We start from the raw sequence: 64,377 nt of genomic DNA on the forward strand, positions 1-64,377 counted from the left end.
TCTCTCTCTGCGCTCTTTCTTTCTCTCTCTCTGCGCTCTTTCTCTCTCTCTCGCTGCGCTCTTTCTCTCTCTCTGCGCTCATTCTCTCTCTCTGCGCTCTTTCTTTCTCTCTCTGCGCTCTTTCTTTCTCTCTCTCTGCGCTCTTTCTTTCTCTCTCTGCGCTCTTTCTTTCTCTCTCTCTACGCTCTTTCTTTCTCTCTCTCTCTGTGCTCTTTCTTTCTCTCTCTCTGTGCTCTTTCTTTCTCTCTCTGTGCTCTTTCTTTCTCTCTGCGCTCTTTCTTTCTCTCTGCGCACTTTCTTTCTCTCTCTCTGCGCTCTTTCTCTCTCTCTGCGCTCTTTCTTTCTCTCTTGCGCTCTCTCTCTGCGCTCTCTCTCTGCGCTCTTTCTTTCTCTCTCTGCGCTCTTTCTTTCTCTCTCTCTCTGCGCTCTTTCTTTCTCTCTCTCTGCGCTCTTTCTTTCTCTCTCTCTGCGCTCTTTCTCTCTCTCTCTGCGCTCTTTCTTTCTCTCTCTGCGCTTTCTTTCTCTCTGCTCTCTTTCTTTCTCTCTCTGCGCTCTTTCTTTCTCTCTCTGCGCTCTTTCTTTCTCTCTCTCTGCGCTCTTTCTTTCTCTCTCTCTGCGCTCTTTCTTTCTCTCTCTGCGCTCTTTCTTTCTCTCTCTCTGCGCTCTTTCTTTCTCTCTCTGCGCTCTTTCTTTCTCTCTCTCTGCGCTCTTTCTTTCTCTCTCTCTGCGCTCTTTCTTTCTCTCTCTCTGTGCTCTTTCTTTCTCTCTCTGCGCTCTTTCTTTCTTTCTCTCTCTGCGCTCTTTCTTTCTCTCTCTGCGCTCTTTCTTTCTGACTCTGTACATTTCCTTTCTCTCTCTGCGCTCTTTCTTTCTTTCTCTCTCTGCACATTTTCTTTCTCTCTCTGCGCTCTTTCTTTCTTTCTCTCTCTCTCGCTGCGCTCTTTCTCTCTCTCTGCGCTCATTCTCTCTCTCTGCGCTCTTTCTTTCTCTCTCTGCGCTCTTTCTTTCTCTCTCTCTGCGCTCTTTCTTTCTCTCTCTGCGCTCTTTCTTTCTCTCTCTCTACGCTCTTTCTTTCTCTCTCTCTCTGTGCTCTTTCTTTCTCTCTCTCTGTGCTCTTTCTTTCTCTCTCTGTGCTCTTTCTTTCTCTCTGCGCTCTTTCTTTCTCTCTGCGCACTTTCTTTCTCTCTCTCTGCGCTCTTTCTCTCTCTCTGCGCTCTTTCTTTCTCTCTTGCGCTCTCTCTCTGCGCTCTCTCTCTGCGCTCTTTCTTTCTCTCTCTGCGCTCTTTCTTTCTCTCTCTCTCTGCGCTCTTTCTTTCTCTCTCTCTGCGCTCTTTCTTTCTCTCTCTCTGCGCTCTTTCTCTCTCTCTCTGCGCTCTTTCTTTCTCTCTCTGCGCTTTCTTTCTCTCTGCTCTCTTTCTTTCTCTCTCTGCGCTCTTTCTTTCTCTCTCTGCGCTCTTTCTTTCTCTCTCTCTGCGCTCTTTCTTTCTCTCTCTCTGCGCTCTTTCTTTCTCTCTCTGCGCTCTTTCTTTCTCTCTCTCTGCGCTCTTTCTTTCTCTCTCTGCGCTCTTTCTTTCTCTCTCTCTGCGCTCTTTCTTTCTCTCTCTCTGCGCTCTTTCTTTCTCTCTCTCTGTGCTCTTTCTTTCTCTCTCTGCGCTCTTTCTTTCTTTCTCTCTCTGCGCTCTTTCTTTCTGACTCTGTACATTTCCTTTCTCTCTCTGCGCTCTTTCTTTCTTTCTCTCTCTGCACATTTTCTTTCTCTCTCTGCGCTCTTTCTTTCTTTCTCTCTCTGCGCTCTTTCTTTCTCTGCGCTCTCCCTCTCTCTGCGCTCTTTCTTTCTCTCTCTGCGCTCTTTCTTTCTCTCTCTCTCTGCGCTCTTTCTTTCTCTCTCTCTGCGCTCTTTCTTTCTCTCTCTCTGCGCTCTTTCTTTCTCTCTCTCTGCGCTCTTTCTCTCTCTCTCTGCGCTCTGTCTTTCTCTCTCTGCGCTTTATTTCTCTCTCTGCGCTCTTTCTTTCTCTCTCTCTGCGCTCTTTCTTTCTCTCTCTGCGCTCTTTCTTTCTTTCTCTCTCTGCGCTCTTTCTTTCTCTCTCTGCGCTCTTTCTTTCTGACTCTGTACATTTCCTTTCTCTCTCTGCGCTCTTTCTTTCTTTCTCTCTCTGCACATTTTCTTTCTCTCTCTGCGCTCTTTCTTTCTTTCTCTCTCTGCGCTCTTTCTTTCTCTGCGCTCTCCCTCTCTCTGCGCTCTTTCTTTCTCTCTCTGCGCTCTTTCTTTCTCTCTCTCTCTGCGCTCTTTCTTTCTCTCTCTCTGCGCTCTTTCTTTCTCTCTCTCTGCGCTCTTTCTCTTTCTCTGCGCTCTTTCTCTCTCTCTCTGCGCTCTGTCTTTCTCTCTCTGCGCTTTATTTCTCTCTCTGCGCTCTTTCTTTCTCTCTCTCTGCGCTCTTTCTTTCTCTCTCTGCGCTCTTTCTTTCTCTCTCTCTCTCTGCGCTCTTTCTTTCTCTCTCTCTGCGCTCTTTCTTTCTCTCTCTCTGCGCTCTTTCTCTTTCTCTGCGCTCTTTCTCTCTCTCTCTGCGCTCTTTCTCTCTCTCTGCGCTCTTTCTTTCTCTCTTGCGCTCTCTCTCTGCGCTCTCTCTCTCTCTGCGCTCTTTCTTTCTCTCTCTCTGCGCTCTTTCTTTCTCTCTCTCTGCGCTCTTTCTTTCTCTCTCTCTGCGCTCTTTCTCTTTCTCTCTCTCTGCGCTCTTTCTCTTTCTCTGCGCTCTTTCTCTCTCTCTCTGCGCTCTTTCTTTCTCTCTCTGCGCTCTTTCTTTCTCTCTCTCTGCGCTCTTTCTTTCTCTCTCTGCGCTCTTTCTTTCTCTCTCTCTCTCTGCGCTCTTTCTTTCTCTCTCTCTCTGCGCTCTTTCTTTCTCTCTCTCTGCGCTCTTTCTCTTTCTCTGCGCTCTTTCTCTCTCTCTCTGCACTCTTTCTCTCTCTCTGCGCTCTTTCTTTCTCTCTTGCGCTCTCTCTGCGCTCTCTCTCTCTCTGCGCTCTTTCTTTCTCTCTCTCTGCGCTCTTTCTTTCTCTCTCTCTGCGCTCTTTCTTTCTCTCTCTCTGCGCTCTTTCTCTTTCTCTCTCTCTGCGCTCTTTCTCTTTCTCTGCGCTCTTTCTCTCTCTCTCTGCGCTCTTTCTTTCTCTCTCTGCGCTCTTTCTTTCTCTCTCTGCGCTCTTTCTTTCTCTCTCTGCGCTCTTTCTTTCTCTCTCTCTCTCTGCGCTCTTTCTTTCTCTCTCTCTGCGCTCTTTCTTTCTCTCTCTCTGCGCTCTTTCTTTCTCTCTCTTTCTCTGCGCTCTTTCTTTCTCTCTCTTTCTCTGCGCTCTTTCTCTCTCTCTCTGCGCTCTTTCTTTCTCTCTGCGCACTTTCTTTCTCTCTCTCTCTGCGCTCTTTCTTTCTCTCTCTGCGCTCTTTCTTTCTCTCTCTGCGCTCTTACTTTCTCTCTCTCTGTGCACTTTCTTTCTCTCTCTCTGCGCTCTTTCTTTCTCTCTCTGCGCTCTTTCTTTCTCTCTCTGCGCTCTTACTTTCTCTCTCTCTGTGCACTTTCTTTCTCTCTCTCTGAGCTCTTTCTTTCTCTCTGCGCACTATCTTTCTCTCTCTCTGCGCTCTTTCTTTCTCTCTCTTTCTCTGCGCTCTTTCTTTCTCTCTCTTTCTCTGCGCTCTTTCTCTCTCTCTCTGCGCTCTTTCTTTCTCTCTGCGCACTTTCTTTCTTTCTCTCTCTGCGCTCTTTCTTTCTCTCTCTGCGCTCTTTCTTTCTCTCTCTGCGCTCTTTCTTTCTCTCTCTGCGCTCTTTCTTTTTCTCTCTGCGCTCTTTCTTTCTTTCTCTCTCTGCGCTCTTTCTTACTCTCTCTCTGCGCTCTTTCTTTCTCTCTCTCTCTCTGCGCTCTTTCTTTCTCTCTGCGCACTTTCTTTCTCTCTCTCTGCGCTCTTTCTCTCTCTCTGCGCTCTTTCTTTCTCTCTCTCTCTGCGCTCTTTCTTTCTCTCTGCGCTCTTTCTTTCTCTCTGCGCTCTTTCTTTCTCTCTCTCTCTCTGCGCTCTTTCTTTCTCTCTGCGCACTTTCTTTCTCTCTCTCTGCGCTCTTTCTCTCTCTCTGCGCTCTTTCTTTCTCTCTCTCTGCGCTCTTTCTCTCTCTCTCGCTGCGCTCTTTCTCTCTCTCTGCGCTCATTCTCTCTCTCTCTGCGCTCTTTCTTTCTCTCTCTGCGCTCTTTCTTTCTCTCTCTCTGCGCTCTTTCTTTCTCTCTCTGCGCTCTTTTTTTTTTCTCTCTCTGCGCTCTTTCTTTCTCTCTCTCTGCGCTCTTTCTTTCTCTCTCTCTGTGCTCTTTCTTTCTCTCTCTGCGCTCTTTCTTTCTTTCTCTCTCTGCGCTCTTTCTTTCTCTCTCTGCGCTCTTTCTTTCTCTCTCTGCACATTTTCTTTCTCTCTCTGCGCTCTTTCTTTCTTTCTCTCTCTGCACATTTTCTTTCTCTCTCTGCGCTCTTTCTTTCTCTCTCTGCGCTCTTTCTTTCTCTGCGCTCTCCCTCTCTCTGCGCTCTTTCTTTCTCTCTCTGCGCTCTTTCTTTCTCTCTCTGCGCTCTTTCTTTCTCTCTCTGAGCTCTTTCTTTCTCTCTCTGCGCTCTTTCTTTCTCTCTCTGCGCTCTTTCTTTCTTTCTCTCTCTGCGCTCTTTCTTTCTCTGCGCTCTCTCTCTCTCTCTGCGCTCTTTCTTTCTCTCTCTGCGCTCTTTCTTTCTCTCTCTCTACGCTCTTTCTTTCTCTCTCTCTGTGCTCTTTCTTTCTCTCTCTCTGTGCTCTTTCTTTCTCTCTGCGCTCTTTCTTTCTCTCTCTCTGCGCTCTTTCTTTCTCTCTCTCTGCGCTCTTTCTTTCTCTCCTGCGCTCTTTCTCTCTCTCTGCGCTCTTTCTCTCTCTCTGCGCTCATTCTCTCTCTCTCTGCGCTCTTTCTTTCTCTCTCTGCGCTCTTTCTTTCTCTCTCTGCGCTCTTACTTTCTCTCTATCTGCGCTCTTTCTTTCTCTCTGCGCTCTTTCTTTCTCTCTCTCTGCGCTCTTTCTCTCTCTCTCGCTGCGCTCTTTCTCTCTCTCTGCGCTCATTCTCTCTCTCTCTGCGCTCTCTCTCTCTCTGCGCTCTCTCTCTCTGCACTCTTTTTTTTCTCTCTGCGCTCTTTCTTTCTCTCTCTGCGCTCTTTCTTTCTCTCTCTGCGCTCTTTCTTTCTTTCTCTGCGCTCTTTCTTTCTTTCTCTCTCTGCTCTCTTTCTTTCTCTGCGCTCTCTCTCTCTCTCTCTGCGCTCTTTCTTTCTCTCTCTGCGCTCTTTCTTTCTCTCTGCGCTCTTTCTTTCTCTCTCTCTGCGCTCTTTCTTTCTCTCTCTCTGTGCTCTTTCTTTCTCTCTCTGCGCTCTTTCTTTCTTTCTCTCTCTGCGCTCTTTCTTTCTCTCTCTGCGCTCTTTCTTTCTCTCTCTGCGCTCTTTCTTTTTCTCTCTGCGCTCTTTCTTTCTTTCTCTCTCTGCGCTCTTTCTTACTCTCTCTCTGCGCTCTTTCTTTCTCTCTCTCTCTGCGCTCTTTCTTTCTCTCTGCGCACTTTCTTTCTCTCTCTCTGCGCTCTTTCTCTCTCTCTCTCTGCGCTCTTTCTCTCTCTCTGCGCTCTTTCTTTCTCTCTCTCTGCGCTCTTTCTTTCTCTCTGCGCTCTTTCTTTCTCTCTGCGCTCTTTCTTTCTCTCTCTCTCTCTGCGCTCTTTCTTTCTCTCTGCGCACTTTCTTTCTCTCTCTCTGCGCTCTTTCTCTCTCTCTGCGCTCTTTCTTTCTCTCTCTCTGCGCTCTTTCTCTCTCTCTCGCTGTGCTCTTTCTCTCTCTCTGCGCTCATTCTCTCTCTCTCGGCGCTCTTTCTTTCTCTCTCTGCGCTCTTTCTTTCTCTCTCTCTGCGCTCTTTCTTTCTCTCTCTGCGCTCTTTCTTTCTCTCTCTCTGCGCTCTTTCTTTCTCTCTCTCTGCGCTCTTTCTTTCTTTCTCTCTCTGCACATTTTCTTTCTCTCTGCGCTCTTTCTTTCTCTCTCTGCGCTCTTTCTTTCTCTGCGCTCTCCCTCTCTCTGCGCTCTTTCTTTCTCTCTCTGCGCTCTTTCTTTCTCTCTCTGCGCTCTTTCTTTCTCTCTCTGAGCTCTTTCTTTCTCTCTCTGCGCTCTTTCTTTCTCTCTCTGCGCTCTTTCTTTCTTTCTCTCTCTGCGCTCTTTCTTTCTCTGCGCTCTCTCTTTCTCTCTGCGCTCTTTCTTTCTCTCTCTGCGCTCTTTCTTTCTCTCTCTCTACGCTCTTTCTTTCTCTCTCTCTGTGCTCTTTCTTTCTCTCTCTCTGTGCTCTTTCTTTCTCTCTCTGCGCTCTTTCTTTCTCTCTCTGCGCTCTTTCTTTCTTTCTCTCTCTGCGCTCTTTCTTTCTCTCTCTCTGCGCTCTTTCTTTCTCTCTCTCTGCGCTCTTTCTTTCTCTCTGCGCACTTTCTTTCTCTCTCTCTGCGCTCTTTCTCTCTCTCTGCGCTCTTTCTTTCTCTCTGCGCTCTTTCTTTCTCTCTCTCTGCGCTCTTTCTCTCTCTCTCGCTGCGCTCTTTCTCTCTCTCTGCGCTCATTCTCTCTCTCTCTGCGCTCTTTCTTTCTCTCTCTGCGCTCTTTCTTTCTCTCTCTCTGCGCTCTTTCTTTCTCTCTCTGCGCTCTTTCTTTCTCTCTCTCTACGCTCTTTCTTTCTCTCTCTCTGTGCTCTTTCTTTCTCTCTCTCTGTGCTCTTTCTTTCTCTCTCTGTGCTCTTTCTTTCTCTCTGCGCTCTTTCTTTCTCTCTGCGCACTTTCTTTCTCTCTTTCTGCGCTCTTTCTCTCTCTGCGCTCTTTCTTTCTCTCTTGCGCTCTCTCTCTGCGCTCTCTCTCTGCGCTCTTTCTTTCTCTCTCTGCGCTCTTTCTTTCTCTCTCTCTCTGCGCTCTTTCTTTCTCTCTCTCTGCGCTCTTTCTTTCTCTCTCTCTGCGCTCTTTCTCTGCGCTCTTTCTCTCTCTCTCTGCGCTCTTTCTTTCTCTCTCTGCGCTTTCTTTCTCTCTCTGCTCTCTTTCTTTCTCTCTCTGCGCTCTTTCTTTCTCTCTCTGAGCTCTTTCTTTCTCTCTCTCTGCGCTCTTTCTTTCTCTCTCTCTCTGCGCTCTTTCTTTCTCTCTCTGCGCTCTTTCTTTCTCTCTCTCTGCGCTCTTTCTTTCTCTCTCTGCGCTCTTTCTTTCTCTCTCTCTGCGCTCTTTCTTTCTCTCTCTCTGCGCTCTTTCTTTCTCTCTCTCTGTGCTCTTTCTTTCTCTCTCTGCGCATTTTCTTTCTCTGCGCTCTTTCTTTCTTTCTCTCTCTGCGCTCTTTCTTTCTCTGCGCTCTCCCTCTCTCTGCGCTCTTTCTTTCTCTCTCTGCGCTCTTTCTTTCTCTCTCTGCGCTCTTTCTTTCTCTCTCTGAGCTCTTTCTTTCTCTCTCTGCGCTCTTTCTTTCTCTCTCTGCGCTCTTTCTTTCTTTCTCTCTCTGCGCTCTTTCTTTCTCTCTCTGCGCTCTTTCTTTCTCTCTCTCTACGCTCTTTCTTTCTCTCTCTCTGTGCTCTTTCTTTCTCTCTCTCTGTGCTCTTTCTTTCTCTCTCTGTGCTCTTTCTTTCTCTCTGCGCTCTTTCTTTCTCTCTGCGCACTTTCTTTCTCTCTCTCTGCGCTCTTTCTCTCTCTCTGCGCTCTTTCTTTCTCTCTTGCGCTCTCTCTCTGCGCTCTCTCTCTGCGCTCTTTCTTTCTCTCTCTGCGCTCTTTCTTTCTCTCTCTCTGCGCTCTTTCTTTCTCTCTCTCTGCGCTCTTTCTTTCTCTCTCTCTGCGCTCTTTCTCTTTCTCTGCGCTCTTTCTCTCTCTCTCTGCGCTCTTTCTTTCTCTCTCTGCGCTTTCTTTCTCTCTCTGCTCTCTTTCTTTCTCTCTCTGCGCTCTTTCTTTCTCTCTCTGCGCTCTTTCTTTCTCTCTCTCTGCGCTCTTTCTTTCTCTCTCTCTGCGCTCTTTCTTTCTCTCTCTCTGCGCTCTTTCTTTCTCTCTCTCTGCGCTCTTTCTCTTTCTCTGCGCTCTTTCTCTCTCTCTCTGCGTTCTTTCTCTCTCTCTGCGCTCTTTCTTTCTCTCTTGCGCTCTCTCTCTCTCTGCGCTCTTTCTTTCTCTCTCTGCGCTCTTTCTTTCTCTCTCTGCGCTCTTTCTTTCTCTCTCTCTGCGCTCTTTCTTTCTCTCTCTCTGCGCTCTTTCTCTGCGCTCTTTCTCTCTCTCTCTGCGCTCTTTCTTTCTCTCTCTGCGCTCTTTCTTTCTCTCTCTGCGCTTTCTTTCTCTCTCTGCGCTCTTTCTTTCTCTCTCTGCGCTCTTTCTTTCTCTCTCTCTCTCTGCGCTCTTTCTTTCTCTCTCTGAGCTCTTTCTTTCTCTCTCTGCGCTCTTTCTTTCTCTCTCTGCGCTCTTTCTTTCTTTCTCTCTCTGCGCTCTTTCTTTCTCTGCGCTCTCTCTCTCTCTCTGCGCTCTTTCTTTCTCTCTCTGCGCTCTTTCTTTCTCTCTCTCTACGCTCTTTCTTTCTCTCTCTCTGTGCTCTTTCTTTCTCTCTCTCTGTGCTCTTTCTTTCTCTCTCTGCGCTCTTTCTTTCTCTCTCTGCGCTCTTTCTTTCTTTCTCTCTCTGCGCTCTTTCTTTCTCTCTCTCTGCGCTCTTTCTTTCTCTCTCTCTCTGCGCTCTTTCTTTCTCTCTGCGCACTTTCTTTCTCTCTCTCTGCGCTCTTTCTCTCTCTCTGCGCTCTTTCTTTCTCTCTGCGCTCTTTCTTTCTCTCTCTCTGCGCTCTTTCTCTCTCTCTCGCTGCGCTCTTTCTCTCTCTCTGCGCTCATTCTCTCTCTCTCTGCGCTCTTTCTTTCTCTCTCTCTGCGCTCTTTCTTTCTCTCTCTGCGCTCTTTCTTTCTCTCTCTCTACGCTCTTTCTTTCTCTCTCTCTGTGCTCTTTCTTTCTCTCTCTCTGTGCTCTTTCTTTCTCTCTCTGTGCTCTTTCTTTCTCTCTGCGCTCTTTCTTTCTCTCTGCGCTCTTTCTTTCTCTCTGTGCACTTTCTTTCTCTCTCTCTGCGCTCTTTCTCTCTCTCTGCGCTCTTTCTTTCTCTCTTGCGCTCTCTCTCTGCGCTCTCTCTCTGCGCTCTTTCTTTCTCTCTCTGCGCTCTTTCTTTCTCTCTCTCTCTGCGCTCTTTCTTTCTCTCTCTCTGCGCTCTTTCTTTCTCTCTCTCTGCGCTCTTTCTCTCTCTCTCTGCGCTCTTTCTTTCTCTCTCTGCGCTTTCTTTCTCTCTCTGCTCTCTTTCTTTCTCTCTCTGCGCTCTTTCTTTCTCTCTCTGCGCTCTTTCTTTCTCTCTCTCTGCGCTCTTTCTTTCTCTCTCTGCGCTCTTTCTTTCTCTCTCTCTGCGCTCTTTCTTTCTCTCTCTCTGCGCTCTTTCTTTCTCTCTCTGCGCTCTTTCTTTCTCTCTCTCTGCGCTCTTTCTTTCTCTCTCTCTGCGCTCTTTCTTTCTCTCTCTCTGTGCTCTTTCTTTCTCTCTCTGCGCTCTTTCTTTCTTTCTCTCTCTGCGCTCTTTCTTTCTCTCTCTGCGCTCTTTCTTTCTCTCTCTGCACATTTTCTTTCTCTCTCTGCGCTCTTTCTTTCTTTCTCTCTCTGCACATTTTCTTTCTCTCTCTGCGCTCTTTCTTTCTTTCTCTCTCTGCGCTCTTTCTTTCTCTGCGCTCTCCCTCTCTCTGCGCTCTTTCTTTCTCTCTCTGCGCTCTTTCTTTCTCTCTCTCTCTGCGCTCTTTCTTTCTCTCTCTCTCTGCGCTCTTTCTTTCTCTCTCTCTGCGCTCTTTCTTTCTCTCTCTGCGCTCTTTCTTTCTCTCTCTCTCTCTCTGCGCTCTTTCTTTCTCTCTCTCTGCGCTCTTTCTTTCTCTCTCTCTGCGCTCTTTCTCTTTCTCTGCGCTCTTTCTCTCTCTCTCTGCGCTCTTTCTCTCTCTCTGCGCTCTTTCTTTCTCTCTTGCGCTCTCTCTCTGCGCTCTCTCTCTCTCTGCGCTCTTTCTTTCTCTCTCTCTGCGCTCTTTCTTTCTCTCTCTCTGCGCTCTTTCTTTCTCTCTCTCTGCGCTCTTTCTTTCTCTCTCTGCGCTCTTTCTTTCTCTCTCTGCGCTCTTTCTTTCTCTCTCTGCGCTCTTTCTTTCTCTCTCTGCGCTCTTTCTTTCTCTCTCTCTGCGCTCTTTCTTTCTCTCTCTCTGCGCTCTTTCTTTCTCTCTCTTTCTCTGCGCTCTTTCTTTCTCTCTCTTTCTCTGCGCTCTTTCTCTCTATCTCTGCGCTCTTTCTTTCTCTCTGCGCACTTTCTTTCTCTCTCTCTCTGCGCTCTTTCTTTCTCTCTCTGCGCTCTTTCTTTCTCTCTCTGCGCTCTTACTTTCTCTCTCTCTGTGCACTTTCTTTCTCTCTCTCTGCGCTCTTTCTTTCTCTCTCTGCGCTCTTTCTTTCTCTCTCTGCGCTCTTACTTTCTCTCTCTCTGTGCACTTTCTTTCTCTCTCTCTGAGCTCTTTCTTTCTCTCTGCGCACTATCTTTCTCTCTCTGCGCTCTTTCTCTCTCTCTGCGCTCTTTCTTTCTCTCTCTCTGCGCTCTTTCTTTCTCTCTCTCTGCGCTCTTTCTTTCTCTCCTGCGCTCTTTCTCTCTCTCTGCGCTCTTTCTCTCTCTCTGCGCTCATTCTCTCTCTCTGCGCTCTTTCTTTCTCTCTCTGCGCTCTTTCTTTCTCTCTCTGCGCTCTTACTTTCTCTCTATCTGCGCTCTTTCTTTCTCTCTGCGCTCTTTCTTTCTCTCTCTCTGCGCTCTTTCTCTCTCTCTCGCTGCGCTCTTTTTCTCTCTCTGCGCTCATTCTCTCTCTCTCTGTGCTCTCTCTCTCTCTGCGCTCTCTCTCTCTGCACTCTTTTTTTCTCTCTGCGCTCTTTCTTTCTCTCTCTGCGCTCTTTCTTTCTCTCTCTGCGCTCTTTCTTTCTTTCTCTGCGCTCTTTCTTTTTTTCTCTGCTCTCTTTCTTTCTCTGCGCTCTCTCTCTCTCTGCGCTCTTTCTTTCTCTCTCTGCGCTCTTTCTTTCTCTCTCTCTGCGCTCTTTCTTTCTCTCTCTCTGCGCTCTTTCTTTCTCTCTCTCTGTGCTCTTTCTTTCTCTCTCTGCGCTCTTTCTTTCTTTCTCTCTCTGCGCTCTTTCTTTCTCTCTCTGCGCTCTTTCTTTCTCTCTCTGCGCTCTTTCTTTTTCTCTCTGCGCTCTTTCTTTCTTTCTCTCTGCGCTCTTTCTTTCTCTCTCTCTGCGCTCTTTCTCTCTCTCTCTCTCTCTGCGCTCTTTCTTTCTCTCTGCGCACTTTCTTTCTCTCTCTCTGCGCTCTTTCTCTCTCTCTGCGCTCTATCTCTCTGCACTCTTTTTTTCTCTCTGCGCTCTTTCTTTCTCTCTCTGCGCTCTTTCTTTCTCTCTCTGCGCTCTTTCTTTCTTTCTCTGCGCTCTTTCTTTTTTTCTCTGCTCTCTTTCTTTCTCTGCGCTCTCTCTCTCTCTGCGCTCTTTCTTTCTCTCTCTGCGCTCTTTCTTTCTCTCTCTCTGCGCTCTTTCTTTCTCTCTCTCTGCGCTCTTTCTTTCTCTCTCTCTGTGCTCTTTCTTTCTCTCTCTGCGCTCTTTCTTTCTTTCTCTCTCTGCGCTCTTTCTTTCTCTCTCTGCGCTCTTTCTTTCTCTCTCTGCGCTCTTTCTTTTTCTCTCTGCGCTCTTTCTTTTTCTCTCTGCGCTCTTTCTTTCTTTCTCTCTCTGCGCTCTTTCTTACTCTCTCTCTGCGCTCTTTCTTTCTCTCTCTCTCTCTGCGCTCTTTCTTTCTCTCTGCGCACTTTCTTTCTCTCTCTCTGCGCTCTTTCTCTCTCTCTGCGCTCTTTCTTTCTCTCTCTCTGCGCTCTTTCTCTCTCTCTGCGCTCTTTCTTTCTCTCTCTCTGCGCTCTTTCTCTCTCTCTCGCTGCGCTCTTTCTCTCTCTCTGCGCTCATTCTCTCTCTCTCTGCGCTCTTTCTTTCTCTCTCTGCGCTCTTTCTTTCTCTCTCTCTGCGCTCTTTCTTTCTCTCTCTGCGCTCTTTCTTTCTCTCTCTCTGCGCTCTTTCTTTCTCTCTCTCTGCGCTCTTTCTTTCTCTCTCTCTGCGCTCTTTCTTTCTCTCTCTCTGTGCTCTTTCTTTCTCTCTCTGCGCTATTTCTTTCTTTCTCTCTCTGCGCTCTTTCTTTCTCTCTCTGCGCTCTTTCTTTCTCTCTCTGCACATTTTCTTTCTCTCTCTGCGCTCTTTCTTTCTTTCTCTCTCTGCACATTTTCTTTCTCTGCGCTCTTTCTTTCTTTCTCTCTCTGCGCTCTTTCTTTCTCTGCGCTCTCCCTCTCTCTGCGCTCTTTCTTTCTCTCTCTGCGCTCTTTCTTTCTCTCTCTGCGCTCTTTCTTTCTCTCTCTGAGCTCTTTCTTTCTCTCTCTGCGCTCTTTCTTTCTCTCTCTGCGCTCTTTCTTTCTTTCTCTCTCTGCGCTCTTTCTTTCTCTCTCTGCGCTCTTTCTTTCTCTCTCTCTACGCTCTTTCTTTCTCTCTCTCTGTGCTCTTTCTTTCTCTCTCTCTGTGCTCTTTCTTTCTCTCTCTGTGCTCTTTCTTTCTCTCTGCGCTCTTTCTTTCTCTCTGCGCACTTTCTTTCTCTCTCTCTGCGCTCTTTCTCTCTCTCTGCGCTCTTTCTTTCTCTCTTGCGCTCTCTCTCTGCGCTCTCTCTCTGCGCTCTTTCTTTCTCTCTCTGCGCTCTTTCTTTCTCTCTCTCTGCGCTTTTTCTTTCTCTCTGCGCTCTTTCTTTCTCTCTCTCTGCGCTCTTTCTCTTTCTCTGCGCTCTTTCTCTCTCTCTCTGCGCTCTTTCTTTCTCTCTCTGCGCTTTCTTTCTCTCTCTGCTCTCTTTCTTTCTCTCTCTGCGCTCTTTCTTTCTCTCTCTGCGCTCTTTCTTTCTCTCTCTCTGCGCTCTTTCTTTCTCTCTCTCTGCGCTCTTTCTTTCTCTCTCTCTGCGCTCTTTCTTTCTCTCTCTCTGCGCTCTTTCTCTTTCTCTGCGCTCTTTCTCTCTCTCTGCGTTCTTTCTCTCTCTCTGCGCTCTTTCTTTCTCTCTTGCGCTCTCTCTCTCTCTGCGCTCTTTCTTTCTCTCTCTGCGCTCTTTCTTTCTCTCTCTCTCTGCGCTCTTTCTTTCTCTCTCTCTGCGCTCTTTCTTTCTCTCTCTCTGCGCTCTTTCTCTGCGCTCTTTCTCTCTCTCTCTGCGCTCTTTCTTTCTCTCTCTGCGCTCTTTCTTTCTCTCTCTGCGCTTTCTTTCTCTCTCTGCGCTCTTTCTTTCTCTCTCTGCGCTCTTTCTTTCTCTCTCTCTCTCTGCGCTCTTTCTTTCTCTCTCTCTGCGCTCTTTCTTTCTCTCTCTCTGCGCTCTTTCTTTCTCTCTCTTTCTCTGCGCTCTTTCTCTCTCTCTGCGCTCTTTCTTTCTCTCTGCGCACTTTCTTTCTCTCTCTCTCTGCGCTCTTTCTTTCTCTCTCTGCGCTCTTTCTTTCTCTCTCTGCGCTCTTACTTTCTCTCTCTCTGTGCACTTTCTTTCTCTCTCTCTGCGCTCTTTCTTTCTCTCTCTGCGCTCTTTCTTTCTCTCTCTGCGCTCTTACTTTCTCTCTCTCTGTGCACTTTCTTTCTCTCTCTCTGAGCTCTTTCTTTCTCTCTGCGCACTATCTTTCTCTCTCTCTGCGCTCTTTCTCTCTCTCTGCGCTCTTTCTCTCTCTCTGCGCTCTTTCTTTCTCTCTCTCTGCGCTCTTTCTTTCTCTCCTGCGCTCTTTCTCTCTCTCTGCGCTCTTTCTCTCTCTCTGCGCTCTTTCTCTTTCTCTGCGCTCTTTCTCTCTCTCTCTGCGCTCTTTCTTTCTCTCTCTGCGCTCTTTCTTTCTCTCTCTGCGCTCTTTCTTTCTCTCTCTGCGCTCTTTCTTTCTCTCTCTCTCTCTGCGCTCTTTCTTTCTCTCTCTCTGCGCTCTTTCTTTCTCTCTCTCTGCGCTCTTTCTTTCTCTCTCTTTCTCTGCGCTCTTTCTTTCTCTCTCTTTCTCTGCGCTCTTTCTCTCTCTCTGCGCTCTTTCTTTCTCTCTGCGCACTTTCTTTCTCTCTCTCTCTGCGCTCTTTCTTTCTCTCTCTGCGCTCTTTCTTTCTCTCTCTGCGCTCTTACTTTCTCTCTCTCTGTGCACTTTCTTTCTCTCTGCGCTCTTTCTTTCTCTCTCTGCGCTCTTTCTTTCTCTCTCTGCGCTCTTACTTTCTCTCTCTCTGTGCACTTTCTTTCTCTCTCTCTGAGCTCTTTCTTTCTCTCTGCGCACTATCTTTCTCTCTCTCTGCGCTCTTTCTCTCTCTCTGCGCTCTTTCTTTCTCTCTGCGCTCTTTCTTTCTCTCTCTCTGCGCTCTTTCTTTCTCTCCTGCGCTCTTTCTCTCTCTCTGCGCTCTTTCTCTCTCTCTGCGCTCATTCTCTCTCTCTCTGCGCTCTTTCTTTCTCTCTCTGCGCTCTTTCTTTCTCTCTCTGCGCTCTTACTTTCTCTCTATCTGCGCTCTTTCTTTCTCTCTGCGCTCTTTCTTTCTCTCTCTCTGCGCTCTTTCTCTCTCTCTCGCTGCGCTCTTTCTCTCTCTCTGCGCTCATTCTCTCTCTCTCTGCGCTCTCTCTCTCTCTGCGCTCTCTCTCTCTGCACTCTTTTTTTTCTCTCTGCGCTCTTTCTTTCTCTCTCTGCGCTCTTTCTTTCTCTCTCTGAGCTCTTTCTTTCTCTCTGCGCACTATCTTTCTCTCTCTCTGCGCTCTTTCTCTCTCTCTGCGCTCTTTCTTTCTCTCTGCGCTCTTTCTTTCTCTCTCTCTGCGCTCTTTCTTTCTCTCCTGCGCTCTTTCTCTCTCTCTGCGCTCTTTCTCTCTCTCTGCGCTCATTCTCTCTCTCTCTGCGCTCTTTCTTTCTCTCTCTGCGCTCTTTCTTTCTCTCTCTGCGCTCTTACTTTCTCTCTATCTGCGCTCTTTCTTTCTCTCTGCGCTCTTTCTTTCTCTCTCTCTGCGCTCTTTCTCTCTCTCTGCGCTCATTCTCTCTCTCTCTGCGCTCTCTCTCTCTCTGCGCTCTCTCTCTCTGCACTCTTTTTTTTCTCTCTGCGCTCTTTCTTTCTCTCTCTGCGCTCTTTCTTTCTCTCTCTCTGCGCTCTTTCTTTCTCTCTCTCTGCGCTCTTTCTTTCTCTCTCTCTGTGCTCTTTCTTTCTCTCTCTGCGCTCTTTCTTTCTTTCTCTCTCTGCGCTCTTTCTTTCTCTCTCTGCGCTCTTTCTTTCTCTCTCTGCGCTCTTTCTTTTTCTCTCTGCGCTCTTTCTTTCTTTCTCTCTCTGCGCTCTTACTCTCTCTCTGCGCTCTTTCTTTCTCTCTCTCTCTCTGCGCTCTTTCTCTCTCTCTGCGCTCTTTCTTTCTCTCTCTCTGCGCTCTTTCTCTCTCTCTCGCTGCGCTCTTTCTCTCTCTGCGCTCATTCTCTCTCTCTCTGCGCTCTTTCTTTCTCTCTCTGTGCTCTTTCTTTCTCTCTCTCTGCGCTCTTTCTCTCTCTCTGCGCTCTTTCTTTCTCTCTCTGCGCTCTTTCTTTCTCTCTCTCTGCGCTCTTTCTTTCTCTCTCTCTGCGCTCTTTCTTTCTCTCTCTCTGTGCTCTTTCTTTCTCTCTCTGCGCTCTTTCTTTCTTTCTCTCTCTGCGCTCTTTCTTTCTCTCTCTGCGCTCTTTCTTTCTCTCTCTGCACATTTTCTTTCTCTCTCTGCGCTCTTTCTTTCTTTCTCTCTCTGCACATTTTCTTTCTCTCTCTGCGCTCTTTCTTTCTTTCTTTCTCTCTCTGCGCTCTTACTTTCTCTCTATCTGCGCTCTTTCTTTCTCTCTGCGCTCTTTCTTTCTCTCTCTCTGCGCTCTTTCTCTCTCTCTGCGCTCATTCTCTCTCTCTCTGCGCTCTCTCTCTCTCTGCGCTCTCTCTCTCTGCACTCTTTTTTTTCTCTCTGCGCTCTTTCTTTCTCTCTCTGCGCTCTTTCTTTCTCTCTCTCTGCGCTCTTTCTTTCTCTCTCTCTGCGCTCTTTCTTTCTCTCTCTCTGTGCTCTTTCTTTCTCTCTCTGCGCTCTTTCTTTCTTTCTCTCTCTGCGCTCTTTCTTTCTCTCTCTGCGCTCTTTCTTTCTCTCTCTGCGCTCTTTCTTTTTCTCTCTGCGCTCTTTCTTTCTTTCTCTCTCTGCGCTCTTACTCTCTCTCTGCGCTCTTTCTTTCTCTCTCTCTCTCTGCGCTCTTTCTCTCTCTCTGCGCTCTTTCTTTCTCTCTCTCTGCGCTCTTTCTCTCTCTCTCGCTGCGCTCTTTCTCTCTCTGCGCTCATTCTCTCTCTCTCTGCGCTCTTTCTTTCTCTCTCTGTGCTCTTTCTTTCTCTCTCTCTGCGCTCTTTCTCTCTCTCTGCGCTCTTTCTTTCTCTCTCTGCGCTCTTTCTTTCTCTCTCTCTGCGCTCTTTCTTTCTCTCTCTCTGCGCTCTTTCTTTCTCTCTCTCTGTGCTCTTTCTTTCTCTCTCTGCGCTCTTTCTTTCTTTCTCTCTCTGCGCTCTTTCTTTCTCTCTCTGCGCTCTTTCTTTCTCTCTCTGCACATTTTCTTTCTCTCTCTGCGCTCTTTCTTTCTTTCTCTCTCTGCACATTTTCTTTCTCTCTCTGCGCTCTTTCTTTCTTTCTCTCTCTGCGCTCTTTCTTTCTCTGCGCTCTCCCTCTCTCTGCGCTCTTTCTTTCTCTCTCTGCGCTCTTTCTTTCTCTCTCTGCGCTCTTTCTTTCTCTCTCTGAGCTCTTTCTTTCTCTCTCTGCGCTCTTTCTTTCTCTCTCTGCGCTCTTTCTTTCTTTCTCTCTCTGCGCTCTTTCTTTCTCTGCGCTCTCTCTCTCTCTCTGCGCTCTTTCTTTCTCTCTCTGCGCTCTTTCTTTCTCTCTCTCTACGCTCTTTCTTTCTCTCTCTGTGCTCTTTCTTTCTCTCTGCGCTCTTTCTTTCTCTCTGCGCACTTTCTTTCTCTCTCTCTGCGCTCTTTCTCTCTCTCTGCGCTCTTTCTTTCTCTCTTGCGCTCTCTCTCTGCGCTCTCTCTCTGCGCTCTTTCTTTCTCTCTCTCTGCGCTCTTTCTTTCTCTCTCTCTGCGCTCTTTCTCTTTCTCTGCGCTCTTTCTCTCTCTCTCTGCGCTCTTTCTTTCTCTCTCTGCGCTTTCTTTCTCTCTCTGCTCTCTTTCTTTCTCTCTCTGCGCTCTTTCTTTCTCTCTCTCTGCGCTCTTTCTTTCTCTCTCTCTGCGCTCTTTCTTTCTCTCTCTCTGCGCTCTTTCTTTCTCTCTCTCTGCGCTCTTTCTCTTTCTCTGCGCTCTTTCTCTCTCTCTCTGCGTTCTTTCTCTCTCTGCGCTCTTTCTTTCTCTCTTGCGCTCTCTCTCTCTCTGCGCTCTTTCTTTCTCTCTCTGCGCTCTTTCTTTCTCTCTCTCTCTGCGCTCTTTCTTTCTCTCTCTCTGCGCTCTTTCTTTCTCTCTCTCTGCGCTCTTTCTCTGCGCTCTTTCTCTCTCTCTCTGCGCTCTTTCTTTCTCTCTCTGCGCTCTTTCTTTCTCTCTCTGCGCTTTCTTTCTCTCTGCGCTCTTTCTTTCTCTCTCTGCGCTCTTTCTTTCTCTCTCTCTCTCTGCGCTCTTTCTTTCTCTCTCTCTGCGCTCTTTCTTTCTCTCTCTTTCTCTGCGCTCTTTCTCTCTCTCTCTGCGCTCTTTCTTTCTCTCTGCGCACTTTCTTTCTCTCTCTCTCTGCGCTCTTTCTTTCTCTCTCTGCGCTCTTTCTTTCTCTCTCTGCGCTCTTACTTTCTCTCTCTCTGTGCACTTTCTTTCTCTCTCTCTGCGCTCTTTCTTTCTCTCTCTGCGCTCTTTCTTTCTCTCTCTGCGCTCTTACTTTCTCTCTCTCTGTGCACTTTCTTTCTCTCTCTCTGAGCTCTTTCTTTCTCTCTGCGCTCTCTCTCTCTGCGCTCTCACTCTCTGCACTCTTTTTTTTCTTTCTGCGCTTTTTCTTTCTCTCTCTGCGCTCTTTCTTTCTCTCTCTGCGCTCTTTCTTTCTTTCTCTCTATGCGCTCTTTCTTTCTTTCTCTATGCGCTCTTTCTTTCTCTGCGCTCTTTCTTTCTCTCTCTCTGTGCTCTTTCTTTCTCTCTCTGCGCTCTTTCTTTCTTTCTCTCTCTGCGCTCTTTCTTTCTCTCTCTGCGCTCTTTCTTTCTCTCTCTGCGCTCTTTCTTTCTCTCTCTGCGCTCTTTCTTTCTTTCTCTCTCTGCGCTCTTTCTTTCTCTCTCTGCGCTCTTTCTTTCTCTCTCTGCGCTCTTTCTTTCTCTCTCTGCGCTCTTTCTTTCTCTCTCTGCGCTCTTTCTTTCTCTCTCTCTGCGCTCTTTCTTTCTCTCTCTCTGCGCTCTTTCTCTTTCTCTCTCTCTGCGCTCTTTCTCTTTCTCTGCGCTCTTTCTCTCTCTCTCTGCGCTCTTTCTTTCTCTCTCTGCGCTCTTTCTTTCTCTCTCTGCGCTCTTTCTTTCTCTCTCTCTCTCTGCGCTCTTTCTTTCTCTCTCTCTGCGCTCTTTCTTTCTCTCTCTCTGCGCTCTTTCTTTCTCTCTCTTTCTCTGCGCTCTTTCTTTCTCTCTCTTTCTCTGCGCTCTTTCTCTCTCTCTCTGCGCTCTTTCTTTCTCTCTGCGCACTTTCTTTCTCTCTCTCTCTGCGCTCTTTCTTTCTCTCTGCGCTCTTTCTTTCTCTCTCTGCGCTCTTACTTTCTCTCTCTCTGTGCACTTTCTTTCTCTCTCTCTGCGCTCTTTCTTTCTCTCTCTGCGCTCTTTCTTTCTCTCTCTGCGCTCTTACTTTCTCTCTCTCTGTGCACTTTCTTTCTCTCTCTCTGAGCTCTTTCTTTCTCTCTGCGCACTATCTTTCTCTCTCTCTGCGCTCTTTCTCTCTCTCTGCGCTCTTTCTTTCTCTCTCTCTGCGCTCTTTCTTTCTCTCTCTCTGCGCTCTTTCTTTCTCTCCTGCGCTCTTTCTCTCTCTCTGCGCTCTTTCTCTCTCTCTGCGCTCATTCTCTCTCTCTCTGCGCTCTTTCTTTCTCTCTCTGCGCTCTTTCTTTCTCTCTCTGCGCTCTTACTTTCTCTCTATCTGCGCTCTTTCTTTCTCTCTGCGCTCTTTCTTTCTCTCTCTCTGCGCTCTTTCTCTCTCTCTCGCTGCACTCTTTCTCTCTCTCTGCGCTCATTCTCTCTCTCTCTGCGCTCTCTCTCTCTCTGCGCTCTCTCTCTCTGCACTCTTTTTTTTCTCTCTGCGCTCTTTCTTTCTCTCTCTGCGCTCTTTCTTTCTCTCTCTGCGCTCTTTCTTTCTTTCTCTGCGCTCTTTCTTTCTTTCTCTCTCTGCTCTCTTTCTTTCTCTGCGCTCTCTCTCTCTCTCTCTCTCTGCGCTCTTTCTTTCTCTCTCTGCGCTCTTTCTTTCTCTCTCTCTGCGCTCTTTCTTTCTCTCTCTCTGCGCTCTTTCTTTCTCTCTCTCTGTGCTCTTTCTTTCTCTCTCTGCGCTCTTTCTTTCTCTCTCTGCGCTCTTTCTTTCTCTCTCTGCGCTCTTTCTTTTTCTCTCTGCGCTCTTTCTTTCTTTCTCTCTCTGCGCTCTTTCTTACTCTCTCTCTGCGCTCTTTCTTTCTCTCTCTCTCTCTGCGCTCTTTCTTTCTCTCTGCGCACTTTCTTTCTCTCTCTCTGCGCTCTTTCTCTCTCTCTGCGCTCTTTCTTTCTCTCTCTCTGCGCTCTTTCTCTCTCTCTCGCTGCGCTCTTTCTCTCTCTCTGCGCTCTTTCTTTCTCTCTCTGCGCTCTTTCTTTCTCTCTCTCTGCGCTCTTTCTTTCTCTCTCTGCGCTCTTTCTTTCTCTCTCTCTGCGCTCTTTCTTTCTCTCTCTCTGCGCTCTTTCTTTCTCTCTCTCTGTGCTCTTTCTTTCTCTCTCTGCGCTCTTTCTTTCTTTCTCTCTCTGCGCTCTTTCTTTCTCTCTCTCTGCGCTCTTTCTTTCTCTCTCTCTCTCTGCGCTCTTTCTTTCTCTCTGCGCACTTTCTTTCTCTCTCTCTGCGCTCTTTCTCTCTCTCTGCGCTCTTTCTTTCTCTCTCTCTGCGCTCTTTCTCTCTCTCTCGCTGCGCTCTTTCTCTCTCTCTGCGCTCTTTCTTTCTCTCTCTGCGCTCTTTCTTTCTCTCTCTCTGCGCTCTTTCTTTCTCTCTCTGCGCTCTTTCTTTCTCTCTCTCTGCGCTCTTTCTTTCTCTCTCTCTGCGCTCTTTCTTTCTCTCTCTCTGTGCTCTTTCTTTCTCTCTCTGCGCTCTTTCTTTCTTTCTCTCTCTGCGCTCTTTCTTTCTCTCTCTGCGCTCTTTCTTTCTCTCTCTGCACATTTTCTTTCTCTCTCTGCGCTCTTTCTTTCTTTCTCTCTCTGCACATTTTCTTTCTCTCTCTGCGCTCTTTCTTTCTTTCTCTCTCTGCGCTCTTTCTTTCTCTGCGCTCTCCCTCTCTCTGCGCTCTTTCTTTCTCTCTCTGCGCTCTTTCTTTCTCTCTCTGCGCTCTTTCTTTCTCTCTCTGAGCTCTTTCTTTCTCTCTCTGCGCTCTTTCTTTCTCTCTCTGCGCTCTTTCTTTCTTTCTCTCTCTGCGCTCTTTCTTTCTCTGCGCTCTCTCTCTCTCTCTGCGCTCTTTCTTTCTCTCTCTGTGCTCTTTCTTTCTCTCTCTCTGTGCTCTTTCTTTCTCTCTCTGTGCTCTTTCTTTCTCTCTGCGCTCTTTCTTTCTCTCTGCGCACTTTCTTTCTCTCTCTCTGCGCTCTTTCTCTCTCTCTGCGCTCTTTCTTTCTCTCTTGCGCTCTCTCTCTGCGCTCTCTCTCTGCGCTCTTTCTTTCTCTCTCTGCGCTCTTTCTTTCTCTCTCTCTCTGCGCTCTTTCTTTCTCTCTCTCTGCGCTCTTTCTCTCTCTCTCTGCGCTCTTTCTTTCTCTCTCTGCGCTTTCTTTCTCTCTCTGCTCTCTTTCTTTCTCTCTCTGCGCTCTTTCTTTCTCTCTCTGCGCTCTTTCTTTCTCTCTCTGCGCTCTTTCTTTCTCTCTCTCTGCGCTCTTTCTTTCTCTCTCTCTGCGCTCTTTCTTTCTCTCTCTCTGCGCTCTTTCTTTCTCTCTCTCTGCGCTCTTTCTTTCTCTCTCTCTGCGCTCTTTCTCTTTCTCTGCGCTCTTTCTCTCTCTCTCTGCATTCTTTCTCTCTCTCTGCGCTCTTTCTTTCTCTCTTGCGCTCTCTCTCTCTCTGCGCTCTTTCTTTCTCTCTCTGCGCTCTTTCTTTCTCTCTCTCTCTCTGCGCTCTTTCTTTCTCTCTCTCTGCGCTCTTTCTTTCTCTCTCTCTGCGCTCTTTCTTTCTCTCTCTTTCTCTGCGCTCTTTCTCTCTCTCTCTGCGCTCTTTCTTTCTCTCTGCGCACTTTCTTTCTCTCTCTCTCTGCGCTCTTTCTTTCTCTCTCTGCGCTCTTTCTTTCTCTCTCTGCGCTCTTACTTTCTCTCTCTCTGTGCACTTTCTTTCTCTCTCTCTGCGCTCTTTCTTTCTCTCTCTGCGCTCTTTCTTTCTCTCTCTGCGCTCTTACTTTCTCTCTCTCTGCGCACTATCTTTCTCTCTCTCTGCGCTCTTTCTCTCTCTCTGCGCTCTTTCTTTCTCTCTCTCTGCGCTCTTTCTTTCTCTCTCTCTGCGCTCTTTCTTTCTCTCCTGCGCTCTTTCTCTCTCTCTGCGCTCTTTCTCTCTCTCTGCGCTCATTCTCTCTCTCTCTGCGCTCTTTCTTTCTCTCTCTGCGCTCTTACTTTCTCTCTATCTGCGCTCTTACTTTCTCTCTATCTGCGCTCTTTCTTTCTCTCTGCGCTCTTTCTTTCTCTCTCTCTGCGCTCTTTCTCTCTCTCTCGCTGCGCTCTTTCTCTCTCTCTGCGCTCATTCTCTCTCTCTCTCTGCGCTCTCTCTCTCTCTGCGCTCTCTCTCTCTGCACTCTTTTTTTTCTCTCTGCGCTCTTTCTTTCTCTCTCTGCGCTCTTTCTTTCTCTCTCTGCGCTCTTTCTTTCTTTCTCTCTCTGCTCTCTTTCTTTCTCTGCGCTCTCTCTCTCTCTGCGCTCTTTCTTTCTCTCTCTGCGCTCTTTCTTTCTCTCTCTCTGCGCTCTTTCTTTCTTTCTCTCTGCGCTCTTTCTTTCTCTCTCTCTGTGCTCTTTCTTTCTCTCTCTGCGCTCTTTCTTTCTTTCTCTCTCTGCGCTCTTTCTTTCTCTCTCTGCGCTCTTTCTTTCTCTCTCTGCGCTCTTTCTTTCTCTCTCTGCGCTCTTTCTTTCTCTCTCTGCGCTCTTTCTTTCTTTCTCTCTCTGCGCTCTTTCTTTCTCTCTCTCTGCGCTCTTTCTTTCTCTCTCTCTCTCTGCGCTCTTTCTTTCTCTCTGCGCACTTTCTTTCTCTCTCTCTGCGCTCTTTCTCTCTCTCTGCGCTCATTCTCTCTCTCTGCGCTCTTTCTTTCTCTCTCTGCGCTCTTTCTTTCTCTCTCTCTGCGCTCTTTCTTTCTCTCTCTGCGCTCTTTCTTTCTCTCTCTCTACGCTCTTTCTTTCTCTCTCTCTCTGTGCTCTTTCTTTCTCTCTCTCTGTGCTCTTTCTTTCTCTCTCTGTGCTCTTTCTTTCTCTCTGCGCTCTTTCTTTCTCTCTGCGCACTTTCTTTCTCTCTCTCTGCGCTCTTTCTCTCTCTCTGCGCTCTTTCTTTCTCTCTTGCGCTCTCTCTCTGCGCTCTCTCTCTGCGCTCTTTCTTTCTCTCTCTGCGCTCTTTCTTTCTCTCTCTCTCTGCGCTCTTTCTTTCTCTCTCTCTGCGCTCTTTCTTTCTCTCTCTCTGCGCTCTTTCTCTTTCTCTGCGCTCTTTCTCTCTCTCTCTGCGCTCTTTCTTTCTCTCTCTGCGCTTTCTTTCTCTCTCTGCTCTCTTTCTTTCTCTCTCTGCGCTCTTTCTTTCTCTCTCTGCGCTCTTTCTTTCTCTCTCTCTGCGCTCTTTCTTTCTCTCTCTCTGCGCTCTTTCTTTCTCTCTCTGCGCTCTTTCTTTCTCTCTCTCTGCGCTCTTTCTTTCTCTCTCTGCGCTCTTTCTTTCTCTCTCTCTGCGCTCTTTCTTTCTCTCTCTCTGCGCTCTTTCTTTCTCTCTCTCTGTGCTCTTTCTTTCTCTCTCTGCGCTCTTTCTTTCTTTCTCTCTCTGCGCTCTTTCTTTCTCTCTCTGCGCTCTTTCTTTCTGACTCTGTACATTTCCTTTCTCTCTCTGCGCTCTTTCTTTCTTTCTCTCTCTGCACATTTTCTTTCTCTCTCTGCGCTCTTTCTTTCTTTCTCTCTCTGCGCTCTTTCTTTCTCTGCGCTCTCCCTCTCTCTGCGCTCTTTCTTTCTCTCTCTGCGCTCTTTCTTTCTTTGTCTCTCTGCGCTCTTTCTTTCTCTCTCTCTGCGCTCTTTCTTTCTCTCTCTCTGCGCTCTTTCTCTTTCTCTGCGCTCTTTCTCTCTCTCTCTGCGCTCTGTCTTTCTCTCTCTGCGCTTTATTTCTCTCTCTGCGCTCTTTCTTTCTCTCTCTCTGCGCTCTTTCTTTCTCTCTCTGCGCTCTTTCTTTCTCTCTCTCTCTCTGCGCTCTTTCTTTCTCTCTCTCTGCGCTCTTTCTTTCTCTCTCTCTGCGCTCTTTCTCTTTCTCTGCGCTCTTTCTCTCTCTCTCTGCGCTCTTTCTCTCTCTCTGCGCTCTTTCTTTCTCTCTTGCGCTCTCTCTCTGCGCTCTCTCTCTCTCTGCGCTCTTTCTTTCTCTCTCTCTGCGCTCTTTCTTTCTCTCTCTCTGCGCTCTTTCTTTCTCTCTCTCTGCGCTCTTTCTCTTTCTCTCTCTCTGCGCTCTTTCTCTTTCTCTGCGCTCTTTCTCTCTCTCTCTGCGCTCTTTCTTTCTCTCTCTGCGCTCTTTCTTTCTCTCTCTCTGCGCTCTTTCTTTCTCTCTCTGCGCTCTTTCTTTCTCTCTCTCTCTCTGCGCTCTTTCTTTCTCTCTCTCTGCGCTCTTTCTTTCTCTCTCTCTGCGCTCTTTCTCTTTCTCTGCGCTCTTTCTCTCTCTCTCTGCACTCTTTCTCTCTCTCTGCGCTCTTTCTTTCTCTCTTGCGCTCTCTCTCTGCGCTCTCTCTCTCTCTGCTCTCTCTCTGCGCTCTTTCTTTCTCTCTCTCTGCGCTCTTTCTTTCTCTCTCTCTGCGCTCTTTCTTTCTCTCTCTCTGCGCTCTTTCTCTTTCTCTCTCTCTGCGCTCTTTCTCTTTCTCTGCGCTCTTTCTCTCTCTCTCTGCGCTCTTTCTTTCTCTCTCTGCGCTCTTTCTTTCTCTCTCTGCGCTCTTTCTTTCTCTCTCTGCGCTCTTTCTTTCTCTCTCTCTCTCTGCGCTCTTTCTTTCTCTCTCTCTGCGCTCTTTCTTTCTCTCTCTCTGCGCTCTTTCTTTCTCTCTCTTTCTCTGCGCTCTTTCTTTCTCTCTCTTTCTCTGCGCTCTTTCTCTCTCTCTCTGCGCTCTTTCTTTCTCTCTGCGCTCTTACTTTCTCTCTCTCTGTGCACTTTCTTTCTCTCTCTCTGCGCTCTTTCTTTCTCTCTCTGCGCTCTTTCTTTCTCTCTCTGCGCTCTTACTTTCTCTCTCTCTGTGCACTTTCTTTCTCTCTCTCTGAGCTCTTTCTTTCTCTCTGCGCACTATCTTTCTCTCTCTCTGCGCTCTTTCTTTCTCTCTCTTTCTCTGCGCTCTTTCTTTCTCTCTCTTTCTCTGCGCTCTTTCTCTCTCTCTCTGCGCTCTTTCTTTCTCTCTGCGCACTTTCTTTCTCTCTCTGCGCTCTTTCTTTCTCTCTCTGCGCTCTTACTTTCTCTCTATCTGCGCTCTTTCTTTCTCTCTGCGCTCTTTCTTTCTCTCTCTCTGCGCTCTTTCTCTCTCTCTCGCTGCGCTCTTTCTCTCTCTCTGCGCTCATTCTCTCTCTCTCTGCGCTCTCTCTCTCTCTGCGCTCTCTCTCTCTCTGCGCTCTCTCTCTCTGCACTCTTTTTTTTCTCTCTGCGCTCTTTCTTTCTCTCTCTCTGCGCTCTTTCTTTCTCTCTCTCTGCGCTCTTTCTTTCTCTCTCTCTGCGCTCTTTCTTTCTCTCTCTCTGTGCTCTTTCTTTCTCTCTCTGCGCTCTTTCTTTCTTTCTCTCTCTGCGCTCTTTCTTTCTCTCTCTGCGCTCTTTCTTTCTCTCTCTGCGCTCTTTCTTTTTCTCTCTGCGCTCTTTCTTTCTTTCTCTCTCTGCGCTCTTTCTTACTCTCTCTCTGCGCTCTTTCTTTCTCTCTCTCTCTCTGCGCTCTTTCTTTCTCTCTGCGCACTTTCTTTCTCTCTCTCTGCGCTCTTTCTCTCTCTCTGCGCTCTTTCTTTCTCTCTCTCTGCGCTCTTTCTTTCTCTCTGCGCTCTTTCTTTCTCTCTGCGCTCTTTCTTTCTCTCTCTCTCTCTGCGCTCTTTCTTTCTCTCTGCGCACTTTCTTTCTCTCTCTCTGCGCTCTTTCTCTCTCTCTGCGCTCTTTCTTTCTCTCTCTCTGCGCTCTTTCTCTCTCTCTCGCTGCGCTCTTTCTCTCTCTCTGCGCTCATTCTCTCTCTCTCTGCGCTCTTTCTTTCTCTCTCTGCGCTCTTTCTTTCTCTCTCTCTGCGCTCTTTCTTTCTCTCTCTGCGCTCTTTCTTTCTCTCTCTCTGCGCTCTTTCTTTCTCTCTCTCTGCGCTCTTTCTTTCTCTCTCTCTGTGCTCTTTCTTTCTCTCTCTGCGCTCTTTCTTTCTTTCTCTCTCTGCGCTCTTTCTTTCTCTCTCTGCGCTCTTTCTTTCTCTCTCTGCACATTTTCTTTCTCTCTCTGCGCTCTTTCTTTCTTTCTCTCTCTGCACATTTTCTTTCTCTCTCTGCGCTCTTTCTTTCTCTCTCTGCGCTCTTTCTTTCTCTGCGCTCTCCCTCTCTCTGCGCTCTTTCTTTCTCTCTCTGCGCTCTTTCTTTCTCTCTCTGCGCTCTTTCTTTCTCTCTCTGAGCTCTTTCTTTCTCTCTCTGCGCTCTTTCTTTCTCTCTCTGCGCTCTTTCTTTCTCTCTCTGCGCTCTTTCTTTCTCTGCGCTCTCTCTCTCTCTCTGCGCTCTTTCTTTCTCTCTCTGCGCTCTTTCTTTCTCTCTCTCTACGCTCTTTCTTTCTCTCTCTCTGTGCTCTTTCTTTCTCTCTCTCTGTGCTCTTTCTTTCTCTCTCTGCGCTCTTTCTTTCTCTCTCTGCGCTCTTTCTTTCTTTCTCTCTCTGCGCTCTTTCTTTCTCTCTCTCTGCGCTCTTTCTTTCTCTCTCTCTCTCTGCGCTCTTTCTTTCTCTCTGCGCACTTTCTTTCTCTCTCTCTGCGCTCTTTCTCTCTCTCTGCGCTCTTTCTTTCTCTCTGCGCTCTTTCTTTCTCTCTCTCTGCGCTCTTTCTCTCTCTCTCGCTGCGCTCTTTCTCTCTCTCTGCGCTCATTCTCTCTCTCTCTGCGCTCTTTCTTTCTCTCTCTGCGCTCTTTCTTTCTCTCTCTCTGCGCTCTTTCTTTCTCTCTCTGCGCTCTTTCTTTCTCTCTCTCTACGCTCTTTCTTTCTCTCTCTCTGTGCTCTTTCTTTCTCTCTCTCTGTGCTCTTTCTTTCTCTCTCTGCGCTCTTTCTTTCTCTCTCTCTGCGCTCTTTCTCTCTCTCTGCGCTCTTTCTCTCTCTCTGCGCTCTTTCTTTCTCTCTTGCGCTCTCTCTCTGCGCTCTCTCTCTCTCTGCGCTCTTTCTTTCTCTCTCTCTGCGCTCTTTCTTTCTCTCTCTCTGCGCTCTTTCTTTCTCTCTCTCTGCGCTCTTTCTCTTTCTCTCTCTCTGCGCTCTTTCTCTTTCTCTGCGCTCTTTCTCTCTCTCTCTGCGCTCTTTCTTTCTCTCTCTGCGCTCTTTCTTTCTCTCTCTGCGCTCTTTCTTTCTCTCTCTGCGCTCTTTCTTTCTCTCTCTCTCTCTGCGCTCTTTCTTTCTCTCTCTCTGCGCTCTTTCTTTCTCTCTCTCTGCGCTCTTTCTTTCTCTCTCTTTCTCTGCGCTCTTTCTTTCTCTCTCTTTCTCTGCGCTCTTTCTCTCTCTCTCTGCGCTCTTTCTTTCTCTCTGCGCACTTTCTTTCTCTCTCTCTCTGCGCTCTTTCTTTCTCTCTCTGCGCTCTTTCTTTCTCTCTCTGCGCTCTTACTTTCTCTCTCTCTGTGCACTTTCTTTCTCTCTCTCTGCGCTCTTTCTTTCTCTCTCTGCGCTCTTTCTTTCTCTCTCTGCGCTCTTACTTTCTCTCTCTCTGTGCACTTTCTTTCTCTCTGAGCTTTTTCTTTCTCTCTGCGCTCTTTCTTTCTCTCTCTCTGCGCTCTTTCTTTCTCTCTCTCTGCGCTCTTTCTTTCTCTCCTGCGCTCTTTCTCTCTCTCTGCGCTCTTTCTCTCTCTCTGCGCTCATTCTCTCTCTCTCTGCGCTCTTTCTTTCTCTCTCTGCGCTCTTTCTTTCTCTCTCTGCGCTCTTACTTTCTCTCTATCTGCGCTCTTTCTTTCTCTCTGCGCTCTTTCTTTCTCTCTCTCTGCGCTCTTTCTCTCTCTCTCGTTGCGCTCTTTCTCTCTCTCTGCGCTCATTCTCTCTCTCTCTGCGCTCTCTCTCTCTCTGCGCTCTCTCTCTCTGCACTCTTTTTTTTCTCTCTGCGCTCTTTCTTTCTCTCTCTGCGCTCTTTCTTTCTCTCTCTGCGCTCTTTCTTTCTCTCTCTGCTCTCTTTCTTTCTCTGCGCTCTCTCTCTCTCTCTCTGCGCTCTTTCTTTCTCTCTCTGCGCTCTTTCTTTCTCTCTCTCTGCGCTCTTTCTTTCTCTCTCTCTGCGCTCTTTCTTTCTCTCTCTCTGTGCTCTTTCTTTCTCTCTCTGCGCTCTTTCTTTCTTTCTCTCTCTGCGCTCTTTCTTTCTCTCTCTGCGCTCTTTCTTTCTCTCTCTGCGCTCTTTCTTTTTCTCTCTGCGCTCTTTCTTTCTTTCTCTCTCTGCGCTCTTTCTTACTCTCTCTCTGCGCTCTTTCTTTCTCTCTCTCTCTGCGCTCTTTCTTTCTCTCTGCGCACTTTCTTTCTCTCTCTCTGCGCTCTTTCTCTCTCTCTGCGCTCTTTCTTTCTCTCTCTCTGCGCTCTTTCTTTCTCTCTGCGCTCTTTCTTTCTCTCTGCGCTCTTTCTTTCTCTCTCTCTCTCTGCGCTCTTTCTTTCTCTCTGCGCACTTTCTTTCTCTCTCTCTGCGCTCTTTCTCTCTCTCTGCGCTCTTTCTTTCTCTCTCTCTGCGCTCTTTCTCTCTCTCTCGCTGTGCTCTTTCTCTCTCTCTGCGCTCATTCTCTCTCTCTCTGCGCTCTTTCTTTCTCTCTCTGCGCTCTTTCTTTCTCTCTCTCTGCTCTCTTTCTTTCTCTCTCTGCGCTCTTTCTTTCTCTCTCTCTGCGCTCTTTCTTTCTCTCTCTCTGCGCTCTTTCTTTCTCTCTCTCTGTGCTCTTTCTTTCTCTCTCTGCGCTCTTTCTTTCTTTCTCTCTCTGCGCTCTTTCTTTCTCTCTCTGCGCTCTTTCTTTCTCTCTCTGCACATTTTCTTTCTCTCTCTGCGCTCTTTCTTTCTTTCTCTCTCTGCACATTTTCTTTCTCTCTCTGCGCTCTTTCTTTCTCTCTCTGCGCTCTTTCTTTCTCTGCGCTCTCCCTCTCTCTGCGCTCTTTCTTTCTCTCTCTGCGCTCTTTCTTTCTCTCTCTGCGCTCTTTCTTTCTCTCTCTGAGCTCTTTCTTTCTCTCTCTGCGCTCTTTCTTTCTCTCTCTGCGCTCTTTCTTTCTTTCTCTCTCTGCGCTCTTTCTTTCTCTGCGCTCTCTCTTTCTCTCTGCGCTCTTTCTTTCTCTCTCTGCGCTCTTTCTTTCTCTCTCTCTACGCTCTTTCTTTCTCTCTCTCTGTGCTCTTTCTTTCTCTCTCTCTGTGCTCTTTCTTTCTCTCTCTGCGCTCTTTCTTTCTCTCTCTGCGCTCTTTCTTTCTTTCTCTCTCTGCGCTCTTTCTTTCTCTCTCTCTGCGCTCTTTCTTTCTCTCTCTCTCTCTGCGCTCTTTCTTTCTCTCTGCGCACTTTCTTTCTCTCTCTCTGCGCTCTTTCTCTCTCTCTGCGCTCTTTCTTTCTCTCTGCGCTCTTTCTTTCTCTCTCTCTGCGCTCTTTCTCTCTCTCTCGCTGCGCTCTTTCTCTCTCTCTGCGCTCATTCTCTCTCTCTCTGCGCTCTTTCTTTCTCTCTCTGCGCTCTTTCTTTCTCTCTCTCTGCGCTCTTTCTTTCTCTCTCTGCGCTCTTTCTTTCTCTCTCTCTACGCTCTTTCTTTCTCTCTCTCTGTGCTCTTTCTTTCTCTCTCTCTGTGCTCTTTCTTTCTCTCTCTGTGCTCTTTCTTTCTCTCTGCGCTCTTTCTTTCTCTCTGCGCACTTTCTTTCTCTCTCTCTGCGCTCTTTCTCTCTCTGCGCTCTTTCTTTCTCTCTTGCGCTCTCTCTCTGCGCTCTCTCTCTGCGCTCTTTCTTTCTCTCTCTGCGCTCTTTCTTTCTCTCTCTCTCTGCGCTCTTTCTTTCTCTCTCTCTGCGCTCTTTCTTTCTCTCTCTCTGCGCTCTTTCTCTGCGCTCTTTCTCTCTCTCTCTGCGCTCTTTCTTTCTCTCTCTGCGCTTTCTTTCTCTCTCTGCTCTCTTTCTTTCTCTCTCTGCGCTCTTTCTTTCTCTCTCTGAGCTCTTTCTTTCTCTCTCTCTGCGCTCTTTCTTTCTCTCTCTCTCTGCGCTCTTTCTTTCTCTCTCTGCGCTCTTTCTTTCTCTCTCTCTGCGCTCTTTCTTTCTCTCTCTGCGCTCTTTCTTTCTCTCTCTCTGCGCTCTTTCTTTCTCTCTCTCTGCGCTCTTTCTTTCTCTCTCTCTGTGCTCTTTCTTTCTCTCTGCGCTCTTTCTTTCTTTCTCTCTCTGCGCTCTTTCTTTCTCTCTCTGCGCTCTTTCTTTCTCTCTCTGCACATTTTCTTTCTCTCTCTGCGCTCTTTCTTTCTTTCTCTCTCTGCACATTTTCTTTCTCTCTCTGCGCTCTTTCTTTCTTTCTCTCTCTGCGCTCTTTCTTTCTCTGCGCTCTCCCTCTCTCTGCGCTCTTTCTTTCTCTCTCTGCGCTCTTTCTTTCTCTCTCTCTCTGCGCTCTTTCTTTCTCTCTCTCTGCGCTCTTTCTTTCTCTCTCTCTGCGCTCTTTCTCTTTCTCTGCGCTCTTTCTCTCTCTCTCTGCGCTCTGTCTTTCTCTCTCTGCGCTTTCTTTCTCTCTCTGCTCTCTTTCTTTCTCTCTCTCTGCGCTCTTTCTTTCTCTCTCTGCGCTCTTTCTTTCTCTCTCTCTCTCTCTGCGCTCTTTCTTTCTCTCTCTCTGCGCTCTTTCTTTCTCTCTCTCTGCGCTCTTTCTCTTTCTCTGCGCTCTTTCTCTCTCTCTCTGCGCTCTTTCTCTCTCTCTGCGCTCTTTCTTTCTCTCTTGCGCTCTCTCGCTGCGCTCTCTCTCTCTCTGCGCTCTTTCTTTCTCTCTCTCTCTGCGCTCTTTCTTTCTCTCTCTCTGCGCTCTTTCTTTCTCTCTCTCTGCGCTCTTTCTCTTTCTCTCTCTCTGCGCTCTTTCTCTTTCTCTGCGCTCTTTCTCTCTCTCTCTGCGCTCTTTCTTTCTCTCTCTGCGCTCTTTCTTTCTCTCTCTGCGCTCTTTCTTTCTCTCTCTGCGCTCTTTCTTTCTCTCTCTCTCTCTGCGCTCTTTCTTTCTCTCTCTCTGCGCTCTTTCTTTCTCTCTCTCTGCGCTCTTTCTTTCTCTCTCTTTCTCTGCGCTCTTTCTTTCTCTCTCTTTCTCTGCGCTCTTTCTCTCTCTCTCTGCGCTCTTTCTTTCTCTCTGCGCACTTTCTTTCTCTCTCTCTCTGCGCTCTTTCTTTCTCTCTCTGCGCTCTTTCTTTCTCTCTCTGCGCTCTTACTTTCTCTCTCTCTGTGCACTTTCTTTCTCTCTCTCTGCGCTTTTTCTTTCTCTCTCTGCGCTCTTTCTTTCTCTCTCTGCGCTCTTACTTTCTCTCTCTCTGTGCACTTTCTTTCTCTCTGAGCTCTTTCTTTCTCTCTGAGCTCTTTCTTTCTCTATGCGCTCTTTCTTTCTCTCTCTCTGCGCTCTTTCTTTCTTTCTCTCCTGCGCTCTTTCTTTCTCTCCTGCGCTCTTTCTCTCTCTCTGCGCTCTTTCTCTCTCTCTGCGCTCATTCTCTCTCTCTCTGCGCTCTTTCTTTCTCTCTCTGCGCTCTTTCTTTCTCTCTCTGCGCTCTTACTTTCTCTCTATCTGCGCTCTTTCTTTCTCTCTGCGCTCTTTCTTTCTCTCTCTCTGCGCTCTTTCTCTCTCTCTCGCTGCGCTCTTTCTCTCTCTCTGCGCTCATTCTCTCTCTCTCTGCGCTCTCTCTCTCTCTGCGCTCTCTCTCTCTGCACTCTTTTTTTTCTCTCTGCGCTCTTTCTTTCTCTCTCTGCGCTCTTTCTTTCTCTCTCTGCGCTCTTTCTTTCTTTCTCTGCGCTCTTTCTTTCTTTCTCTCTCTGCTCTCTTTCTTTCTCTGCGCTCTCTCTCTCTCTCTCTGCGCTCTTTCTTTCTCTCTCTGCGCTCTTTCTTTCTCTCTCTCTGCGCTCTTTCTTTCTCTCTCTCTGCGCTCTTTCTTTCTCTCTCTCTGTGCTCTTTCTTTCTCTCTCTGCGCTCTTTCTTTCTTTCTCTCTCTGCGCTCTTTCTTTCTCTCTCTGCGCTCTTTCTTTCTCTCTCTGCGCTCTTTCTTTTTCTCTCTGCGCTCTTTCTTTCTTTCTCTCTCTGCGCTCTTTCTTACTCTCTCTCTGCGCTCTTTCTTTCTCTCTCTCTCTCTGCGCTCTTTCTTTCTCTCTGCGCACTTTCTTTCTCTCTCTCTGCGCTCTTTCTCTCTCTCTGCGCTCTTTCTTTCTCTCTCTCTGCGCTCTTTCTCTCTCTCTCGCTGCGCTCTTTCTCTCTCTCTGCGCTCATTCTCTCTCTCTCTGCGCTCTTTCTTTCTCTCTCTGCGCTCTTTCTTTCTCTCTCTCTGCGCTCTTTCTTTCTCTCTCTGCGCTCTTTCTTTCTCTCTCTCTGCGCTCTTTCTTTCTCTCTCTCTGCGCTCTTTCTTTCTCTCTCTCTGTGCTCTTTCTTTCTCTCTCTGCGCTCTTTCTTTCTTTCTCTCTCTGCGCTCTTTCTTTCTCTCTCTGCGCTCTTTCTTTCTCTCTCTGCACATTTTCTTTCTCTCTCTGCGCTCTTTCTTTCTTTCTCTCTCTGCACATTTTCTTTCTCTCTGCGCTCTTTCTTTCTTTCTCTCTCTGCGCTCTTTCTTTCTCTGCGCTCTCCCTCTCTCTGCGCTCTTTCTTTCTCTCTCTGCGCTCTTTCTTTCTCTCTCTGCGCTCTTTCTTTCTCTCTCTGAGCTCTTTCTTTCTCTCTCTGCGCTCTTTCTTTCTCTCTCTGCGCTCTTTCTTTCTTTCTCTCTCTGCGCTCTTTCTTTCTCTGCGCTCTCTCTCTCTCTCTGCGCTCTTTCTTTCTCTCTCTGCGCTCTTTCTTTCTCTCTCTCTACGCTCTTTCTTTCTCTCTCTCTGTGCTCTTTCTTTCTCTCTCTGTGCTCTTTCTTTCTCTCTGCGCTCTTTCTTTCTCTCTGCGCACTTTCTTTCTCTCTCTCTGCGCTCTTTCTCTCTCTCTGCGCTCTTTCTTTCTCTCTCTGCGCTCTTTCTTTCTCTCTCTCTCTGCGCTCTTTCTTTCTCTCTCTCTGCGCTCTTTCTTTCTCTCTCTCTGCGCTCTTTCTCTGCGCTCTTTCTCTCTCTCTCTGCGCTCTTTCTTTCTCTCTCTGCGCTTTCTTTCTCTCTCTGCTCTCTTTCTTTCTCTCTCTGCGCTCTTTCTTTCTCTCTCTGCGCTCTTTCTTTCTCTCTCTCTGCGCTCTTTCTTTCTCTCTCTCTGCGCTCTTTCTTTCTCTCTCTCTGCGCTCTTTCTTTCTCTCTCTCTGCGCTCTTTCTCTTTCTCTGCGCTCTTTCTCTCTCTCTCTGCGTTCTTTCTCTCTCTCTGCGCTCTTTCTTTCTCTCTTGCGCTCTCTCTCTCTCTGCGCTCTTTCTTTCTCTCTCTGCGCTCTTTCTTTCTCTCTCTCTCTGCGCTCTTTCTTTCTCTCTCTCTGCGCTCTTTCTTTCTCTCTCTCTGTGCTCTTTCTCTGCGCTCTTTCTCTCTCTCTCTGCGCTCTTTCTTTCTCTCTCTGCGCTCTTTCTTTCTCTCTCTGCGCTTTCTTTCTCTCTCTGCGCTCTTTCTTTCTCTCTCTGCGCTCTTTCTTTCTCTCTCTCTCTCTGCGCTCTTTCTTTCTCTCTCTCTGCGCTCTTTCTTTCTCTCTCTCTGCGCTCTTTCTTTCTCTCTCTTTCTCTGCGCTCTTTCTCTCTCTCTCTGTGCTCTTTCTTTCTCTCTGCGCACTTTCTTTCTCTCTCTCTCTGCGCTCTTTCTTTCTCTCTCTGCGCTCTTTCTTTCTCTCTCTGCGCTCTTACTTTCTCTCTCTCTGTGCACTTTCTTTCTCTCTCTCTGCGCTCTTTCTTTCTCTCTCTGCGCTCTTTCTTTCTCTCTCTGCGCTCTTACTTTCTCTCTCTCTGTGCACTTTCTTTCTCTCTCTCTGAGCTCTTTCTTTCTCTCTGCGCACTATCTTTCTCTCTCTCTGCGCTCTTTCTCTCTCTCTGCGCTCTTTCTTTCTCTCTCTCTGCGCTCTTTCTTTCTCTCTCTCTGCGCTCTTTCTTTCTCTCCTGCGCTCTTTCTCTCTCTCTGCGCTCTTTCTCTCTCTCTGCGCTCATTCTCTCTCTCTCTGCGCTCTTTCTTTCTCTCTCTGCGCTCTTACTTTCTCTCTATCTGCGCTCTTACTTTCTCTCTATCTGCGCTCTTACTTTCTCTCTATCTGCGCTCTTTCTTTCTCTCTGCGCTCTTTCTTTCTCTCTCTCTGCGCTCTTTCTCTCTCTCTCGCTGCTCTCTTTCTCTCTCTCTGCGCTCATTCTCTCTCTCTCTCTGCGCTCTCTCTCTCTCTGCGCTCTCTCTCTCTGCACTCTTTTTTTTCTCTCTGCGCTCTTTCTTTCTCTCTCTGCGCTCTTTCTTTCTCTCTCTGCGCTCTTTCTTTCTTTCTCTCTCTGCTCTCTTTCTTTCTCTGCGCTCTCTCTCTCTCTGCGCTCTTTCTTTCTCTCTCTGCGCTCTTTCTTTCTCTCTCTCTGCGCTCTTTCTTTCTTTCTCTCTGCGCTCTTTCTTTCTCTCTCTCTGTGCTCTTTCTTTCTCTCTCTGCGCTCTTTCTTTCTCTCTCTGCGCTCTTTCTTTCTTTCTCTCTCTGCGCTCTTTCTTTCTCTCTCTCTGCGCTCTTTCTTTCTCTCTCTCTCTCTGCGCTCTTTCTTTCTCTCTGCGCACTTTCTTTCTCTCTCTCTGCGCTCTTTCTCTCTCTCTGCGCTCTTTCTTTCTCTCTGCGCTCTTTCTTTCTCTCTCTCTGCGCTCATTCTCTCTCTCTCTGCGCTCTTTCTTTCTCTCTCTCTGTGCTCTTTCTTTCTCTCTCTCTGTGCTCTTTCTTTCTCTCTCTGTGCTCTTTCTTTCTCTCTGCGCTCTTTCTTTCTCTCTGCGCACTTTCTCTCTCTCTGCGCTCTTTCTCTCTCTCTGCGCTCTTTCTTTCTCTCTTGCGCTCTCTCTCTGCGCTCTCTCTCTGCGCTCTTTCTTTCTCTCTCTGTGCTCTTTCTTTCTCTCTCTCTCTGTGCTCTTTCTTTCTCTCTCTCTGCGCTCTTTCTTTCTCTCTCTCTGCGCTCTTTCTCTTTCTCTGCGCTCTTTCTCTCTCTCTCTGCGCTCTTTCTTTCTCTCTCTCTGCGCTCTTTCTTTCTCTCTCTCTGTGCTCTTTCTCTGCGCTCTTTCTCTCTCTCTCTGCGCTCTTTCTTTCTCTCTCTGCGCTCTTTCTTTCTCTCTCTGCGCTTTCTTTCTCTCTCTGCGCTCTTTCTTTCTCTCTCTGCGCTCTTTCTTTCTCTCTCTCTCTCTGCGCTCTTTCTTTCTCTCTCTCTGCGCTCTTTCTTTCTCTCTCTCTGCGCTCTTTCTTTCTCTCTCTCTGCGCTCTTTCTTTCTCTCTCTTTCTCTGCGCTCTTTCTCTCTCTCTCTGTGCTCTTTCTTTCTCTCTGCGCACTTTCTTTCTCTCTCTCTCTGCGCTCTTTCTTTCTCTCTCTGCGCTCTTACTTTCTCTCTCTCTGTGCACTTTCTTTCTCTCTCTCTGAGCTCTTTCTTTCTCTCTGCGCACTATCTTTCTCTCTCTCTGCGCTCTTTCTCTCTCTCTGCGCTCTTTCTTTCTCTCTCTCTGCGCTTTTTCTTTCTCTCTCTCTGCGCTCTTTCTTTCTCTCCTGCGCTCTTTCTCTCTCTGCGCTCTTTCTCTCTCTCTGCGCTCATTCTCTCTCTCTCTGCGCTCTTTCTTTCTCTCTCTGCGCTCTTACTTTCTCTCTATCTGCGCTCTTACTTTCTCTCTATCTGCGCTCTTACTTTCTCTCTATCTGCGCTCTTTCTTTCTCTCTGCGCTCTTTCTTTCTCTCTCTCTGCGCTCTTTCTCTCTCTCTCGCTGCGCTCTTTCTCTCTCTCTGCGCTCATTCTCTCTCTCTCTCTGCGCTCTCTCTCTCTCTGCGCTCTCTCTCTCTGCACTCTTTTTTTTCTCTCTGCGCTCTTTCTTTCTCTCTCTGCGCTCTTTCTTTCTCTCTCTGCGCTCTTTCTTTCTTTCTCTCTCTGCTCTCTTTCTTTCTCTGCGCTCTCTCTCTCTCTGCGCTCTTTCTTTCTCTCTCTGCGCTCTTTCTTTCTCTCTCTCTGCGCTCTTTCTTTCTTTCTCTCTGCGCTCTTTCTTTCTCTCTCTCTGTGCTCTTTCTTTCTCTCTCTGCGCTCTTTCTTTCTCTCTCTGCGCTCTTTCTTTCTTTCTCTGCGCTCTTTCTTTCTCTCTCTCTGCGCTCTTTCTTTCTCTCTCTCTCTCTGCGCTCTTTCTTTCTCTCTGCGCACTTTCTTTCTCTCTCTCTGCGCTCTTTCTCTCTCTCTGCGCTCTTTCTTTCTCTCTGCGCTCTTTCTTTCTCTCTCTCTGCGCTCTTTCTCTCTCTCTCGCTGCGCTCTTTCTCTCTCTCTGCGCTCATTCTCTCTCTCTCTGCGCTCTTTCTTTCTCTCTCTGCGCTCTTTCTTTCTCTCTCTCTGCGCTCTTTCTTTCTCTCTCTGCGCTCTTTCTTTCTCTCTCTCTGTGCTCTTTCTTTCTCTCTCTCTGTGCTCTTTCTTTCTCTCTCTGTGCTCTTTCTTTCTCTCTGCGCTCTTTCTTTCTCTCTGCGCTCTTTCTTTCTCTCTGCGCACTTTCTTTCTCTCTCTCTGCGCTCTTTCTCTCTCTCTGCGCTCTTTCTTTCTCTCTTGCGCTCTCTCTCTGCGCTCTCTCTCTGCGCTCTTTCTTTCTCTCTCTGCGCTCTTTCTTTCTCTCTCTCTCTGTGCTCTTTCTTTCTCTCTCTCTGCGCTCTTTCTTTCTCTCTCTCTGCGCTCTTTCTCTTTCTCTGCGCTCTTTCTCTCTCTCTCTGCGCTCTTTCTTTCTCTCTCTGCGCTTTCTTTCTCTCTCTGCTCTCTTTCTTTCTCTCTCTGCGCTCTTTCTTTCTCTCTCTGCGCTCTTTCTTTCTCTCTCTCTGCGCTCTTTCTTTCTCTCTCTCTCTGCGCTCTTTCTTTCTCTCTCTGCGCTCTTTCTTTCTCTCTCTCTGCGCTCTTTCTTTCTCTCTCTGCGCTCTTTCTTTCTCTCTCTCTGCGCTCTTTCTTTCTCTCTCTCTGCGCTCTTTCTTTCTCTCTCTCTGTGCTCTTTCTTTCTCTCTCTGCGCTCTTTCTTTCTTTCTCTCTCTGCGCTCTTTCTTTCTCTCTCTGCGCTCTTTCTTTCTCTCTCTGCACATTTTCTTTCTCTCTCTGCGCTCTTTCTTTCTTTCTCTCTCTGCACATTTTCTTTCTCTCTCTGCGCTCTTTCTTTCTTTCTCTCTCTGCGCTCTTTCTTTCTCTGCGCTCTCCCTCTCTCTGCGCTCTTTCTTTCTCTCTCTGCGCTCTTTCTTTCTCTCTCTCTCTGCGCTCTTTCTTTCTCTCTCTCTGCGCTCTTTCTTTCTCTCTCTCTGCGCTCTTTCTCTTTCTCTGCGCTCTTTCTCTCTCTCTCTGCGCTCTGTCTTTCTCTCTCTGCGCTTTCTTTCTCTCTCTGCGCTCTTTCTTTCTCTCTCTCTGCGCTCTTTCTTTCTCTCTCTGCGCTCTTTCTTTCTCTCTCTCTCTCTGCGCTCTTTCTTTCTCTCTCTCTGCGCTCTTTCTTTCTCTCTCTCTGCGCTCTTTCTCTTTCTCTGCGCTCTTTCTCTCTCTCTCTGCGCTCTTTCTCTCTCTCTGCGCTCTTTCTTTCTCTCTTGCGCTCTCTCTCTGCGCTCTCTCTCTCTCTGCGCTCTTTCTTTCTCTCTCTCTGCGCTCTTTCTTTCTCTCTCTCTGCGCTCTGTCTTTCTCTCTCTCTGCGCTCTTTCTCTTTCTCTCTCTCTGCGCTCTTTCTCTGCGCTCTTTCTCTCTCTCTCTGCGCTCTTTCTTTCTCTCTCTGCGCTCTTTTTTTCTCTCTCTGCGCTCTTTCTTTCTCTCTCTGCGCTCTTTCTTTCTCTCTCTCTCTGCGCTCTTTCTTTCTCTCTCTCTGCGCTCTTTCTTTCTCTCTCTCTGCGCTCTTTCTTTCTCTCTCTTTCTCTGCGCTCTTTCTTTCTCTCTCTTTCTCTGCGCTCTTTCTTTCTTTCTCTCTCTGCACATTTTCTTTCTCTCTCTGCGCTCTTTCTTTCTTTCTCTCTCTGCGCTCTTTCTTTCTCTGCGCTCTCCCTCTCTCTGCGCTCTTTCTTTCTCTCTCTGCGCTCTTTCTTTCTCTCTCTCTCTGCGCTCTTTCTTTCTCTCTCTCTGCGCTCTTTCTTTCTCTCTCTCTGCGCTCTTTCTCTGCGCTCTTTCTCTCTCTCTCTGCGCTCTGTCTTTCTCTCTCTGCGCTTTCTTTCTCTCTCTGCGCTCTTTCTTTCTCTCTCTCTGCGCTCTTTCTTTCTCTCTCTGCGCTCTTTCTTTCTCTCTCTCTCTCTGCGCTCTTTCTTTCTCTCTCTCTGCGCTCTTTCTTTCTCTCTCTCTGCGCTCTTTCTCTTTCTCTGCGCTCTTTCTCTCTCTCTCTGCGCTCTTTCTCTCTCTCTGCGCTCTTTCTTTCTCTCTTGCGCTCTCTCTCTGCGCTCTCTCTCTCTGCGCTCTTTCTTTCTCTCTCTCTGCGCTCTTTCTTTCTCTCTCTCTGCGCTCTGTCTTTCTCTCTCTCTGCGCTCTTTCTCTTTCTCTCTCTCTGCGCTCTTTCTCTTTCTCTCTCTCTGCGCTCTTTCTCTGCGCTCTTTCTCTCTCTCTCTGCGCTCTTTCTTTCTCTCTCTGCGCTCTTTCTTTCTCTCTCTGCGCTCTTTCTTTCTCTCTCTGCGCACTTTCTTTCTCTCTCTCTCTGCGCTCTTTCTTTCTCTCTCTGCGCTCTTTCTTTCTCTCTCTGCGCTCTTACTTTCTCTCTCTCTGTGCACTTTCTTTCTCTCTGAGCTCTTTCTTTCTCTCTGCGCTCTTTCTTTCTCTCTCTGCGCTCTTTCTTTCTCTCTCTCTGCGCTCTTTCTTTCTCTCCTGCGCTCTTTCTCTCTCTCTGCGCTCTTTCTCTCTCTCTGCGCTCATTCTCTCTCTCTCTGCGCTCTTTCTTTCTCTCTCTGCGCTCTTTCTTTCTCTCTCTGCGCTCTTACTTTCTCTCTATCTGCGCTCTTTCTTTCTCTCTGCGCTCTTTCTTTCTCTCTCTCTGCGCTCTTTCTCTCTCTCTCGCTGCGCTCTTTCTCTCTCTCTGCGCTCATTCTCTCTCTCTCTGCGCTCTCTCTCTCTGCACTCTTTTTTTTCTCTCTGCGCTCTTTCTTTCTCTCTCTGCGCTCTTTCTTTCTCTCTCTGCGCTCTTTCTTTCTTTCTCTGCGCTCTTTCTTTCTTTCTCTCTCTGCTCTCTTTCTTTCTCTGCGCTCTCTCTCTCTCTCTCTCTGCGCTCTTTCTTTCTCTCTCTGCGCTCTTTCTTTCTCTCTCTCTGCGCTCTTTCTTTCTCTCTCTCTGCGCTCTTTCTTTCTCTCTCTCTGTGCTCTTTCTTTCTCTCTCTGCGCTCTTTCTTTCTTTCTCTCTCTGCGCTCTTTCTTTCTCTCTCTGCGCTCTTTCTTTCTCTCTCTGCGCTCTTTCTTTTTCTCTCTGCGCTCTTTCTTTCTTTCTCTCTCTGCGCTCTTTCTTACTCTCTCTCTGCGCTCTTTCTTTCTCTCTCTCTCTCTGCGCTCTTTCTTTCTCTCTGCGCACTTTCTTTCTCTCTCTCTGCGCTCTTTCTCTCTCTCTGCGCTCTTTCTTTCTCTCTCTCTGCGCTCTTTCTCTCTCTCTCGCTGCGCTCTTTCTCTCTCTCTGCGCTCATTCTCTCTCTCTCTGCGCTCTTTCTTTCTCTCTCTGCGCTCTTTCTTTCTCTCTCTCTGCGCTCTTTCTTTCTCTCTCTGCGCTCTTTCTTTCTCTCTCTGCGCTCTTTCTTTCTCTCTCTCTGCGCTCTTTCTTTCTCTCTCTCTGCGCTCTTTCTTTCTCTCTCTCTGTGCTCTTTCTTTCTCTCTCTGCGCTCTTTCTTTCTTTCTCTCTGCGCTCTTTCTTTCTCTCTCTGCGCTCTTTCTTTCTTTCTCTCTCTGCACATTTTCTTTCTCTCTGCGCTCTTTCTTTCTTTCTCTCTCTGCGCTCTTTCTTTCTCTGCGCTCTCCCTCTCTCTGCGCTCTTTCTTTCTCTCTCTGCGCTCTTTCTTTCTCTCTCTGCGCTCTTTCTTTCTCTCTCTGAGCTCTTTCTTTCTCTCTCTGCGCTCTTTCTTTCTCTCTCTGCGCTCTTTCTTTCTTTCTCTCTCTGCGCTCTTTCTTTCTCTGCGCTCTCTCTCTCTCTCTGCGCTCTTTCTTTCTCTCTCTGCGCTCTTTCTTTCTCTCTCTCTACGCTCTTTCTTTCTCTCTCTCTGTGCTCTTTCTTTCTCTCTCTCTGTGCTCTTTCTTTCTCTCTCTGTGCTCTTTCTTTCTCTCTGCGCTCTTTCTTTCTCTCTGCGCACTTTCTTTCTCTCTCTCTGCGCTCTTTCTCTCTCTCTGCGCTCTTTCTTTCTCTCTTGCGCTCTCTCTCTGCGCTCTCTCTCTGCGCTCTTTCTTTCTCTCTCTGCGCTCTTTCTTTCTCTCTCTCTCTCTGCGCTCTTTCTTTCTCTCTCTCTGCGCTCTTTCTTTCTCTCTCTCTGCGCTCTTTCTCTTTCTCTGCGCTCTTTCTCTCTCTCTCTGCGCTCTTTCTTTCTCTCTCTGCGCTTTCTTTCTCTCTCTGCTCTCTTTCTTTCTCTCTCTGCGCTCTTTCTTTCTCTCTCTGCGCTCTTTCTTTCTCTCTCTCTGCGCTCTTTCTTTCTCTCTCTCTGCGCTCTTTCTTTCTCTCTCTCTGCGCTCTTTCTTTCTCTCTCTCTGCGCTCTTTCTCTTTCTCTGCGCTCTTTCTCTCTCTCTCTGCGTTCTTTCTCTCTCTCTGCGCTCTTTCTTTCTCTCTTGCGCTCTCTCTCTCTCTGCGCTCTTTCTTTCTCTCTCTGCGCTCTTTCTTTCTCTCTCTCTCTGCGCTCTTTCTTTCTCTCTCTCTGCGCTCTTTCTTTCTCTCTCTCTGCGCTCTTTCTCTGCGCTCTTTCTCTCTCTCTCTGCGCTCTTTCTTTCTCTCTCTGCGCTCTTTCTTTCTCTCTCTGCGCTTTCTTTCTCTCTCTGCGCTCTTTCTTTCTCTCTCTGCGCTCTTTCTTTCTCTCTCTCTCTCTGCGCTCTTTCTTTCTCTCTCTCTGCGCTCTTTCTTTCTCTCTCTCTGCGCTCTTTCTTTCTCTCTCTTTCTCTGCGCTCTTTCTCTCTCTCTGCGCTCATTCTCTCTCTCTCTGCGCTCTTTCTTTCTCTCTCTGCGCTCTTTCTTTCTCTCTCTGCGCTCTTACTTTCTCTCTCTCTGTGCACTTTCTGTCTCTCTGAGCTCTTTCTTTCTCTCTGCGCTCTTTCTTTCTCTCTCTCTGCGCTCTTTCTTTCTCTCTCTCTGCGCTCTTTCTTTCTCTCCTGCGCTCTTTCTCTCTCTCTGCGCTCTTTCTCTCTCTCTGCGCTCATTCTCTCTCTGCGCTCTTTCTTTCTCTCTCTGCGCTCTTTCTTTCTCTCTCTGCGCTCTTACTTTCTCTCTATCTGCGCTCTTTCTTTCTCTCTGCGCTCTTTCTTTCTCTCTCTCTGCGCTCTTTCTCTCTCTCTCGCTGCGCTCTTTCTCTCTCTCTGCGCTCATTCTCTCTCTCTCTGCGCTCTCTCTCTCTCTGCGCTCTCTCTCTCTGCACTCTTTTTTTTCTCTCTGCGCTCTTTCTTTCTCTCTCTGCGCTCTTTCTTTCTCTCTCTGCGCTCTTTCTTTCTTTCTCTGCGCTCTTTCTTTCTCTCTCTGCTCTCTTTCTTTCTCTGCGCTCTCTCTCTCTCTCTCTCTGCGCTCTTTCTTTCTCTCTCTGCGCTCTTTCTTTCTCTCTCTCTGCGCTCTTTCTTTCTCTCTCTCTGCGCTCTTTCTTTCTCTCTCTCTGTGCTCTTTCTTTCTCTCTCTGCGCTCTTTCTTTCTTTCTCTCTCTGCGCTCTTTCTTTCTCTCTCTGCGCTCTTTCTTTCTCTCTCTGCGCTCTTTCTTTTTCTCTCTGCGCTCTTTCTTTCTTTCTCTCTCTGCGCTCTTTCTTACTCTCTCTCTGCGCTCTTTCTTTCTCTCTCTCTCTCTGCGCTCTTTCTTTCTCTCTGCGCACTTTCTTTCTCTCTCTCTGCGCTCTTTCTCTCTCTCTGCGCTCTTTCTTTCTCTCTCTCTGCGCTCTTTCTCTCTCTCTCGCTGCGCTCTTTCTCTCTCTCTGCGCTCATTCTCTCTCTCTCTGCGCTCTTTCTTTCTCTCTCTGCGCTCTTTCTTTCTCTCTCTCTGCGCTCTTTCTTTCTCTCTCTGCGCTCTTTCTTTCTCTCTCTCTGCGCTCTTTCTTTCTCTCTCTCTGCGCTCTTTCTTTCTCTCTCTCTGCGCTCTTTCTTTCTCTCTCTCTGTGCTCTTTCTTTCTCTCTCTGCGCTCTTTCTTTCTTTCTCTCTCTGCGCTCTTTCTTTCTCTCTCTGCGCTCTTTCTTTCTCTCTCTGCACATTTTCTTTCTCTCTCTGCGCTCTTTCTTTCTTTCTCTCTCTGCACATTTTCTTTCTCTCTGCGCTCTTTCTTTCTCTGCGCTCTCCCTCTCTCTGCGCTCTTTCTTTCTCTCTCTGCGCTCTTTCTTTCTCTCTCTGCGCTCTTTCTTTCTCTCTCTGAGCTCTTTCTTTCTCTCTCTGCGCTCTTTCTTTCTCTCTCTGCGCTCTTTCTTTCTTTCTCTCTCTGCGCTCTTTCTTTCTCTGCGCTCTCTCTCTCTCTCTGCGCTCTTTCTTTCTCTCTCTGCGCTCTTTCTTTCTCTCTCTCTACGCTCTTTCTTTCTCTCTCTCTGTGCTCTTTCTTTCTCTCTCTGTGCTCTTTCTTTCTCTCTGCGCTCTTTCTTTCTCTCTGCGCACTTTCTTTCTCTCTCTCTGCGCTCTTTCTCTCTCTCTGCGCTCTTTCTTTCTCTCTTGCGCTCTCTCTCTGCGCTCTCTCTCTGCGCTCTTTCTTTCTCTCTCTCTCTGCGCAATTTCTTTCTCTCTCTCTGCGCTCTTTCTTTCTCTCTCTCTGCGCTCTTTCTCTTTCTCTGCGCTCTTTCTCTCTCTCTCTGCGCTCTTTCTTTCTCTCTCTGCGCTTTCTTTCTCTCTCTGCTCTCTTTCTTTCTCTCTCTGCGCTCTTTCTTAATCTCTCTGCGCTCTTTCTTTCTCTCTCTCTGCGCTCTTTCTTTCTCTCTCTCTGCGCTCTTTCTTTCTCTCTCTCTGCGCTCTTTCTTTCTCTCTCTCTGCGCTCTTTCTCTTTCTCTGCGCTCTTTCTCTCTCTCTCTGCGTTCTTTCTCTCTCTCTGCGCTCTTTCTTTCTCTCTTGCGCTCTCTCTCTCTCTGCGCTCTTTCTTTCTCTCTCTGCGCTCTTTCTTTCTCTCTCTCTCTGCGCTCTTTCTTTCTCTCTCTCTGCGCTCTTTCTTTCTCTCTCTCTGCGCTCTTTCTCTGCGCTCTTTCTCTCTCTCTCTGCGCTCTTTCTCTCTCTCTCTGCGCTCTTTCTTTCTCTCTCTGCGCTCTTTCTTTCTCTCTCTGCGCTTTCTTTCTCTCTCTGCGCTCTTTCTTTCTCTCTCTCTCTCTGCGCTCTTTCTTTCTCTCTCTCTGCGCTCTTTCTTTCTCTCTCTCTGCGCTCTTTCTTTCTCTCTCTTTCTCTGCGCTCTTTCTCTCTCTCTCTGCGCTCTTTCTTTCTCTCTGCGCACTTTCTTTCTCTCTCTCTCTGCGCTCTTTCTTTCTCTCTCTGCGCTCTTTCTTTCTCTCTCTGCGCTCTTACTTTCTCTCTCTCTGTGCACTTTCTTTCTCTCTCTCTGCGCTCTTTCTTTCTCTCTCTGCGCTCTTTCTTTCTCTCTCTGCGCTCTTACTTTCTCTCTCTCTGTGCACTTTCTTTCTCTCTCTCTGAGCTCTTTCTTTCTCTCTGCGCACTATCTTTCTCTCTCTCTGCGCTCTTTCTCTCTCTCTGCGCTCTTTCTTTCTCTCTCTCTGCGCTCTTTCTTTCTCTCTCTCTGCGCTCTTTCTTTCTCTCCTGCGCTCTTTCTCTCTCTCTGCGCTCTTTCTCTCTCTCTGCGCTCATTCTCTCTCTCTCTGCGCTCTTTCTTTCTCTCTCTGCGCTCTTACTTTCTCTCTATCTGCGCTCTTACTTTCTCTCTATCTGCGCTCTTTCTTTCTCTCTGCGCTCTTTCTTTCTCTCTCTCTGCGCTCTTTCTCTCTCTCTCGCTGCGCTCTTTCTCTCTCTCTGCGCTCATTCTCTCTCTCTCTCTGCGCTCTCTCTCTGCGCTCTCTCTCTCTCTGCACTCTTTTTTTTCTCTCTGCGCTCTTTCTTTCTCTCTCTGCGCTCTTTCTTTCTCTCTCTGCGCTCTTTCTTTCTTTCTCTCTCTGCTCTCTTTCTTTCTCTGCGCTCTCTCTCTCTCTCTGCGCTCTTTCTTTCTCTCTCTGCGCTCTTTCTTTCTCTCTCTCTGCGCTCTTTCTTTCTTTCTCTCTGCGCTCTTTCTTTCTCTCTCTCTGTGCTCTTTCTTTCTCTCTCTGCGCTCTTTCTTTCTCTCTCTGCGCTCTTTCTTTCTCTCTCTGCGCTCTTTCTTTCTCTCTCTGCGCTCTTTCTTTCTTTCTCTCTCTGCGCTCTTTCTTTCTCTCTCTCTGCGCTCTTTCTTTCTCTCTCTCTCTCTGCGCTCTTTCTTTCTCTCTGCGCACTTTCTTTCTCTCTCTCTGCGCTCTTTCTCTCTCTCTGCGCTCTTTCTTTCTCTCTCTCTGCGCTCTTTCTCTCTCTCTCGCTGCGCTCTTTCTCTCTCTCTGCGCTCTTTCTTTCTCTCTCTCTCTCTGCGCTCTTTCTTTCTCTCTCTCTGCGCTCTTTCTTTCTCTCTCTCTGCGCTCTTTCTCTTTCTCTGCGCTCTTTCTCTCTCTCTGCGCTCTTTCTCTCTCTCTGCGCTCTTTCTTTCTCTCTTGCGCTCTCTCTGCGCTCTCTCTCTCTCTGCGCTCTTTCTTTCTCTCTCTCTGCGCTCTGTCTTTCTCTCTCTCTGCGCTCTTTCTCTTTCTCTCTCTCTGCGCTCTTTCTCTTTCTCTCTCTCTGCGCTCTTTCTCTGCGCTCTTTCTCTCTCTCTCTGCGCTCTTTCTTTCTCTCTCTGCGCTCTTTCTTTCTCTCTCTGCGCTCTTTCTTTCTCTCTCTGCGCACTTTCTTTCTCTCTCTCTCTGCGCTCTTTCTTTCTCTCTCTGCGCTCTTTCTTTCTCTCTCTGCGCTCTTACTTTCTCTCTCTCTGTGCACTTTCTTTCTCTCTGAGCTCTTTCTTTCTCTCTGCGCTCTTTCTTTCTCTCTCTCTGCGCTCTTTCTTTCTCTCTCTCTGCGCTCTTTCTTTCTCTCCTGCGCTCTTTCTCTCTCTCTGCGCTCTTTCTCTCTCTCTGCGCTCATTCTCTCTCTCTCTGCGCTCTTTCTTTCTCTCTCTGCGCTCTTTCTTTCTCTCTCTGCGCTCTTACTTTCTCTCTATCTGCGCTCTTTCTTTCTCTCTGCGCTCTTTCTTTCTCTCTCTCTGCGCTCTTTCTCTCTCTCTCGCTGCGCTCTTTCTCTCTCTCTGCGCTCATTCTCTCTCTCTCTGCGCTCTCTCTCTCTGCACTCTTTTTTTTCTCTCTGCGCTCTTTCTTTCTCTCTCTGCGCTCTTTCTTTCTCTCTCTGCGCTCTTTCTTTCTTTCTCTGCGCTCTTTCTTTCTTTCTCTCTCTGCTCTCTTTCTTTCTCTGCGCTCTCTCTCTCTCTCTCTCTGCGCTCTTTCTTTCTCTCTCTGCGCTCTTTCTTTCTCTCTCTCTGCGCTCTTTCTTTCTCTCTCTCTGCGCTCTTTCTTTCTCTCTCTCTGTGCTCTTTCTTTCTCTCTCTGCGCTCTTTCTTTCTTTCTCTCTCTGCGCTCTTTCTTTCTCTCTCTGCGCTCTTTCTTTCTCTCTCTGCGCTCTTTCTTTTTCTCTCTGCGCTCTTTCTTTCTTTCTCTCTCTGCGCTCTTTCTTACTCTCTCTCTGCGCTCTTTCTTTCTCTCTCTCTCTCTGCGCTCTTTCTTTCTCTCTGCGCACTTTCTTTCTCTCTCTCTGCGCTCTTTCTCTCTCTCTGCGCTCTTTCTTTCTCTCTCTCTGCGCTCTTTCTCTCTCTCTCGCTGCGCTCTTTCTCTCTCTCTGCGCTCATTCTCTCTCTCTCTGCGCTCTTTCTTTCTCTCTCTGCGCTCTTTCTTTCTCTCTCTCTGCGCTCTTTCTTTCTCTCTCTGCGCTCTTTCTTTCTCTCTCTCTGCGCTCTTTCTTTCTCTCTCTCTGCGCTCTTTCTTTCTCTCTCTCTGTGCTCTTTCTTTCTCTCTCTGCGCTCTTTCTTTCTTTCTCTCTCTGCGCTCTTTCTTTCTCTCTCTGCGCTCTTTCTTTCTCTCTCTGCACATTTTCTTTCTCTCTCTGCGCTCTTTCTTTCTTTCTCTCTCTGCACATTTTCTTTCTCTCTGCGCTCTTTCTTTCTTTCTCTCTCTGCGCTCTTTCTTTCTCTGCGCTCTCCCTCTCTCTGCGCTCTTTCTTTCTCTCTCTGCGCTCTTTCTTTCTCTCTCTGCGCTCTTTCTTTCTCTCTCTGAGCTCTTTCTTTCTCTCTCTGCGCTCTTTCTTTCTCTCTCTGCGCTCTTTCTTTCTTTCTCTCTCTGCGCTCTTTCTTTCTCTGCGCTCTCTCTCTCTCTCTGCGCTCTTTCTTTCTCTCTCTGCGCTCTTTCTTTCTCTCTCTCTACGCTCTTTCTTTCTCTCTCTCTGTGCTCTTTCTTTCTCTCTCTCTGTGCTCTTTCTTTCTCTCTCTGTGCTCTTTCTTTCTCTCTGCGCTCTTTCTTTCTCTCTGCGCACTTTCTTTCTCTCTCTCTGCGCTCTTTCTCTCTCTCTGCGCTCTTTCTTTCTCTCTTGCGCTCTCTCTCTGCGCTCTCTCTCTGCGCTCTTTCTTTCTCTCTGCGCTCTTTCTTTCTCTCTCTCTCTCTGCGCTCTTTCTTTCTCTCTCTCTGCGCTCTTTCTTTCTCTCTCTCTGCGCTCTTTCTCTGCGCTCTTTCTCTCTCTCTCTGCGCTCTTTCTTTCTCTCTCTGCGCTTTCTTTCTCTCTCTGCTCTCTTTCTTTCTCTCTCTGCGCTCTTTCTTTCTCTCTCTGCGCTCTTTCTTTCTCTCTCTCTGCGCTCTTTCTTTCTCTCTCTCTGCGCTCTTTCTTTCTCTCTCTCTGCGCTCTTTCTTTCTCTCTCTCTGCGCTCTTTCTCTTTCTCTGCGCTCTTTCTCTCTCTCTCTGCGTTCTTTCTCTCTCTCTGCGCTCTTTCTTTCTCTCTTGCGCTCTCTCTCTCTCTGCGCTCTTTCTTTCTCTCTCTGCGCTCTTTCTTTCTCTCTCTCTCTGCGCTCTTTCTTTCTCTCTCTCTGCGCTCTTTCTTTCTCTCTCTCTGCGCTCTTTCTCTGCGCTCTTTCTCTCTCTCTCTGCGCTCTTTCTTTCTCTCTCTGCGCTCTTTCTTTCTCTCTCTGCGCTTTCTTTCTCTCTCTGCGCTCTTTCTTTCTCTCTCTGCGCTCTTTCTTTCTCTCTCTCTCTCTGCGCTCTTTCTTTCTCTCTCTCTGCGCTCTTTCTTTCTCTCTCTCTGCGCTCTTTCTTTCTCTCTCTTTCTCTGCGCTCTTTCTCTCTCTCTGCGCTCATTCTCTCTCTCTCTGCGCTCTTTCTTTCTCTCTCTGCGCTCTTTCTTTCTCTCTCTGCGCTCTTACTTTCTCTCTCTCTGTGCACTTTCTTTCTCTCTGAGCTCTTTCTTTCTCTCTGCGCTCTTTCTTTCTCTCTCTCTGCGCTCTTTCTTTCTCTCTCTCTGCGCTCTTTCTTTCTCTCCTGCGCTCTTTCTCTCTCTCTGCGCTCTTTCTCTCTCTCTGCGCTCATTCTCTCTCTGCGCTCTTTCTTTCTCTCTCTGCGCTCTTTCTTTCTCTCTCTGCGCTCTTACTTTCTCTCTATCTGCGCTCTTTCTTTCTCTCTGCGCTCTTTCTTTCTCTCTCTCTGCGCTCTTTCTCTCTCTCTCGCTGCGCTCTTTCTCTCTCTCTGCGCTCATTCTCTCTCTCTCTGCGCTCTCTCTCTCTCTGCGCTCTCTCTCTCTGCACTCTTTTTTTTCTCTCTGCGCTCTTTCTTTCTCTCTCTGCGCTCTTTCTTTCTCTCTCTGCGCTCTTTCTTTCTTTCTCTGCGCTCTTTCTTTCTCTCTCTGCTCTCTTTCTTTCTCTGCGCTCTCTCTCTCTCTCTCTCTGCGCTCTTTCTTTCTCTCTCTGCGCTCTTTCTTTCTCTCTCTCTGCGCTCTTTCTTTCTCTCTCTCTGCGCTCTTTCTTTCTCTCTCTCTGTGCTCTTTCTTTCTCTCTCTGCGCTCTTTCTTTCTTTCTCTCTCTGCGCTCTTTCTTTCTCTCTCTGCGCTCTTTCTTTCTCTCTCTGCGCTCTTTCTTTTTCTCTCTGCGCTCTTTCTTTCTCTCTCTGCGCTCTTTCTTACTCTCTCTCTGCGCTCTTTCTTTCTCTCTCTCTCTCTGCGCTCTTTCTTTCTCTCTGCGCACTTTCTTTCTCTCTCTCTGCGCTCTTTCTCTCTCTCTGCGCTCTTTCTTTCTCTCTCTCTGCGCTCTTTCTCTCTCTCTCGCTGCGCTCTTTCTCTCTCTCTGCGCTCATTCTCTCTCTCTCTGCGCTCTTTCTTTCTCTCTCTGCGCTCTTTCTTTCTCTCTCTCTGCGCTCTTTCTTTCTCTCTCTGCGCTCTTTCTTTCTCTCTCTCTGCGCTCTTTCTTTCTCTCTCTCTGCGCTCTTTCTTTCTCTCTCTCTGCGCTCTTTCTTTCTCTCTCTCTGTGCTCTTTCTTTCTCTCTCTGCGCTCTTTCTTTCTTTCTCTCTCTGCGCTCTTTCTTTCTCTCTCTGCGCTCTTTCTTTCTCTCTCTGCACATTTTCTTTCTCTCTCTGCGCTCTTTCTTTCTTTCTCTCTCTGCACATTTTCTTTCTCTCTGCGCTCTTTCTTTCTCTGCGCTCTCCCTCTCTCTGCGCTCTTTCTTTCTCTCTCTGCGCTCTTTCTTTCTCTCTCTGCGCTCTTTCTTTCTCTCTCTGAGCTCTTTCTTTCTCTCTCTGCGCTCTTTCTTTCTCTCTCTGCGCTCTTTCTTTCTTTCTCTCTCTGCGCTCTTTCTTTCTCTGCGCTCTCTCTCTCTCTCTGCGCTCTTTCTTTCTCTCTCTGCGCTCTTTCTTTCTCTCTCTCTACGCTCTTTCTTTCTCTCTCTCTGTGCTCTTTCTTTCTCTCTCTGTGCTCTTTCTTTCTCTCTGCGCTCTTTCTTTCTCTCTGCGCACTTTCTTTCTCTCTCTCTGCGCTCTTTCTCTCTCTCTGCGCTCTTTCTTTCTCTCTTGCGCTCTCTCTCTGCGCTCTCTCTCTGCGCTCTTTCTTTCTCTCTCTGCGCTCTTTCTTTCTCTCTCTCTCTGCGCAATTTCTTTCTCTCTCTCTGCGCTCTTTCTTTCTCTCTCTCTGCGCTCTTTCTCTTTCTCTGCGCTCTTTCTCTCTCTCTCTGCGCTCTTTCTTTCTCTCTCTGCGCTTTCTTTCTCTCTCTGCTCTCTTTCTTTCTCTCTCTGCGCTCTTTCTTAATCTCTCTGCGCTCTTTCTTTCTCTCTCTCTGCGCTCTTTCTTTCTCTCTCTCTGCGCTCTTTCTTTCTCTCTCTCTGCGCTCTTTCTTTCTCTCTCTCTGCGCTCTTTCTCTTTCTCTGCGCTCTTTCTCTCTCTCTCTGCGTTCTTTCTCTCTCTCTGCGCTCTTTCTTTCTCTCTTGCGCTCTCTCTCTCTCTGCGCTCTTTCTTTCTCTCTCTGCGCTCTTTCTTTCTCTCTCTCTCTGCGCTCTTTCTTTCTCTCTCTCTGCGCTCTTTCTTTCTCTCTCTCTGCGCTCTTTCTCTGCGCTCTTTCTCTCTCTCTCTGCGCTCTTTCTTTCTCTCTCTGCGCTCTTTCTTTCTCTCTCTGCGCTTTCTTTCTCTCTCTGCGCTCTTTCTTTCTCTCTCTGCGCTCTTTCTTTCTCTCTCTCTCTCTGCGCTCTTTCTTTCTCTCTCTCTGCGCTCTTTCTTTCTCTCTCTCTGCGCTCTTTCTTTCTCTCTCTTTCTCTGCGCTCTTTCTCTCTCTCTCTGCGCTCTTTCTTTCTCTCTGCGCACTTTCTTTCTCTCTCTCTCTGCGCTCTTTCTTTCTCTCTCTGCGCTCTTTCTTTCTCTCTCTGCGCTCTTACTTTCTCTCTCTCTGTGCACTTTCTTTCTCTCTCTCTGCGCTCTTTCTTTCTCTCTCTGCGCTCTTTCTTTCTCTCTCTGCGCTCTTACTTTCTCTCTCTCTGTGCACTTTCTTTCTCTCTCTCTGAGCTCTTTCTTTCTCTCTGCGCACTATCTTTCTCTCTCTCTGCGCTCTTTCTCTCTCTCTGCGCTCTTTCTTTCTCTCTCTCTGCGCTCTTTCTTTCTCTCTCTCTGCGCTCTTTCTTTCTCTCCTGCGCTCTTTCTCTCTCTCTGCGCTCTTTCTCTCTCTCTGCGCTCATTCTCTCTCTCTCTGCGCTCTTTCTTTCTCTCTCTGCGCTCTTACTTTCTCTCTATCTGCGCTCTTACTTTCTCTCTATCTGCGCTCTTTCTTTCTCTCTGCGCTCTTTCTTTCTCTCTCTCTGCGCTCTTTCTCTCTCTCTCGCTGCGCTCTTTCTCTCTCTCTGCGCTCATTCTCTCTCTCTCTCTGCGCTCTCTCTCTCTCTGCGCTCTCTCTCTCTCTGCACTCTTTTTTTTCTCTCTGCGCTCTTTCTTTCTCTCTCTGCGCTCTTTCTTTCTCTCTCTGCGCTCTTTCTTTCTTTCTCTCTCTGCTCTCTTTCTTTCTCTGCGCTCTCTCTCTCTCTCTGCGCTCTTTCTTTCTCTCTCTGCGCTCTTTCTTTCTCTCTCTCTGCGCTCTTTCTTTCTTTCTCTCTGCGCTCTTTCTTTCTCTCTCTCTGTGCTCTTTCTTTCTCTCTCTGCGCTCTTTCTTTCTCTCTCTGCGCTCTTTCTTTCTCTCTCTGCGCTCTTTCTTTCTCTCTCTGCGCTCTTTCTTTCTTTCTCTCTCTGCGCTCTTTCTTTCTCTCTCTCTGCGCTCTTTCTTTCTCTCTCTCTCTCTGCGCTCTTTCTTTCTCTCTGCGCACTTTCTTTCTCTCTCTCTGCGCTCTTTCTCTCTCTCTGCGCTCTTTCTTTCTCTCTGCGCTCTTTCTTTCTCTCTCTCTGCGCTCTTTCTCTCTCTCTCGCTGCGCTCTTTCTCTCTCTCTGCGCTCATTCTCTCTCTCTCTGCGCTCTTTCTTTCTCTCTCTCTGTGCTCTTTCTTTCTCTCTCTGCGCTCTTTCTTTCTCTCTCTGCGCTCTTTCTTTCTCTCTCTGCACATTTTCTTTCTCTCTGCGCTCTTTCTTTCTTTCTCTCTCTGCGCTCTTTCTTTCTCTGCGCTCTCCCTCTCTCTGCGCTCTTTCTTTCTCTCTCTGCGCTCTTTCTTTCTCTCTCTGCGCTCTTTCTTTCTCTCTCTGAGCTCTTTCTTTATCTCTCTGCGCTCTTTCTCTCTCTCTGCGCTCTTTCTTTCTCTCTCTGCACTCTTTCTTTCTCTCTCTGCGCTCTTTCTTTCTCTCTCTCTGCGCTCTTTCTTTCTCTCTCTGCGCTCTTTCTTTCTCTCTCTCTCTCTGCGCTCTTTCTTTCTCTCTCTCTGCGCTCTTTCTTTCTCTCTCTCTGCGCTCTTTCTCTTTCTCTGCGCTCTTTCTCTCTCTCTGCGCTCTTTCTCTCTCTCTGCGCTCTTTCTTTCTCTCTTGCGCTCTTTCTTTCTCTCTCTGCGCTCTTTCTTTCTCTCTCTGCGCTCTTTTTTTCTCTCTCTCTCTCTGCGCTCTTTCTTTCTCTCTCTCTGCGCTCTTTCTTTCTCTCTCTCTGCGCTCTTTCTTTCTCTCTCTCTGCGCTCTTTCTTTCTCTCTCTTTCTCTGCGCTCTTTCTTTCTCTCTCTTTCTCTGCGCTCTTTCTTTCTCTCTTGCGCTCTTTCTTTCTCTCTCTGCGCTCTTTCTCTCTCTCTGCGCTCTTTCTCTCTCTCTGCGCTCTTTCTTTCTCTCTCTGCGCTCTTTCTTTCTCTCTCTGCGCTCTTTCTTTCTCTCTCTGCGCTCTTTTTTTCTCTCTCTCTCTCTGCGCTCTTTCTTTCTCTCTCTCTGCGCTCTTTCTTTCTCTCTCTCTGCGCTCTTTCTTTCTCTCTCTCTGCGCTCTTTCTTTCTCTCTCTTTCTCTGCGCTCTTTCTTTCTCTCTCTTTCTCTGCGCTCTTTCTCTCTCTCTCTGCGCTCTTTCTCTCTGCGCACTTTCTTTCTCTCTCTCTCTGCGCTCTTTCTTTCTCTCTCTGCGCTCTTACTTTCTCTCTCTCTGTGCACTTTCTTTCTCTCTCTCTGCGCTCTTTCTTTCTCTCTCTGCGCTCTTTCTTTCTCTCTCTGCGCTCTTACTTTCTCTCTCTCTGTGCACTTTCTTTCTCTCTCTCTGAGCTCTTTCTTTCTCTCTGCGCACTATCTTTCTCTCTCTCTGCGCTCTTTCTCTCTCTCTGCGCTCTTTCTTTCTCTCTCTCTGCGCTCTTTCTTTCTCTCTCTCTGCGCTCTTTCTTTCTCTCCTGCGCTCTTTCTCTCTCTCTGCGCTCTTTCTCTCTCTCTGCGCTCATTCTCTCTCTCTCTGCGCTCTTTCTTTCTCTCTCTGCGCTCTTTCTTTCTCTCTCTGCGCTCTTTCTTTCTCTCTCTGCGCTCTTACTTTCTCTCTATCTGCGCTCTTTCTTTCTCTCTGCGCTCTTTCTTTCTCTCTCTCTGCGCTCTTTCTTTCTCTCTCTCTGCGCTCATTCTCTCTCTCTCTGCGCTCATTCTCTCTCTCTCTGCGCTCTCTCTCTCTCTGCGCTCTCTCTCTCTGCACTCTTTTTTTTCTCTCTGCGCTCTTTCTTTCTCTCTCTGCGCTCTTTCTTTCTCTCTCTGCGCTCTTTCTTTCTTTCTCTGCGCTCTTTCTTTCTTTCTCTCTCTGCTCTCTTTCTTTCTCTGCGCTCTTTCTTTCTCTCTCTGCGCTCTTTCTTTCTCTCTCTCTGCGCTCTTTCTTTCTCTCTCTCTGCGCTCTTTCTTTCTCTCTCTCTGCGCTCTTTCTTTCTCTCTCTCTGTGCTCTTTCTTTCTCTCTCTGCGCTCTTTCTTTCTTTCTCTCTCTGCGCTCTTTCTTTCTCTCTCTGCGCTCTTTCTTTCTCTCTCTGCGCTCTTTCTTTTTCTCTCTGCGCTCTTTCTTTCTTTCTCTCTGCGCTCTTTCTTACTCTCTCTCTGCGCTCTTTCTTTCTCTCTCTCTCTCTGCGCTCTTTCTTTCTCTCTGCGCACTTTCTTTCTCTCTCTCTGCGCTCTTTCTCTCTCTCTGCGCTCTTTCTTTCTCTCTCTCTGCGCTCTTTCTCTCTCTCTCGCTGCGCTCTTTCTCTCTCTCTGCGCTCATTCTCTCTCTCTCTGCGCTCTTTCTTTCTCTCTCTGCGCTCTTTCTTTCTCTCTCTCTGCGCTCTTTCTTTCTCTCTCTGCGCTCTTTCTTTCTCTCTCTCTGCGCTCTTTCTTTCTCTCTCTCTGCGCTCTTTCTTTCTCTCTCTCTGTGTTCTTTCTTTCTCTCTCTGCGCTCTTTCTTTCTTTCTCTCTCTGCGCTCTTTCTTTCTCTCTCTGCGCTCTTTCTTTCTCTCTCTGCACATTTTCTTTCTCTCTCTGCGCTCTTTCTTTCTTTCTCTCTCTGCACATTTTCTTTCTCTCTCTGCGCTCTTTCTTTCTTTCTCTCTCTGCGCTCTTTCTTTCTCTGCGCTCTCCCTCTCTCTGCGCTCTTTCTTTCTCTCTCTGCGCTCTTTCTTTCTCTCTCTGAGCTCTTTCTTTCTCTCTCTGCGCTCTTTCTTTCTCTCTCTGCGCTCTTTCTTTCTTTCTCTCTCTGCGCTCTTTCTTTCTCTGCGCTCTCTCTCTCTCTCTGCGCTCTTTCTTTCTCTCTCTGCGCTCTTTCTTTCTCTCTCTCTACGCTCTTTCTTTCTCTCTCTCTGTGCTCTTTCTTTCTCTCTCTCTGTGCTCTTTCTTTCTCTCTCTGTGCTCTTTCTTTCTCTCTGCGTTCTTTCTTTCTCTCTTGCGCTCTCTCTCTGCGCTCTCTCTCTGCGCTCTTTCTTTCTCTCTCTGCGCTCTTTCTTTCTCTCTCTCTCTGCGCTCTTTCTTTCTCTCTCTCTGCGCTCTTTCTTTCTCTCTCTCTGCGCTCTTTCTCTTTCTCTGCGCTCTTTCTCTCTCTCTCTGTGCTCTTTCTTTCTCTCTCTGCGCTTTCTTTCTCTCTCTGCTCTCTTTCTTTCTCTCTCTGCGCTCTTTCTTTCTCTCTCTGTGCTCTTTCTCTCTCTCTGCGCTCTTTCTTTCTCTCTTGCGCTCTCTCTCTGCGCTCTCTCTCTGCGCTCTTTCTTTCTCTCTCTGCGCTCTTTCTTTCTCTCTCTCTCTGCGCTCTTTCTTTCTCTCTCTCTCTGCGCTCTTTCTTTCTCTCTGCGCTCTTTCTCTTTCTCTGCGCTCTTTCTCTCTCTCTGCGCTCTTTCTTTCTCTCTCTGCGCTTTCTTTCTCTCTCTGCTCTCTTTCTTTCTCTCTCTGCGCTTTTTCTTTCTCTCTCTGCGCTCTTTCTTTCTCTCTCTGCGCTCTTTCTTTCTCTCTCTCTGCGCTCTTTCTTTCTCTCTCTCTGCGCTCTTTCTTTCTCTCTCTCTGCGCTCTTTCTTTCTCTCTCTCTGCGCTCTTTCTCTTTCTCTGCGCTCTTTCTCTCTCTCTCTGCGTTCTTTCTCTCTCTCTGCGCTCTTTCTTTCTCTCTTGCGCTCTCTCTCTCTCTCTGCGCTCTTTCTTTCTCTCTCTGCGCTCTTTCTTTCTCTCTCTCTCTGCGCTCTTTCTTTCTCTCTCTCTGCGCTCTTTCTTTCTCTCTCTCTGCGCTCTTTCTCTGCGCTCTTTCTCTCTCTCTCTGCGCTCTTTCTTTCTCTCTCTGCGCTCTTTCTTTCTCTCTCTGCGCTTTCTTTCTCTCTCTGCGCTCTTTCTTTCTCTCTCTGCGCTCTTTCTTTCTCTCTCTCTCTCTGCGCTCTTTCTTTCTCTCTCTCTGCGCTCTTTCTTTCTCTCTCTCTGCGCTCTTTCTTTCTCTCTCTTTCTCTGCGCTCTTTCTCTCTCTCTCTGCGCTCTTTCTTTCTCTCTGCGCACTTTCTTTCTCTCTCTCTCTGCGCTCTTTCTTTCTCTCTCTGCGCTCTTTCTTTCTCTCTCTGCGCTCTTACTTTCTCTCTCTCTGTGCACTTTCTTTCTCTCTCTCTGCGCTCTTTCTTTCTCTCTCTGCGCTCTTTCTTTCTCTCTCTGCGCTCTTACTTTCTCTCTCTCTGTGCACTTTCTTTCTCTCTCTCTGAGCTCTTTCTTTCTCTCTGCGCACTATCTTTCTCTCTCTCTGCGCTCTTTCTCTCTCTCTGCGCTCTTTCTTTCTCTCTGCGCTCTTTCTCTCTCTCTGCGCTCTTTCTTTCTCTCTCTCTGCGCTCTTTCTTTCTCTCTCTCTCTCTGCGCTCTTTCTTTCTCTCTCTCTGCGCTCTTTCTTTCTCTCTCTCTGCGCTCTTTCTCTTTCTCTGCGCTCTTTCTCTCTCTCTGCGCTCTTTCTCTCTCTCTGCGCTCTTTCTTTCTCTCTTGCGCTCTCTCTGCGCTCTCTCTCTCTCTGCGCTCTTTCTTTCTCTCTCTCTGCGCTCTTTCTTTCTCTCTCTCTGCGCTCTTTCTTTCTCTCTCTCTGCGCTCTTTCTCTTTCTCTCTCTCTGCGCTCTTTCTCTTTCTCTGCGCTCTTTCTCTCTCTCTCTGCGCTCTTTCTTTCTCTCTCTGCGCTCTTTCTTTCTCTCTCTGCGCTCTTTCTTTCTCTCTCTGCGCTCTTTTTTTCTCTCTCTCTCTCTGCGCTCTTTCTTTCTCTCTCTCTGCGCTCTTTCTTTCTCTCTCTCTGCGCTCTTTCTTTCTCTCTCTCTGCGCTCTTTCTTTCTCTCTCTTTCTCTGCGCTCTTTCTTTCTCTCTCTTTCTCTGCGCTCTTTCTCTCTCTCTCTGCGCTCTTTCTTTCTCTCTGCGCACTTTCTTTCTCTCTCTCTCTGCGCTCTTTCTTTCTCTCTCTGCGCTCTTACTTTCTCTCTCTCTGTGCACTTTCTTTCTCTCTCTCTGCGCTCTTTCTTTCTCTCTCTGCGCTCTTTCTTTCTCTCTCTGCGCTCTTACTTTCTCTCTCTCTGTGCACTTTCTTTCTCTCTCTCTGAGCTCTTTCTTTCTCTCTGCGCACTATCTTTCTCTCTCTCTGCGCTCTTTCTCTCTCTCTGCGCTCTTTCTTTCTCTCTCTCTGCGCTCTTTCTTTCTCTCTCTCTGCGCTCTTTCTTTCTCTCCTGCGCTCTTTCTCTCTCTCTGCGCTCTTTCTCTCTCTCTGCGCTCATTCTCTCTCTCTCTGCGCTCTTTCTTTCTCTCTCTGCGCTCTTTCTTTCTCTCTCTGCGCTCTTTCTTTCTCTCTCTGCGCTCTTACTTTCTCTCTATCTGCGCTCTTTCTTTCTCTCTGCGCTCTTTCTTTCTCTCTCTCTGCGCTCTTTCTTTCTCTCTCTCTGCGCTCATTCTCTCTCTCTCTGCGCTCATTCTCTCTCTCTCTGCGCTCTCTCTCTCTCTGCGCTCTCTCTCTCTGCACTCTTTTTTTTCTCTCTGCGCTCTTTCTTTCTCTCTCTGCGCTCTTACTTTCTCTCTCTCTGTGCACTTTCTTTCTCTCTCTCTGAGCTCTTTCTTTCTCTCTGCGCACTTTCTTTCTCTCTCTCTCTGCGCTCTTTCTTTCTCTCTCTGCGCTCTTACTTTCTCTCTCTCTGTGCACTTTCTTTCTCTCTCTCTGCGCTCTTTCTTTCTCTCTCTGCGCTCTTTCTTTCTCTCTCTGCGCTCTTACTTTCTCTCTCTCTGTGCACTTTCTTTCTCTCTCTCTGAGCTCTTTCTTTCTCTCTGCGCACTATCTTTCTCTCTCTCTGCGCTCTTTCTCTCTCTCTGCGCTCTTTCTTTCTCTCTCTCTGCGCTCTTTCTTTCTCTCTCTCTGCGCTCTTTCTTTCTCTCCTGCGCTCTTTCTCTCTCTCTGCGCTCTTTCTCTCTCTCTGCGCTCATTCTCTCTCTCTCTGCGCTCTTTCTTTCTCTCTCTGCGCTCTTTCTTTCTCTCTCTGCGCTCTTTCTTTCTCTCTCTGCGCTCTTACTTTCTCTCTATCTGCGCTCTTTCTTTCTCTCTGCGCTCTTTCTTTCTCTCTCTCTGCGCTCTTTCTTTCTCTCTCTCTGCGCTCATTCTCTCTCTCTCTGCGCTCATTCTCTCTCTCTCTGCGCTCTCTCTCTCTCTGCGCTCTCTCTCTCTGCACTCTTTTTTTTCTCTCTGCGCTCTTTCTTTCTCTCTCTGCGCTCTTTCTTTCTCTCTCTGCGCTCTTACTTTCTCTCTCTCTGTGCACTTTCTTTCTCTCTCTCTGAGCTCTTTCTTTCTCTCTGCGCACTATCTTTCTCTCTCTCTGCGCTCTTTCTCTCTCTCTGCGCTCTTTCTTTCTCTCTGCGCTCTTTCTCTCTCTCTGCGCTCTTTCTCTCTCTCTGCGCTCTTTCTCTCTCTCTGCGCTCTTTCTTTCTCTCTCTCTGCGCTCTTTCTTTCTCTCTCTCTGCGCTCTTTCTTTCTCTCTCTCTGCGCTCTTTCTTTCTCTCTCTGCGCTCTTTCTTTCTCTCCTGCGCTCTTTCTCTCTCTCTGCGCTCTTTCTCTCTCTCTGCGCTCATTCTCTCTCTCTCTGCGCTCTTTCTTTCTCTCTCTGCGCTCTTTCTTTCTCTCTCTGCGCTCTTACTTTCTCTCTCTCTGCGCTCTTTCTTTCTCTCTGCGCTCTTTCTTTCTCTCTCTCTGCGCTCTTTCTCTCTCTCTCGCTGCGCTCTTTCTCTCTCTCTGCGCACTTTCTTTCTCTCTCTCTGAGCTCTTTCTTTCTCTCTGCGCACTATCTTTCTCTCTCTCTGCGCTCTTTCTCTCTCTCTGCGCTCTTTCTTTCTCTCTCTCTGCGCTCTTTCTTTCTCTCTCTCTGCGCTCTTTCTTTCTCTCCTGCGCTCTTTCTCTCTCTCTGCGCTCTTTCTCTCTCTCTGCGCTCATTCTCTCTCTCTCTGCGCTCTTTCTTTCTCTCTCTGCGCTCTTTCTTTCTCTCTCTGCGCTCTTTCTTTCTCTCTCTGCGCTCTTACTTTCTCTCTATCTGCGCTCTTTCTTTCTCTCTGCGCTCTTTCTTTCTCTCTCTCTGCGCTCTTTCTTTCTCTCTCTCTGCGCTCATTCTCTCTCTCTCTGCGCTCATTCTCTCTCTCTCTGCGCTCTCTCTCTGCGCTCTCTCTCTCTGCACTCTTTTTTTTCTCTCTGCGCTCTTTCTTTCTCTCTCTGCGCTCTTTCTTTCTCTCTCTGCGCTCTTTCTTTCTTTCTCTGCGCTCTTTCTTTCTTTCTCTCTCTGCTCTCTTTCTTTCTCTGCGCTCTTTCTTTCTCTCTCTGCGCTCTTTCTTTCTCTCTCTCTGCGCTCTTTCTTTCTCTCTCTCTGCGCTCTTTCTTTCTCTCTCTCTGCGCTCTTTCTTTCTCTCTCTCTGCGCTCTTTCTTTCTCTCTCTCTGCGCTCTTTCTTTCTCTCCTGCGCTCTTTCTCTCTCTCTGCGCTCTTTCTCTCTCTCTGCGCTCATTCTCTCTCTCTCTGCGCTCTTTCTTTCTCTCTCTGCGCTCTTTCTTTCTCTCTCTGCGCTCTTTCTTTCTCTCTCTGCGCTCTTACTTTCTCTCTATCTGCGCTCTTTCTTTCTCTCTGCGCTCTTTCTTTCTCTCTCTCTGCGCTCTTTCTTTCTCTCTCTCTGCGCTCATTCTCTCTCTCTCTGCGCTCATTCTCTCTCTCTCTGCGCTCTCTCTCTCTCTGCGCTCTCTCTCTCTGCACTCTTTTTTTTCTCTCTGCGCTCTTTCTTTCTCTCTCTGCGCTCTTACTTTCTCTCTCTCTGTGCACTTTCTTTCTCTCTCTCTGAGCTCTTTCTTTCTCTCTGCGCACTTTCTTTCTCTCTCTCTCTGCGCTCTTTCTTTCTCTCTCTGCGCTCTTACTTTCTCTCTCTCTGTGCACTTTCTTTCTCTCTCTCTGCGCTCTTTCTTTCTCTCTCTGCGCTCTTTCTTTCTCTCTCTGCGCTCTTACTTTCTCTCTCTCTGTGCACTTTCTTTCTCTCTCTCTGAGCTCTTTCTTTCTCTCTGCGCACTATCTTTCTCTCTCTCTGCGCTCTTTCTCTCTCTCTGCGCTCTTTCTTTCTCTCTCTCTGCGCTCTTTCTTTCTCTCTCTCTGCGCTCTTTCTTTCTCTCCTGCGCTCTTTCTCTCTCTCTGCGCTCTTTCTCTCTCTCTGCGCTCATTCTCTCTCTCTCTGCGCTCTTTCTTTCTCTCTCTGCGCTCTTTCTTTCTCTCTCTGCGCTCTTTCTTTCTCTCTCTGCGCTCTTACTTTCTCTCTATCTGCGCTCTTTCTTTCTCTCTGCGCTCTTTCTTTCTCTCTCTCTGCGCTCTTTCTTTCTCTCTCTCTGCGCTCATTCTCTCTCTCTCTGCGCTCATTCTCTCTCTCTCTGCGCTCTCTCTCTCTCTGCGCTCTCTCTCTCTGCACTCTTTTTTTTCTCTCTGCGCTCTTTCTTTCTCTCTCTGCGCTCTTTCTTTCTCTCTCTGCGCTCTTACTTTCTCTCTCTCTGTGCACTTTCTTTCTCTCTCTCTGAGCTCTTTCTTTCTCTCTGCGCACTATCTTTCTCTCTCTCTGCGCTCTTTCTCTCTCTCTGCGCTCTTTCTTTCTCTCTGCGCTCTTTCTCTCTCTCTGCGCTCTTTCTCTCTCTCTGCGCTCTTTCTCTCTCTCTGCGCTCTTTCTTTCTCTCTCTCTGCGCTCTTTCTTTCTCTCTCTCTGCGCTCTTTCTTTCTCTCTCTCTGCGCTCTTTCTTTCTCTCTCTGCGCTCTTTCTTTCTCTCCTGCGCTCTTTCTCTCTCTCTGCGCTCTTTCTCTCTCTCTGCGCTCATTCTCTCTCTCTCTGCGCTCTTTCTTTCTCTCTCTGCGCTCTTTCTTTCTCTCTCTGCGCTCTTACTTTCTCTCTCTCTGCGCTCTTTCTTTCTCTCTGCGCTCTTTCTTTCTCTCTCTCTGCGCTCTTTCTCTCTCTCTCGCTGCGCTCTTTCTCTCTCTCTGCGCACTTTCTTTCTCTCTCTCTGAGCTCTTTCTTTCTCTCTGCGCACTATCTTTCTCTCTCTCTGCGCTCTTTCTCTCTCTCTGCGCTCTTTCTTTCTCTCTCTCTGCGCTCTTTCTTTCTCTCTCTCTGCGCTCTTTCTTTCTCTCCTGCGCTCTTTCTCTCTCTCTGCGCTCTTTCTCTCTCTCTGCGCTCATTCTCTCTCTCTCTGCGCTCTTTCTTTCTCTCTCTGCGCTCTTTCTTTCTCTCTCTGCGCTCTTTCTTTCTCTCTCTGCGCTCTTACTTTCTCTCTATCTGCGCTCTTTCTTTCTCTCTGCGCTCTTTCTTTCTCTCTCTCTGCGCTCTTTCTTTCTCTCTCTCTGCGCTCATTCTCTCTCTCTCTGCGCTCATTCTCTCTCTCTCTGCGCTCTCTCTCTGCGCTCTCTCTCTCTGCACTCTTTTTTTTCTCTCTGCGCTCTTTCTTTCTCTCTCTGCGCTCTTTCTTTCTCTCTCTGCGCTCTTTCTTTCTTTCTCTGCGCTCTTTCTTTCTTTCTCTCTCTGCTCTCTTTCTTTCTCTGCGCTCTTTCTTTCTCTCTCTGCGCTCTTTCTTTCTCTCTCTCTGCGCTCTTTCTTTCTCTCTCTCTGCGCTCTTTCTTTCTCTCTCTCTGCGCTCTTTCTTTCTCTCTCTCTGTGCTCTTTCTTTCTCTCTCTGCGCTCTTTCTTTCTTTCTCTCTCTGCGCTCTTTCTTTCTCTCTCTGCGCTCTTTCTTTCTCTCTCTGCGCTCTTTCTTTTTCTCTCTGCGCTCTTTCTTTCTTTCTCTCTGCGCTCTTTCTTACTCTCTCTCTGCGCTCTTTCTTTCTCTCTCTCTCTCTGCGCTCTTTCTTTCTCTCTGCGCACTTTCTTTCTCTCTCTCTGCGCTCTTTCTCTCTCTCTGCGCTCTTTCTTTCTCTCTCTCTGCGCTCTTTCTCTCTCTCTCGCTGCGCTCTTTCTCTCTCTCTGCGCTCATTCTCTCTCTCTCTGCGCTCTTTCTTTCTCTCTCTGCGCTCTTTCTTTCTCTCTCTCTGCGCTCTTTCTTTCTCTCTCTGCGCTCTTTCTTTCTCTCTCTCTGCGCTCTTTCTTTCTCTCTCTCTGCGCTCTTTCTTTCTCTCTCTCTGTGCTCTTTCTTTCTCTCTCTGCGCTCTTTCTTTCTTTCTCTCTCTGCGCTCTTTCTTTCTCTCTCTGCGCTCTTTCTTTCTCTCTCTGCACATTTTCTTTCTCTCTCTGCGCTCTTTCTTTCTTTCTCTCTCTGCACATTTTCTTTCTCTCTCTGCGCTCTTTCTTTCTTTCTCTCTCTGCGCTCTTTCTTTCTCTGCGCTCTCCCTCTCTCTGCGCTCTTTCTTTCTCTCTCTGCGCTCTTTCTTTCTCTCTCTGAGCTCTTTCTTTCTCTCTCTGCGCTCTTTCTTTCTCTCTCTGCGCTCTTTCTTTCTTTCTCTCTCTGCGCTCTTTCTTTCTCTGCGCTCTCTCTCTCTCTCTGCGCTCTTTCTTTCTCTCTCTGCGCTCTTTCTTTCTCTCTCTCTACGCTCTTTCTTTCTCTCTCTCTGTGCTCTTTCTTTCTCTCTCTCTGTGCTCTTTCTTTCTCTCTCTGTGCTCTTTCTTTCTCTCTGCGTTCTTTCTTTCTCTCTTGCGCTCTCTCTCTGCGCTCTCTCTCTGCGCTCTTTCTTTCTCTCTCTGCGCTCTTTCTTTCTCTCTCTCTCTGCGCTCTTTCTTTCTCTCTCTCTGCGCTCTTTCTTTCTCTCTCTCTGCGCTCTTTCTCTTTCTCTGCGCTCTTTCTCTCTCTCTCTGTGCTCTTTCTTTCTCTCTCTGCGCTTTCTTTCTCTCTCTGCTCTCTTTCTTTCTCTCTCTGCGCTCTTTCTTTCTCTCTCTGTGCTCTTTCTCTCTCTCTGCGCTCTTTCTTTCTCTCTTGCGCTCTCTCTCTGCGCTCTTTCTTTCTCTCTCTGCGCTCTTTCTTTCTCTCTCTGCGCTCTTTCTTTCTCTCTCTCTCTGCGCTCTTTCTTTCTCTCTGCGCTCTTTCTCTTTCTCTGCGCTCTTTCTCTCTCTCTGCGCTCTTTCTTTCTCTCTCTGCGCTTTCTTTCTCTCTCTGCTCTCTTTCTTTCTCTCTCTGCGCTTTTTCTTTCTCTCTCTGCGCTCTTTCTTTCTCTCTCTGCGCTCTTTCTTTCTCTCTCTCTGCGCTCTTTCTTTCTCTCTCTCTGCGCTCTTTCTTTCTCTCTCTCTGCGCTCTTTCTTTCTCTCTCTCTGCGCTCTTTCTCTTTCTCTGCGCTCTTTCTCTCTCTCTCTGCGTTCTTTCTCTCTCTCTGCGCTCTTTCTTTCTCTCTTGCGCTCTCTCTCTCTCTCTGCGCTCTTTCTTTCTCTCTCTGCGCTCTTTCTTTCTCTCTCTCTCTGCGCTCTTTCTTTCTCTCTCTCTGCGCTCTTTCTTTCTCTCTCTCTGCGCTCTTTCTCTGCGCTCTTTCTCTCTCTCTCTGCGCTCTTTCTTTCTCTCTCTGCGCTCTTTCTTTCTCTCTCTGCGCTTTCTTTCTCTCTCTGCGCTCTTTCTTTCTCTCTCTGCGCTCTTTCTTTCTCTCTCTCTGCGCTCTTTCTTTCTCTCTCTCTGCGCTCTTTCTTTCTCTCTCTCTGCGCTCTTTCTTTCTCTCTCTTTCTCTGCGCTCTTTCTCTCTCTCTCTGCGCTCTTTCTTTCTCTCTGCGCACTTTCTTTCTCTCTCTCTCTGCGCTCTTTCTTTCTCTCTCTGCGCTCTTTCTTTCTCTCTCTGCGCTCTTACTTTCTCTCTCTCTGTGCACTTTCTTTCTCTCTCTCTGCGCTCTTTCTTTCTCTCTCTGCGCTCTTTCTTTCTCTCTCTGCGCTCTTACTTTCTCTCTCTCTGTGCACTTTCTTTCTCTCTCTCTGAGCTCTTTCTTTCTCTCTGCGCACTATCTTTCTCTCTCTCTGCGCTCTTTCTCTCTCTCTGCGCTCTTTCTTTCTCTCTCTCTGCGCTCTTTCTTTCTCTCTTTCTGCGCTCTTTCTTTCTCTCCTGCGCTCTTTCTCTCTCTCTGCGCTCTTTCTCTCTCTCTGCGCTCATTCTCTCTCTCTCTGCGCTCTTTCTTTCTCTCTCTGCGCTCTTACTTTCTCTCTATCTGCGCTCTTACTTTCTCTCTATCTGCGCTCTTTCTTTCTCTCTGCGCTCTTTCTTTCTCTCTCTCTGCGCTCTTTCTCTCTCTCTCGCTGCGCTCTTTCTCTCTCTCTGCGCTCATTCTCTCTCTCTCTCTGCACTCTCTCTCTCTGCGCTCTCTCTCTCTCTGCACTCTTTTTTTTCTCTCTGCGCTCTTTCTTTCTCTCTCTGCGCTCTTTCTTTCTCTCTCTGCGCTCTTTCTTTCTCTCTCTGCTCTCTTTCTTTCTCTGCGCTCTCTCTCTCTCTGCGCTCTTTCTTTCTCTCTCTGCGCTCTTTCTTTCTCTCTCTCTGCGCTCTTTCTTTCTTTCTCTCTGCGCTCTTTCTTTCTCTCTCTCTGTGCTCTTTCTTTCTCTCTCTGCGCTCTTTCTTTCTCTCTCTGCGCTCTTTCTTTCTCTCTCTGCGCTCTTTCTTTCTCTCTCTGCGCTCTTTCTTTCTTTCTCTCTCTGCGCTCTTTCTTTCTCTCTCTCTGCGCTCTTTCTTTCTCTCTCTCTGCGCTCTTTCTTTCTCTCTCTCTCTCTGCGCTCTTTCTTTCTCTCTCTCTGCGCTCTTTCTCTTTCTCTGCGCTCTTTCTCTCTCTCTCTGCGCTCTTTCTTTCTCTCTCTGCGCTCTTTCTTTCTCTCTCTGCGCTCTTTCTTTCTCTCTCTGCACATTTTCTTTCTCTCTGCGCTCTTTCTTTCTTTCTCTCTCTGCGCTCTTTCTTTCTCTGCGCTCTCCCTCTCTCTGCGCTCTTTCTTTCTCTCTCTGCGCTCTTTCTTTCTCTCTCTGCGCTCTTTCTTTCTCTCTCTGAGCTCTTTCTTTATCTCTCTGCGCTCTTTCTCTCTCTCTGCGCTCTTTCTTTCTCTCTCTGCACTCTTTCTTTCTCTCTCTGCGCTCTTTCTTTCTCTCTCTCTGCGCTCTTTCTTTCTCTCTCTGCGCTCTTTCTTTCTCTCTCTCTCTCTGCGCTCTTTCTTTCTCTCTCTCTGCGCTCTTTCTTTCTCTCTCTCTGCGCTCTTTCTCTTTCTCTGCGCTCTTTCTCTCTCTCTGCGCTCTTTCTCTCTCTCTGCGCTCTTTCTTTCTCTCTTGCGCTCTCTCTGCGCTCTCTCTCTCTCTGCGCTCTTTCTTTCTCTCTCTCTGCGCTCTTTCTTTCTCTCTCTCTGCGCTCTTTCTTTCTCTCTCTCTGCGCTCTTTCTCTTTCTCTCTCTCTGCGCTCTTTCTCTTTCTCTGCGCTCTTTCTCTCTCTCTCTGCGCTCTTTCTTTCTCTCTCTGCGCTCTTTCTTTCTCTCTCTGCGCTCTTTCTTTCTCTCTCTGCGCTCTTTTTTTCTCTCTCTCTCTCTGCGCTCTTTCTTTCTCTCTCTCTGCGCTCTTTCTTTCTCTCTCTCTGCGCTCTTTCTTT

Source organism: Ascaphus truei, unplaced genomic scaffold, assembly GCF_040206685.1.
Source record: "Ascaphus truei isolate aAscTru1 unplaced genomic scaffold, aAscTru1.hap1 HAP1_SCAFFOLD_141, whole genome shotgun sequence".
In the NCBI taxonomy this organism is placed as follows: domain Eukaryota; kingdom Metazoa; phylum Chordata; class Amphibia; order Anura; family Ascaphidae; genus Ascaphus; species Ascaphus truei.